Raw genomic sequence first — 72,089 nt, 5'->3', positions numbered from 1 at the left:
CTCACTCCATTCTGAAGAACACAGAGCCACGCTCCCACCTACCTTAAACCTCAAACCAGGACCCACAATCATCTTACCGCCAACCACTAAGGTGAACTACAGCAGAGCGCACCCTTCAGGTACTACTACACCCAAACAAAAGAACTAAGTACAGGGCACGAGCACCCACGCCAGTGCACAGAATGATGGAGAGGACCACCCCCTAAGATACGGTGTCCAGCTCCCCAGAAGCACGGCCAGGAAATCCCCTCCAAGTGCGGGTGTCCAACACCCCGGACAGCCCGTGGCCGGGTCACGATCTCTAGCAGACACTGCACCACCAACCCACACACACATGGCAAGGTCAGGCTCTTCAGCGGACACAACACTGCAATAACACATAAACGTTGGGCTGGGCCATCACAACCTCAAACCAGTATGTTGCTAATTCAGCAGGCTGGGTTACACACAACACACATCACACTCAAAGCGTCAACACACAAAACATTATTTGCAATCTAACATTGAAGGGATGGCAAGCAGAAAAAAAAACTAGTCCAGGTTCCGGTGTCCAGTCATATTTTCGAATACAATATTTTCGAAAGTCAAAATGTTGAAAATATTTATTCGAAAATAAAAATGTCGAATTACAAAAATGTCGAATTTTTTTCGATTTTTTTTCGAATTAATGTTTAAATAAATAATTAATTAATAATAGTTTATTAAACATAATTTTTTTAAAATAATTAAAGGTATATCCATGGTGGGTGGGGGGATGGGGAGGAGGGGGGGTTGGGGTAGGGGTGTGGGATGGTTTTTTTTAATAATTAATTATTTAATTAATGTTTTATTAAATATTTTTTTAAAAACATTAAAGGTATATCCATGGGGGGTGTTGGGGGGGATGGGGAGGAGGGGGGGGTTGGGGTAGGGGTTTGGGATGAGGGGTTGGGGGGGACACCCCCATAAAAAACGTTAGTATTTTTGACATTTTACATAGTTATTTTAACATTGGTTTTTCGATTTTTTTTTCGACATTTTATTTTCGAATTAATGACTTTCTATTATATGTATGTGTTTTCGACATTTTTGAATTCGACATTTTTGTAATTCGAAATTATGTTTTCGATATTATGACTATAAACCCCAGGTTCCATTGCCCTAAGCTAAACCATTCCTTAAGCATTGATGGTCCTGTGGATGCAACATTTTAGTTAGACAAACATAATTTATATTTAAATTAGCTGTCAATATTAAATACTTCCATTCCAAATCTTACCCAATGTTTACAAACAGGGGCCATGTCATTTATATTTACCAATCAGGCCCACAAAACCAGAACTCATAGTTAGCCACCTGTCACAGCCCCACATGGACACTGCACCACAACTCACCCGGACCACACACCCACAACAGGCCTCGCATGACATCTAATATTGCCATTACACAGCATCCAAATTCAGGAATGGGTACAATAAACTTTAAAACAATTACCGATGGAGCCGTGCATGTGCTCTTAAAGCAGATGTCAGCCAGTCTCCTCAAATGCAGAAAACGTCTCGTGTTGAAATTCTGGACAGAGCATATTAAAATACAGTTCTTAAAAATACAGCAGAGCGTCACAGTATCTCCTCACTTTCAGCGCCAACCGTAATAGCACCCACAGCGTCGCACTCCCTGCAGCCAAATGTAAGGAAAACCCAACAGCACTCCGCTGAAACTTTTTTAAGCCCCAACAGCACCTAACATAAACACATGTACACGGCAGGGGGGGTGTTTCCCCTCAGAACAAAATGCAGTACCTTTGGTGCCCAGACAATGCAACCTTGAGGGAAAAATATGTGAAACTTTTATTTTCCCTCTGTCCACTCTTATCCATGAGCATCCTCACAACGTACCAGGTGCAGTCGAGTAACTTTGCCGAAAATGTTGGGGGGGGCATGACATCTGAAGAAAAGGTGCCCCAGCCAAACGAATGGGGACAAAATGCTTTGCCTTGAAAGTTGGAGGGGGACAAACACCCCTGTCCCCCCTAAAATTGCGCCCATGACCAGGTGCCCATAAACGCCGGAGTGATCATGCCCGCGCTGCAAGCTTGTCCAGAAATAGGCGCACAGGCAACATCTCATCGAAGAAAGCTCCGGCAAAAAGAAAAGAACCTTGCGTCATCTGCGCTGAGGGTCAACTGACATGTCGGCACGCTTGTGGGTGTTCCAAAACATCATCATAAACCGCCAGCCTCCAACACGTACATAGCTCCTCATGGGCATTGTGCTCTGACACCCAATGGCTCCTAACCCGCCATACGCGCCAAGTACCAGCCACAATCTCAAGCTCTGGCCGCCAGGAAATAAAATGCTGGTAAGTGGCTCCTTCCGTTCTGATTTGCAGCAGTAATTCTGCCCACACAGACATTTTCAAGTGGGAAGATCACTTCTTTGCCCAAGATCTCCCACAATATGCTCCAAACGTCTCTCTCAGGTCTTTTGGACCGCCCCACACTCTCAAACTATAACAGCCACCACGTTGCTCACTCCCAGGCTGTTTTAGCCGCCACCAATCTTGGTCTCTCCCAGGCCAGTGCCGGCCTTTAGACTGTGTCTCTCCCAGGACAGTGGCTGCCATTAAACTGTGTCTCCCCTAGGCTGGGCTCTTGGCTGTCCCAGTCTCCTTAGGTGTCCTGATACTGCAGGATAGCCCAATTTCACCTGCAGTGGCCCTCTTGCTTCCTCCTTCAGCAGCACTCCCGCCCCCTGCTGCCCCTTGTCCTTGCTGCTATGCTCTGGGGGCCTGGGGACCTCGAGGGAGTCTGGTGGATATCTGCTCTCCCTCTGGGTTTCAGCACTGTATCTCTGCTATGTGCTTTCCTCTTCTTACTTTTACGCTACCTGCTGCTCTCTTCTTTCCTTCACCTTAGGTCTGGGTCATGGGTTCTTCAGGTTCTTCGTCGCCATTGATAAGATCTGCTCTGGGACAGATGATTCAGAAGCCACTCTAAAGGTAAGACCTTTACTTAGGTTCAGGATGCATGTTCAGGGTAACAGATGAAGATGAGTTACATAGAGGAGAACATCCACCAGCCCCCTTACTTTGGGCCAGGCTCTCTTCAACTGACATACACAGAATCTCCAGGAGCATTCACACCACAACATTCCACAGGCATTCATTCCACCAGGCATTCTATCAAGCAAGCATTCATGCAGTACCAAGGCAGGGAAACACAAGACATTACAAAGTCAGCGGGCATCTTCCCGGAACCGGTCTGTGGGCACTGAGCCGGGGTGGACAATACAGTGCAGGGGGCCTGCCGTGCACACTGTTTACTGACTGCCGCCACGCTGGTGAGCCACGAGTAGTGCTACGTTACTGTCCGGCCACTCCTTGGTGGGCTGCCCAGCGTCCCGGATCCAGCATGCCCCTATGCATATCCCCCGGTGCCACACAGCGCCTGCCAGGAGCCGCTAGTGGTGTCCCCAGTAGCAGCCACCTCCCCTCTGGGATCTCGTGCAGCCCTGTCAGACCGAAACGTCTTCACAGTGCAGCCATACAGAATGTATCGTTATATTGGGAAAATATGCCTGTGAAGAAAAAAAGAAAATCCTCTGGTTCTGAAGACGTTAATCTAAAGAATTGCAAAATCACAAGCTACAACAGATTGCCACCCCCGGACAGAGTAATAGGAGACGACTATTTTTTAAGTAAGAAGTGCATAGCCTGGTTTTATGAGTACGCTGGGTCTGATGATGTTTTGGGACCAGAAGCGATGGAAACATTTTGAGAAGACATTGGTGTTGAACCTGAAAATGTTATTATGTTAGTTTTAGCCTGGAATCTGGGAGCCGAAAGTATGGGATTTCTTACCAAGGAAGAATGGTTGAAGGGGAGGTCCTCTTTGCAGAGCGACTGTACAGAAACGTTACAAAACAGATTTGATTATTTACGTTCAGAACTGAATGATGTTCCATCTTTTAAGAACATATAAAGCTACGCATTCGGTTTTGCTCGGGAGAAGGACCAGCGAAGTCTTGATATGGATACTGCAATATCTATGTTAACTCTATTGCTTGGAAGAACATGGCGACTTTTCGCAGTATTAGATCAGTACTTGGAGCAATAAAAATACAGTCATGAACAAGGATCAGTGATACATGTGTTAGAATTTTGCAGAACTGTCCATGCGGATCTTAGCAACTATGATGAGTGTTATGGGTGACCCTCCCAATGTGTGCATTGCCCCTTTAAGGGGATGTGTCCCTCCCACGTGTATTGTCCCTTTAAGAGGGGCCATGACTGTGTCATGGTCCAAGCTAATAAAAGGAGCTCCTGCAGGCACGTGAGACAGAACGGCTGCAGACTCCCAAAGAGGAACGACTGAGTCCGTGTCTCATTATTGATGTAGGCCGCAGGCCTACCCGTGGAGGCACAGGCCTGCATGCCCTGATGCCGTGGGACCCGCATGCCAGGATAGCAGCCGATGTCCGCACGGTCAGGGGCCTGGCAGGCTGTGACCCCACCGCATGGTGCTGATGTCCCAAAGCACCAGGGGCCCTGCTGGATGTCCAGGGCAGGCCCCAACCCCCACAGATAGTGGGCCTGTGTCGTGCTCACAGAGATAGCACCTAGGGGCGCCTGCCGGACGACCATGGCAGGCGACGCCCAACAATGGCGACGAAGACTACAAGTCCACGTGCCCGCCCCTACTGCCAGTGGGTAGTGGGGGGGGAAAGAAGAGCGTCCGACCCCACTGCAGGTCCCGTGTGGCCTGCGCCTCACCGCCGTAGCGTGAGCGATGTGGGCCCGGGCCACCCCGCGGTGAGGCGCACACACCCCTGCAGCATTTCCACTGTAAGAACAAGGTTGGTGCGGCCCCGAGAGGGGAGGATCCAGCCCACATCCCACCCCGCGGCATGATGCCGCACCGGAAAAAACTGCCGACGGAGCCCCGGCGGCATCTCGCCGAGAGCCGACGGGTTGTGCTGCCTTGGCCCCGGGCAGAGAGAGGCGAAGGAAAGACCTCTGAAAAGAAATTCGCAGGTGGGTCCTCCCTAGCCGCGGCCCTCTGGGAGGAGGGTGCTTGTGCGGCCAGGGAGGGAGCCATCCTGCCCCGGTGGCATCTGGCTTGCTGATGGGGAGGGAGCCAGCCCAACCGCTGCGGCGCCCGCCACCACATAACCAAAAAAGAAAAAAAGAAAAATGGAAATGCCTGGCGGCTTCCGCCGCCGCGAGGAAGAGGGGACGTCCAAGCCCTGCCGTGCTGCGGAGAGGGAGGGCCTGCAAGACCCAGGCCACGACAGTGGCGATCTCCCGCAGGGAGAAGAAGGGCCCGACACGATGGGTGAGCGGCGCCGGCAGCCCTCATCCAGGTCCCGGGATGCCGGGCAGCAGGATCGCCTGCTCTCGCCTCGGGTTAATGCCGGATGGGTCTCCGGCCTGCGGGCGGCGGTGCTGCCTCATGTGGTGCAGCCGCCAGACCCCCACAAGAATCCCGGGCCCGCCGGTCGCAATAAAAATAAAAATAAAAATAAAAAAAACGAAGAAAAAAAGGTGCTCCTGCCGGGAGCATTGCTGCGGTGCTCTGAGTGGAAGCGGCGGCCATTTCACCTGCAGCCCCCTGGGTGAAACACCAAGTACTCCTCGTCGGTGCGAGGAAAATGAGGAGGAGTTTGCCCCCACCCTCCACACTGTGCTGGGTCACCCATGACCATTTCCACAACATAAAGGAAAAAACGGGTGACTGCTGGAAAAGTGTTTGCCTCGCCTGATATGCTATCCAAGACACCAGTAATGGTGAGAGGGGTAGGGGTGTCACATCCGGCAGGGCCAGCAGTGTGGATACTGTTCCTGCATGAGAGAGCTGATTAACAGACATGGGGCTGCCCACACCACTCCCAGCGCCACACTACCAGCACTGCCCTATTACAAGGGACCCACTACCATGCGTGCGCACTCTTGCCTGGAGAAGAGAAGGTGCAGTGACATCTTGCCCCATGTCAGAGCATCAATGACGGTGTGCAGTGCCCTATACAAATCTTGGGCCCGGCAGTGAACTGTACGAGGTGCTCCGTTTGGGAGCAGAATTTGGGAGGTGGGTTCTCCGGCTCGTGCTGACACTGTCAGGTGACGTGACACCACCAAAGCTCCCCGGCACTATCCTGGGGCCTATAGCAGTGCAGGAGGCGAGCTCCGAGAACCAGGCTACAACCGGCACCGCAGGAAGCTCAAGAGGACCCAGGCCTGGAGGCAGCGACTCGCAGAAGCGCCCAGCGCCGGAGCCCTTGAAAACAAAAGGCCCTTTTTAATGAGCCCAGCCTAGTGGAGCCAACAAGGAAGTGCTCCATGCCTGCATGCGAGAGGAGCTGAGCAATAAACGTGTGGCTGCCCACTCCACTCTCAGCGCCTCATTACCAGCATCGCCCGGCCACGAGTGTTCCCCAGCCTCATCCAGTCAGGAGTGTTGCACTGCCACAGGTGCGTGCTCCTGCCTGAAGAAGAAATGACCCCAGTGCACCATAGGTGGCAAATGGATAGCCAGGGTGTGCTCAACCGGGGACTTCCTCCCTCATGCTCATCAGAACCCGAGCAGGAACATTTCAGCATCCCACGCCCTGTGCAGTGTACTCCGGGTCGTTTCACTGTCCTACGCCCTGTGCATTATACACCAGAATAACAGTACCATCGAGAGAGAGGACAAACCAGCAAGGCAGACTCCGTGCCCGCCCTGCAAGGGGCCTCGACACCTTGCCACGTAAGTCCCCACTGGACCATCTGAGGACCAAGGAGTTGATGTTGACCGTGACACTCCCATGAAGAAGTGGTGCACTGGGCAGGTCGGGATGAGTCCATTCAGTCCAGAGGAATGTGAGCGATCACGTATGCCATGTCGACACTAGCCGCAGGGCAGTATTAATCCGCCAGCACCGCAGCGTTACTCCGAGCAGAGGACACCTGAGTGGGTTGCACTATGCGGAAGGGACGAATGACTCTGTGCACCAATGACTGCCCTGTACCTTTGAAGCATGGCATCGACCCAGCGCCAACCATGGCCTCACCATGGCCAATGTGGGACTCTCACCCTCACGCCACTCACGGTTCACAGTCATGAGTACCGGGACGTCCAGTGTTCTGGGTGCTGCAGAGCTGAACAAAGTATGGGGCCCCAATTCCGAGGAAGGGGCGCTAGGTGCTGTCAGGGGATCCAATAGGGTGGCTCCCACGATGCACCGGCGATGCTAATCCAGCTCAGCGTTGCCAGCTGGACAAGGAAGGGGCACTGTAACAACAAGAAGAAAGAAAGGCCGACCCACAGTGAGGTGGTCATCTCCCAGCACAGTGCCAGCAGAACAAGAACCACCCTGCCTGCCAGACTGGTGGCCCCAGACCGCGGGTCACCAAGGACACCCTGCATGCCACGACGTTGAAGGACCGTGTGACTGACCAGCAAACCAGGAGGCCCTGGACCCCAACCCCAGGGGTCAGTGCATCAGGATAGAAGTGAGACACAGCTCAGCATGGGGGCTGGTGCACCTTTGTGCGATCCTGGTGGAAGGAGACACTTAGGACTGGGGAACATCGCCGGAGAAGGGCCAGGTGATGACCTGTCACCCCGTGCCCGATTAACAGCACCGTGCCCCACCAACAGCACGAGGAGAAGCGCGGATGCCCGGTGACCGGTGTCCCGCTGCTCTACTCTGAAAATCAGGGAACGAGGCCGATGTGGCCTGGCACCCGCCAGGTGCGGCTTTGCCGGCCATGGATTTGTACTATCACTGGACCTGGACCCGGGAAGTGACTCCTGAACTGACGCCGGTAGTAGGCGAAATGATATCCTGCGATTGCTTATAGAGGACTCTGTAATCCGGTGCGTTGTTGCTGTGGACCTGTATATTAGTAACATGCTTAGAGTGGTCTCAGTAATGAACCATAAGGTGAAGCGGTGGCCCCGCAGCTACGAGAGGTACATAGCGCCAGCCGCAGACCATGGCGGTTGTTAATGATTGCAGGTTCGAACCCCAGGTTAATAAAGGGTCTTGTAAACTGTGGGGAACTGCCTACATTCCACCAGCAGCTCACCCCCGCGACTGTTTCCCCATGGAGCAGGTTTATACTTGGTTGGTGTTATGTTTGTAATTATTTTGAGTTAACTATGTATGTGGCCGTGTTATAGCTTAGCACTTGGTTGTTCAGCAGGGTCTGAAGTAAGAAGCAGTTTGTCGTTCTGTAACCAGTGGGACGCAAGTATGTTTAGCCACGCTTGTCTTTTTGTTATGAAAAAGGAGGAGTGTTATGGGTGACCCTTCCAATGTGTGCATTGCCCCTTTAAGGGGATGTGTCCCTCCCACATGTATTGCCCCTTTAAGAGGGGCCATGACTCTGTCATGGCCCAAGCTAATAAAAGGAGCTCCTGCAGGCACGTGAGACAGAACGGCTGCAGACTCCCAAAGAGGAACGACTGAGTCCGTGTCTCATTATTGATGTAGGCCGCAAGCCTACCCGTGGAAGCACAGGCCTGCATGCCCTGATGCCGTGGGACCCGCATGCCAGGATGGCAGCCGATGTCCGCACGGTCAGGGGCCTGGCAGGCTGTGACCCCACTGCATTTTGCTGATGTCCCATAGCACCAGGGGCCCTGCCGGATGTCCAGGGCAGGCCCCAACCCCCACAGATAGTGGGCCTGTGTCGTGCTGCGCCTGCCGGACGACCATGGCAGGCGACCCCCAAAAATGAGGATGGTGCATTATTTTGTGAGTCCTGTGATTTGACCACCTGAGGGGTGACCTGGGTCAAATGTCCAGATGTTCCACTGGAAAGGGACAATCCAAGTCTGGCCATGTTGTGTAATGGCTATTAAGGAGAGTGCTATAAATACAAAATGGAGTCGTTTCTATTTTTCTACATGAAGTAGCGCATTTAAAACTGCAGTAAAGTTTACTGACATTGTTACATACATTAATGTCAAAATAACTGTACTGCACATTACCATAATAATGCCTTTTAGCAAGATGTATCTCCAAATCTGCCCCACTGTATCTAGTTAAAAAAATTACCAAGTCTCACTCTGACAGACCCACCAGAACCCCCTACACTCACAGATTGGTTCAACCAATGTTCAAACGTGCCAGAATAGGTGGTACTAGTTTCCCAGCTATGGTGGCTGAGCAATGGAACTCCCTACCTCATGCCCGAAGAGCAGCAAAATCCTACTGGTCCTTCCACAAAGCCCTTAAAACTTGGCTGTTTGATTAGCATGCTTAAAGCCTGTTATTGTTGTACCTGATGTAACTTGATATATGTGTAATGTAACTACTTTGTGCATCATTATGTTTGCTACCCTGCTTCCGGGCTAAATGTAACTGGTTCTCTCCAGCACCCTGATGCCTCAGGGTTTGTATGTGCTATATAAATGAAAAAGAAAAAAAATGTCTTGAGCTGCTTCCGGAACTTCAGATGGTTCGGCTCAAGTTTGAGAGGGGAAGGGAGGAGCTCCCAAAGGGAGGCATGTGCAGAGGAGAGAGGCTACTCTCTGCCTGGATGTTGGGAAAGGAGAGGAGGCTGAGGGGAGCCTGAAGGAGAGCTGAGTGTCATCTGCATAATACTGAAAGTTAGAGAAGAAAGTAGAGATAAGGTGGGCCAAAGGGGCCAAGTAGATATTGAAGAGCCAGAGTGAGAGCCCTGGGGAACACCACATGTGGAGAGGGAGGTGGTGGAGAGAAAGGACCCAAGTTGGACCTGGGAGGGTCAGTCCAGGAGGAAGGAGGACAACCACTCCAGGGCCTGATCTGTGATGCCCAGGTTCTCACCGAGTTGATTGATCAGGCTGGCGTGATTGCTCAAGGTGGCGTGATTGACCGTGTCAAAAGGCAGATGAGGACGAGGACAGAAGGAAGGCTTGAATCAAGATTAGTGAGCAGATCTTCATGGGTGTTTAGGAGAGCAGTTTGGGTGCCTCAGGCTGCTCTGAAGCCAGACTGATGGTCATGGAGACAACCAACTGATTCATTGTGGAGAGTAAGCTGGTAGATGGCCAGCTTTTCCAGGAGTTTGCCCAGGAAAGGAGTGATAGAGATCAGGCAATAGTTTGCCCAGGCAGGTAGGATCGGCAGAAGGCTTTTTAAGGAGGGCGTTCACAAGTCAGTGCTTAAGGAGAGAGGGGAAAGTTCCAGTGGCAAAAGAGTGATTGCAGAAATCAGGCAAGGCTGCAGCAAGGGTGTCAATGTTGTCCTCAATGATTTTGGAGGAGCAGGGAGCACCTGTTTGGATGACACTTTCATAGATCAGACTTGTCTAGGAACCTCCTGAGGTGTAGTCGGAGAGAAAGAGGAGAAGAGAGGAGGAGATGGAGAAGTGGCCAGAGGGGTGCCGAGAGAGGTAGAGGGAGAGAGAGAGGAAGAAGAGAGAGAGGACCGGATGTCCTGAGTTTTAGTGGTGAAGTGAGAAGCCAGAGCCATACAGAGGGCCTCGGAGGGAACAGGAGAGGTGGAGACTACAAAAGGATTGGCCCGATCCTTGTAGATTTTAAAGAGTTCTGCCATGTTGTTAGAGGATGCAGAGACGCAGGCGTGGATGTGGGCCCTCTTCTTTGACAGGACAGAGTCTGTATTGCCCTTGGAGCAGGCGGCAGGCCATTTTGTCAGAGGTTGCGCCCGATGCCCTGCACTTCCTCTCAGTGTCACGACCCTCGCCCAAAACCCCCTCTGGCAAACCCATTGGCCAGGTGGAGTCAGGCCCGGGCCTCTAGAGCCTGGCATCCTCTTCAAAAGCCCTCATGGGGCCAGTCCTAGCGCCAGGCTCATACGCCATGAACATGTGCTTGGGAAATACTTTATTGTATTGTCAGCCAACATGGAGGCATCCAGATAGCTTGGTTCCTCATAACCAAGCTATGCGGTCTAGTGATTTGGGTGTGGCAGGCCTGGAACTACTTTCCCTGGTACTACTTTACCTGGGCTATATAAACCACACCCTGACTGCAGAACATGCTTCGTGTTACTTTGCAGCTTGCAACGTAACGCTCACCGTGTCCAGCTATTCCCTCGAACCTCAGAGAAGCAGAACCTGCAAGGAGACAAAAGGAACATCATTAGCAGCAGCATCTTACCTGCAGTCTTCATCTTTAAACACTCGCAGCTACTGAGAACAGCTTTCTCGAATCTGCACGCCTACCGGACAGAATGACCTGAAAGAGGAAGATAGAGGCAACATTAAAGAAAGCTGTAGAGACATTTACAAATTACAAACTGCTCAAAAGGCTTACCTGGCTGGTCGCCTCTCGGCTGGCACCACTCCGGACATTCCACTCGCGCTGAAGAACACTGCGACCTACAAGGAAGGAAAACACAGGTTAGCAAAGGCAAGACTTTGCAGCGCTGCGCGTAGCGCTTACTTACCGCATCATAGCGCTCTTAATGCGCCATCATTTACCAGCGGGGCTCAACCAAGTCAGTTCGCCGCGCTGAAGCTCTGCATATCTAAGGGAGAAAAAAGAGACATTTTAAATAAAGAAAGGCATGCAGGATAGCAACAAAACTAAAGAACAGCAATAAGACCTACCTGAACAATATCAAACGGGCCGGCGTCAGTGAAGAACTGGACCGCACTCGCCCATGAAAGACAACACGCCCCTGCAAAGAAGGCAGGACGGAGAGCACGCCTAATTCTACCACAAGGTGAGGAGAGGGCGCCAGAGGGACTGAAAGCATACAGGGGGTGGAGGGAGAACACTTACCCCAGTCGGTCAGTCTTGAACACAGTCCTCCTGTATTTTCAGGCAGAACCTTCCCCGCAGACCACATCAGGGCAAAGCTGAGAAGCATACCAGCGAGTAACCCAGCTAGGTGGCGTCCCTGTGGATACCAGGTGAGCGTAACACTCAGCCACCCTACATTTACGTTTTCAGGGTGGCAAGGTCAGAGTCATACGAAGAGTTGCACTTGTAGGTGGGCTTCAGACAGATTCACATGACAGGGACAAGGACATCCAGAGTGTTTATGATAAAAAGATGCAGGAAAAGTAGTGGCAAAGAAATCCACTGCCACATGCTTCATGGGCCAAAAGACCAAGTGTTGCGGAGAATTCTCTGTTTAGGCTGAATTTCCTAACCTAATGAGTCCCCCAGCAGCTTTGCTGGATTTCTGGAGTTTGTTTTTTTCTCCTGCCAAGAGTGAGTCTCTTTTCCTCACACTCTTGGACATGATTTGAGGGGTTCCTTTGACTGTTAATGTTTTTTATGGGCTATGGGGTCTTTTACTCCATAGGGTCTCATGTGTTTTTACTATGTGTGTTACACTGCACCCTCATTTGCGGTCGAATATAAAAAGTAGTATCCACTGCCACCAGCCCAAATTCGATCAGGGGGATGGAGACGTGCCCCCTCGACTAACAGACCCCGGGGCAATCGAATTGCCCCGAACAGTACGTCCACAATATGATGGTTTATACTGGTTTCTGTTCATAATTTGGGACTAGTAAAGCCAATGGTGACTTTACATGCCTTGGGAGACAGTAGTCAGTCCCAGGGTATGGAGTCTATGGTGGGGTGTACCTATGACACCCCTGTGTCACTGCAAAAGATTTAAGACTACAGGTTCCCAGAGGGAACTGCACAAGTTTCTGCCTAACATCAAGAAGGTAGGTGGTTGTGATGGGGTGAGCTTAGCCTAGGGGACTGAGAGCATCATGTGTGTGGGATGTATTGACACACTCTGCTATACTATGCGGCCTCGCTCTGCTATCTATGGTGCGAGAAACTGTAAAATAGCGGCAAAAACCTTGTGTGCGCCAAAACCTCCAAACCGTGTTTTTCAACACACAAAAAGATGGCTGCACAACCTGCCACCCATCGTGCATGCGTGGTGGAACAGAGCACACAATGCAGAAAACGTGCCGGTGGGCTCCATGACAAGCAAACATAGAGTGCAGAGGGAGCAGCAGTGTTTTGCAGGTGAAACTCCAGAATTTGCCTGTAAATGACATTTACTTTGCTGCTGAAACTTCAAAATTCCTGTACATAACACTTTCCAACACTCAAAATCTTGTTTGGTGCTAAAATTCAGTTAATCTAATGAAGCACTGTAAACTTACAAGGTCCTGAAATGTTAAGAGCAATACACCTTCTCAGCAAAACTGGATTGCCTGTGAATGACAATTCCTGTCAAAAAATTGTGTGCAGCCACACTGGGCTACCTGTGAGTGACAGCCCCTGTCAAATTGTCTCTCCTGATTAAACTTTAAAGTTGTCTAAAACTAAAGATCTGCCGGATTAGCAAATATAAAAGGACTGTTGCTGAAAAGAACAAGGATCTCAGTTGTTTGATCCCACAGGTTTAAATCTAAGAATGTAAATTATATATGTCATCTGATTTAACAAGCTTGTTTTATGCTAGATATCAGGTCAAGAAATTAAGAATTAACCTAGGCTGGCTGGGCTTGCTAGAGGTTGACAAACAGGTTTCCACACAAGGGGAGGGCATTGATTTCAGCAGATGCTCACTGAGACATGATAATTGTGGGGTACGCCAGACTTGTGTCTGCTGCCAGGGACTGAACAATGGCAGATTCTCCAGGCCAGGAAAGGCTTGCAGAAGGAAATCCCAAAGATGGGGGCTGCTCCTTGCCTCCAGAGACAGAAAAAGGCTGACCATTTGCTGCTAAGAATATGTAATGAACATTTTTTAGAGACTTATAACTCACTATCAGAAGTGGTGAAAAATATAAAAAGTGCAGATTTTTGGCCCTATATTTCAAAACGTGGTGGAACTGTGTAGCATATTCTGAAAAGGAATGGCAGTATATGTGGTTTTATGGGAACTGCATGTATGCTAGAATTGTTAAACATTGCACACACATTCCTATGATAAATACACATATTTGTGGAAATTTGGAGAAAGTTTGGAAAAAAATGTCATGGCGAAATTGACAAAATGCTGCTAAAAGGCAAAAACAGGTCTCCCAGCTGTGGGATTTTGATGAACAGATACTCCGTAAAATATGTAATCCTTGTATGTGATTTTCATAGATGTTACAAATGTATAAATATGTATTTAGGACAAAATTCGATTTTGATACAAGTGGCTAGGGGAGGTTTCTAGGTATTGCAAAAACTAAACCATAAACTTGACATCATCTGTCTTTGATCCAATCACTCAGAGGCAAGGCAGAGATGGGGCTCTGATCCAATCCCAGTTCACAGGGGCAAGTTTAGTTAAGCCGGCCCATACACCCATTTTTGTGATGTCATTTGACCGGATAAATAAGGACATCTGACGACACAGCCAAGCACTTTGATCCAGCATTCAACATCCAGCCTTCAACATCCTTCTAGATCCAGATGCCAATGACCAGGCCAAGCAGTAGCTGAACCATATTCAGCTAGGCCTCCATCCTCAACTAATCCTTACAACACAGTGAAGCGTTGTGGTGTGGGATGCATCCTGAAACTCTCTGGCTTGCTACCATAATGCTTGCCTGATGAACTCACCATCTCGCTGATCTGAAATATCCAGAAACAAGAAGGGCAGATCCCGTGCAGTTCGGCGACTGGCCTAGCTGATCCTAGCTGATGTGCTGTCCTTCCCTGATAGACCCGATCCATTGACCAGAATCTTGACGGGCAAGAAATCTTAAATCCCAGTGGATTGTGAGTATTAACAGGACGCTAGAGAATTATTGTATACCTTGCCTTATCTTTTTCCATCCTAATCTCTGAACTATCCTTACTTTCATAACCAGTACCAGTGTCAAATATTTAGTGCTATCCTACACTGTATGTTCGCTAAAGCGTTATTTTCATAGTCATTTTTATTTGTGTAACTCTTATCCCTAAATCTCACTTCGAGTGTTTGGACTGGTTCCGCCGGGGAAGGTGCTGGGGATCTGTTACTGAAGTCATGAATCAGTCTCAGAGCTTACTCCCAACCTGGTTGTCTAATCTGCAGGCTCTAGCCTTGAGTAAAAGCATAATCCATATTTCTGGTTTTAAACTGAAGTTCTTGTCCAAATTAGTGTCTTTATTTTCGAAAAACACCTCTCCCTAAAACCTTTATAACTCCCACTGATACCTAACATCCTTAGCTACATCCACAACCAAAAACCGCATTGCAAAACAGTGTATTTGACCTGTTTTTATCAGAAATCGCATAGTAAAAGTTTGCCGCAAATTTACATTTTTGCAAAAGTTTTACACATGTGAATTGTCTTTAAATTAATTCCCACTTTGCCTTTGAGACTTCAATTGTTTTCTTTTGATTAAATAATTGCTTTTGATTGCTGTCATCTGTTCAAAGTGGCTCCCGTAGAAATTTATAATAATTTAAACATTTTTGAACTCATTTAGTGTTTTTGCTCAGCCAGTTCCAAAGCCATACTGACAGTTGAAAAGTCAAATCTGTTTTTCTCTTTTGTTTAAGGGGGGAAGGTGGGAGTGATATTCTGTTTGGTCTGTATTATTCCCGAGTACCTGCTCTCTCCTCACATCTATTTAAATTGCCTATTGGTGGGTTGAGGGGTGTTGCAGGGGGAACCTCTAACCCCAGTGCTATCTGTTCCAAATCAACCCAAAATTATTCTTTTCTTTGCTGCATTCTGTCGGTGTTCATTACCTGATTCCCATTGCATTAAAGATATCATTCACTTTTCTTGTCACCCCAGTGGTGATTGTCATTACCTATTAAAAATATGTTGTGATTTTAAATTCTAAAGAATTAAATCAATATTTACCGTTACAAACTAGCCTGATTCCTGGATCAGTGTGACGGGGGGATATTTTGAGAAGGGTGTGATATGAGTGGTGTATCATACAGAATATTGAACTTACAGACAAAAATGTGCCTGATTGAAATCCCTTACATGTCAGAGGAGAGCAGAAAGTGGCCAGTCCAAGACAGAGGAGTGGTGAGAGGGTTTGAGAGGGGGATGTCTGAAGCAATGAGAACATCCAAGGTATGAAAGTGTGTCAGATCAGAGGGTAGAATGGAAAGAGAGAGAGTATCGCAGAGGTTGCAGAAGATCCCTGAGGAGGGATTAGAAACAGCCAGGTGAATGTTGAAGTCTCTGAGGAAGAGAAGTTGAGAGGTAGAGAAAAAGCGAGAAGAGGAGAGGTGAGCCCAATCTGAGAGGAAGAGGGCGACCTGGCCAGGTGGCTTGTAGAGAGTGGCCACAGTCAGAGAGAGGCCAGGAGAGATACAGAGCCTCAGATCAGGCATTCCAAGGTGGAGTAAGCCTGCGTAGGAATGGCAGAAGCGGGGACCAATTCCGGAAAGATCATAGCTACTTCACCTCCAGGACAGTTGGTTCTGAGTTAGGAGAGGATCTTGTAGTTGTCAGGGAGGAGAGTGTCAAAACGTGTGACAGAGCTGACAGTAAAGCAAGTCTTGGTGAAAGCAAGGACATGCAGATCAAGTTCTTTGAGGAAGTAGCAGATGCTAGAAGAGTGTTTGACAGCAGAGCGAGAGTTGAGAGTAGCAACGGGGAGAAAGTTTCCACATTTGAAAGACTTCCGCGGAGGGGTACCGGCTTGAGGTACACACTGCAGAAGTGGTAGAGGGACCCGAGAGTGGGCAGAGTTGGCAGAAGGAGGAGGAAAAGTAGCCAGAGAGGAGGAGAAGGGTGCCATAGTTGGTAGACGTAGGTAGTGAATGAGCTAGAGAGGTGCTGGTAGGAGTAGCATGCAAAGAAATAAGTTGATAAGATGCGGGAGACACCTATTGAAAAGGAGGCGATTGGGCTGAGGTCCCTGGACCAAGACGGTGCCCTTCAGATAGACGTTGATGATGGTCTTGGAGGAGTGGAAGTGGGCCAGACCACCTCCCATCAAGTGCCACCATTAATGGGAGAGGAGGGAGGAGCAAAAAGGAGAGAGAACAGAGACCATATGAGGGGTCCATAGGTCTGGAGAGGGAACGACAAAGAGGATGTCGGTAAGAGTCTGTCTGGAGGAAGCACTGATGTAGGTATCAGCGATAGGGAGGCCTGGGTTGGAGACCAGGATGTCCCTCTTGAACCTCTTCCTTCTTTGTCCACTACAACTTAGTGAGGGGGCTAGGATAGGAGATAGAGTAGCAGTCGGAGAAGAAAGGGGAGAAGGAAAGCACCATAGAGAGTGCAAGGAGGAAGCAGGAGGAGGAGGAAGCAAAAGAGAGAGGAGAGATGCAAAGCCCAGTGCCACACAACGCAGGATGCACAGGGGGGAATCACACAGTAGGGAACACACAGAGGTGGCAGACAAGTACACTGAACATTAGAACCGGTACCCCCAGCAGGTTAGGGTCCTAGAGAGTGGGAGATCGTTAAGTGGGAACAGTTCACTGTGAAACAGAACCACAGTGGATGAGACCCTAGAGAGTAGGGTAGAACCTAATGGGACACAGTTCACAGAACAACACTAACCAAGAAGAAGGGGTACCTAGAGAGAAGGAGGTATACTGGTGGGACACAGATCACAGTATAACAGTAACCACAGTTGAGGGAGGACCTAGAGAGTTGGAGAGAGCCACCTCAAAGGTCAAAATCCATCACCTCCTCCTTTTCTGCTAATGACTTTGCTCACTACCTTTCCTATAACATCTCTCAAATCTGCTCTCACAGCCCTCCACTCTCGCCCACCAACCCTCCTTCTCTTCTGCTCTCAACTACTTCTCCACTACCTCTCCTATTGAATTACTACCCATCCTTTGCAGTGCCAAACCATCTTGCTCCTATTGGCCCTTTTGCTTCCTAAATGGTCAAAGCCTTAGTCTCAATCACTTGCTCTTATCCCTCTGAGCTCTTTACCCCATCTATCTTTGTCAGACTCTTCCCTGCCTCCTTCACACCTGCAACTGGCTTACCTCTAGTGAAGAAACCCTCTGCTACCTCAAACATTCCAGCAAACTATCTTCCAGTTTCTCACCTTCCCCATTATTCAAAGGTCTTTGAGTGGGTGGTCTTCCTACTGTCCTTGGATGTCCACTTCAGTCTGGCTTCTGTATTAAACACTCCACTGGGACTGCATGTCTTCAAATTTCTCTCCAATGCTCACCGCTCCAAACTCTCTTCTATACCCATCCGTTTCGACCTTTCTACCGCTGTTGACACACTTAACTACTTCTCTCACTTTCTCACACTCCAGGACCTTGGGTTTTGCAAATCTGCCCTTGCCTGGATCGACTGCTACCTGGAAGATTGATCCTTTAAAAAACTCATGGAGCTCGCAAACCTCTGACCTTACCCCTTTCTCTTTCTGTGTCCCCAAAGATCAGTCTTTGGATCTCTGCTCTTCGCTTTATATACCTCTGCTGTATGAAGACTTATCTCATCTTTGGTTTTTATTATCAACCTTTTGCTGCTGACACTGAAATATTTGTCTTCTTTCCCTCCTTCAATCCAGTCGTCTTGGAACAGATTTCGAACTGTCTCACTGCAATTGGTCACTGGATGGCTCTCCACTTCCAATGCCATCCCACCCTTTCCCTCTTCTACCACCACACCCAAGGCTTGCAATCCTACATCTGCAACAATTCATCACTATCACTGCCTCTGTTGCTCGTGTTAACCTCCTCAACATTTGGAAAATGTGTCAGTTTCTTACTAACCACTATAATTTCCAATCTTGTGTTCAGTAAACTTGACTTCTGCTCAATCTTACTCCAAGTCCTCAACTTTGCTACCCGCAGTTGCCACAACCTGCACAGATTTGTTCTGTTTGTGTTGTTCTGCCCCTGGTATATGTCCAATTTATGCTCACCGCAACCTATTGTTTCTCACAAATACATGGTTCTTAGCACCCCTAGGGTTGACCTTGTATTGCCAATATTAGTAATTACCCATTTTGGGGGCTTCACCTGCTGGTGATGGTTGCAGGGCCCAGTGTTATGGCCCCCAGTTTGCTCAGGCCTATAACTTGGGACCTGGGCCATCACCAGCCAGCGAAGCCCCCCCATTGCGTGCTTATTGTTTAAATACAAACTATTTGGTGTCTTTTAATAGCCCCACTTGTAGATTTCTTTGTGAAGTGACATGAAGAGGATGACACAAAGATGTAATTGTAATTGTTATTGTTTATTTGTAAAGTGCGTATACGCAACTCAAGTGCTTCAAATCTCTTCAAGGTGGGAAGGGAACAAGGGAATACAGAGTCATTCTTAGGCCTTGAAGTTTCCGAATGATCTAGCAAAAAAGATAAGCAAACTAAGCCTGACAGCATTACTACTAGTGCAAGTGAATGACAAGAAAGGAGGCAAGAAAGGGGAGATGAGAGGTTTAGGGGCTGTCAGAAAACGCTCCAGGTCTTGTATCACCCCTGCGGTTCACGTGTCTCATCCTCACCAAAAGCTTCTGTCCCGTTATACCACCATACAGAAGGCGGGCTTGCGGTATCCACGCTCTACGCACGGAACACATTTGCGTCGGGAACTGCGTTCCCGACGCCTCACGTGGAAGTTGCCATGGAGACTACGTCAGTGGACGCAGCATCTTCCACGTGATAGAAAACGTGTTGGGTCACGTGACCATCTTGGTGCCGGTACTACGTGATAGAAAACGTGTTGGGTCACGTGACCATCTTGGTGCCGGTACTTCAAGTACTTAATGATCTGGCGCCCACTTCTCGCTGCTTCTGATCCAATAGTGACAGCGGTTTTTTCTTGCTCAGATTTTGTGGTTTTGTTTGATCTCGGATTACGTTTACTGGATTGCTCTTGGATTATCCTTACCTGTTCTTGTATCTTGACCTCGGATTGTTTATGGATTATTCTTGCCTAGTGATTTGGTTTTGTCGAAATCGGACCTCGAAGCTTGGGAGACCTCTTACCTTCGTTCTTTCCTTCCTTCCTTTTCCCTCTCCAATCCCTTCCCTGTCCTTCCCCAGGGTGCTGTAGGCGTCCTCGTGCCGGCGGGTACAGGCTTGGTGCTGGACTAGAGACTTCCTGAGCACCTTTTAGGCGTCCTCGTGCCGGCGGGAATAGGTGGTTGCTGGACTAGTGACTTCTTACACCTTGGATTGTTTGGTCCACCGAACAGAGGGCAGATACCATCACACTGTTCCTACAGGAAAGAAGAAGGACTTTGCCAGGGACGTTCACTTCCAGGGAAAAAAGGGTAAGAAACCTACCTTTCCTTACCATTTTTTCTTCCACTCATTCTCTGGTACTGATTGTCTTTTCTCTTCTTCTGGTCTCCAGAGTACCCCAGTATAGAGGACATTCTTGCATGAAACACTTCTGGTTAAACCGTTTTCTGCAGGTTAGTCTGTTGAGATTTTGTTACGTGTTCTCTTGAAAGGGGTGTATTTGATTGTAATCAGTATAATATTCTGCAGTCGTTGGCTGGAACCTGGAACCATCATCTACCGGGAAGTTGCGGGCCGCTCAGCTCTACGATCCCAACGACTCTACACCATCTTCCGATCAATTGGATTCTTAGACTGTCCTTTCGTACTCCTGAGAATCACATTGGTAGGAAGAAATATATTCTTCACGACGGGTCAACGCGGAACCAGGTTCCCGGAATTCTGACAGAATCAGAAGCCTTATTATGGATGCCGCGAATGACCCGTTGGCCGTTTTGGTTCAGTTAGTGGCCGACCTACGTGCCGATATGACGGCCACCCAGGCTGACACCCACCGGCGCATTGATGAAATGCAAGCTGGTATCAGGGAAGTGGTTACAGGAATACCATCTTTGGCCTCCGCTTCCGCTTCAGGTCAGGCAGGGCCTTCGGTCAGACCTGATTCTACGCATGTGTACATGGCCGCTCAGTTCCCGCTTGCTCCCCCAGAAAGGTTTACTGGGGATCCAAAATCCTTTCGGACATTCATTAACCAATGCAGACTGCATTTCTTGTGTCGGCCTACCTCGTTTCCTGATGCGACTACTAAAGCAGCCTTTGTCTTATCTAACCTTGGAGGTATGGCCGCGGTTTGGGCGAATCCTTTGTTGGAACAAGGCAGTCCGCTGTTGTTCGACTGCGATGCATTGATCAGTGCTATGACGAGGGTGTTTGATACTCGCTACAAGACTCAGGCCACGGATCTGGAATTGCTGAATCTCCGTCAGGGGGACACTCCTTTATTATCGTATTTGGCTAAGTTCAATCAGTTGGTGGCTGAAACTGGTTGGCCGGAAGATAAGAAAGCCGCTCTGTTCTATAAAGGACTGTCGGATACGTTAAAGGATACCATAGCTACGGTTCCGGTGGTTCCTACGTCCTTTTCTGATTTCTTGGATCTAGTACTCCAGATTGATGCCCGACGTACCGAAAGAAAGGGGGAGAAGAGAATGATTACGGTCAATACCACTATATCCCCAATCCCTGTTTCTGGCGGTGACGAGCCTATGCAAATTGGGGCAGTTAGGGGCCCGCTAACGACAGAAGAACGAGAACATCGTAGACGGAACAATCTGTGCTTTTATTGTGGTTCCTCTACTCATCTGCTTAGTGCATGTCCAAAGAGACCCCGCAAGTCGGGAAACGCCAAGGCCCGGTCGTAGAAGGAACCCCTACGCCGAGCTCTTCCCTGCAGGGTTCCTCGTTGTCCACGCCTTTTTACATTGACGTCATGTTGAGTTACGATCAGGTCACTCCTTGGAGTTCTGCAGCTGTTCTTGACTCAGGGGCAACCGGTAACTACATTGATGCCCAATACGTTCGGAAATGGGGTATTCCCTTGTTGTCAAAAAGTGTTCCGGAGGTAGTCAATGCGGTTGACGGTTCAACCCTACTTTCGGGGCTTGTTACTGAACATACCATTCCGTTGTTGTTAACTATTGGCGCCGAGCATTCGGAAATCATCACATTTGACGTCATTATGGCACCGCAATACAAACTCATCCTGGGTTTACCGTGGCTCAAGCTTCATAACCCGGTCGTTAACTGGGAGACCGGGGTTATCGCTTTCAGTGCTCAGCAACGCCCTCGATCCTGCAGTTCCCTAGAGTCCATGTATGAAGTACCTGAAGCTCCTAGTCGGGCGTTGTTGAACTCTGTGGTTACAATCGGAGCTGTTGTTAACACCGTATTACCTGTCGAATACACAAGTTATAAGGACGTCTTTGACAAGGGGAAAGCAGAGATCCTGCCGCCTCATCGGCCCTATGATTGCCCCATTGTTCTCAAACCGGATGCCAAGACACCTTCGGGACGTATCTATTCCCTTACACAAAAGGAAGAAGTCGTCCTTAAAGAATATTTGGATAAAGCCCTCGAGTTAGGTTTCATTCGGCCTTCTCACTCTCCATTTGCTTCACCGCTCTTTTTTGTACCCAAGAAGGAGGGGGACTTAAGACCTTGTATTGATTATCGGGAACTCAATGCAGGTACTATCCGTAATCAATACCCGATCCCGTTGATTTCTGTCTTGCTGGATCAGTTAGGGTCTTCAGAATTCTTCACCAAATTAGATCTAAGGGGTGCGTACAATTTGGTCCGGATACGTCGAGGGGATGAGTGGAAAACAGCCTTTAAGACACGATATGGCCTATTCGAGTATTTGGTGATGCCATTCGGGCTTTGCAATGCCCCGGCCACATTCCAGAATTTCATCAACGACGTTCTACGCGACATGATCGACAGATTCGTTATTGTCTATTTAGATGATATACTCATCTATTCTCCATCCATGGAAGATCATGTACGTCATGTTTCACAAGTCTTACAACGCTTGCGGGAGCATCGTCTTTTTGTCAAACTGGAAAAATGTGTATTCCATGCGAGTGAGGTCGAGTTCCTTGGATATGACATCACCAATAAAGGAGTGCAGATGAGTAGCAATAAGGTGAAAGCTGTCTTAAACTGGCCTGTACCAACTTCAAGGAAAGAGTTACAATCATTTCTGGGGTTTTCGAACTTTTACAGGCGGTTCATTAGACAATTCTCTTCGATTGCTGCACCCCTCACCGAATTGACCAGTAACAAGAAACCTTATTTATGGAACGATAACGCCCAAATAGCGTTTGAGTCTTTAAAAGCCGCGTTCACTACAGCCCCGGTGTTGCTACACCCAAATGTCAAACGTCCATTCGTTGTCGAAGCTGATGCTTCGGATGTTGCGGTAGGGGCTGTCTTGTCCCAAACCTGCGCTGATACCAAGGAGTTGCATCCAGTCGCCTACCATTCGCGCAAATTAACGCCCTATGAACGTAACTACACCGTTACTGAACGGGAATTGTTGGCCGTAAGAGACGCATTTATGATCTGGCGTCATCATCTCCTTGGGACGGAATTACCGGTCCAGGTTTTTACTGACCACAGAAACCTGTTGGCGTTGCAGTCCCTGACGTGCACCACTGCGAGACATGCCCGTTGGCATGAATTCTTTTCCATGTACAACTTTAGTTTGACTTACCGCCCAGGTGTCTTGAATTCCAAGGCGGACGCGCTATCCAGAAGCCTGGGTAATGATGGTTCACGTCCACAGGATGGGTCTTTGTTATTACCTACACAAGTGGTCTGTAGTTGTGTTCTACAACCCACTTTGAAGTCAACGCTCCAGAACTGGGTTGATAAAGAGCCCACAGAACTGGCAGACTATAACATGGATATTCTGCATGGTCTTCCTTATGTCCAGGGTCGAGTTTATATGCCTGATCAGGATACCCGGTGTACAGCTATTTCTTTGTGTCATGACGCTGCTATCGCAGCGCATCCTGGTTCCCAGAAAACTCTTGAACTCCTCAAACGCTGGTGTTGGTGGCCTTCCATGCGAAGAGACGTCTCGCAATATATCTTGACCTGCGCCATCTGTGCCCAGTGTAAGTCCCATTCAGCGAAACCTATGGGGTTATTACAACCATTACCAGTGCCAGCCAGACCTTGGGCGATGATTACCATGGACTTTGTGGTGGAGTTGCCTTTGATTGATGGGTTTGATACCATATGGGTGGTGGTTGACAGCTTTTCTAAAATGTCTCTCTTTGTGCCTTGCCAAGGCCTGCCATCAGCTGCTAAGCTGGCAGAGTTGTTCTTGCGACATGTTTTCAGGTTTTTTGGGTTGCCTGAGATTGTGGTTTCTGACAGGGGGTCCCAGTTCACGTCGCGTTTTTGGAGGCATCTAATGTTCTCTTTGGGGGTAGATGAACGGTGTTCCACAGCGTTCCATCCCCAGACGGATGGTCAAACAGAGCGGGTTAACGCTACCATGGAGCAGTACCTCAGGTGTCTCATCCTTCAACATCAGGAATCCTGGCTAGCAGTTCTTCCTTTGGCGGAATTCGCGTATAATAATTCCAGCCATTCATCAACGGGAACATCGCCATTCTATGCCTTGTATGGGCAACACCCACGCACCCTTCCTCTTGATTGGAATCTACCTGAGGATTGTCCGGCAGTTCAATCTTGTATCAAAGATTTGTCTCTGGTCCGTGATAGGGTGCTGGAACATCTGAAACAAGCACAAGAACAGGCGAAGAAGTACGCGGATCGGAATCGCCGTCCTGCACCCGTCTACATTCCAGGTACACGGGTATGGTTGTCCACTAAGAACCTACGCATTCCAGGTCGACGATGCTTGTTGCCACGTTTTGTAGGTCCTTATGTTATAAAGGACGTCTTGAGTCCATTGGTGGTCAAATTAGAACTTCCGCACTCTTGGAAGATACATCCGGTTTTCCATGTGTCCATGGTTAAGCCTTGTGTAGACAGCACCAGGATACCGGCTTCTCCGTCTCCGATATTGGTTCAAGGGGTGGAGGAGTATGAGGTCAATTCCATTCTTGATACCAGGGTTTCTCGTGGTACCAGGTATTTCTTAGTGGACTGGAAGGGTTACGGTCCGGAAGATCGGACATGGGAACCGGAGCAGAATGTGCATGCCCCGTTGTTGGTTTCCCAATTTTTGGCCTCTCGGGGGCATGGGGGTCCTTTGGGGGAGGATACTGTCAGAAAACGCTCCAGGTCTTGTATCACCCCTGCGGTTCACGTGTCTCATCCTCACCAAAAGCTTCTGTCCCGTTATACCACCATACAGAAGGCGGGCTTGCGGTATCCACGCTCTACGCACGGAACACATTTGCGTCGGGAACTGCGTTCCCGACGCCTCACGTGGAAGTTGCCATGGAGACTACGTCAGTGGACGCAGCATCTTCCACGTGATAGAAAACGTGTTGGGTCACGTGACCATCTTGGTGCCGGTACTACGTGATAGAAAACGTGTTGGGTCACGTGACCATCTTGGTGCCGGTACTTCAAGTACTTAATGATCTGGCGCCCACTTCTCGCTGCTTCTGATCCAATAGTGACAGCGGTTTTTTCTTGCTCAGATTTTGTGGTTTTGTTTGATCTCGGATTACGTTTACTGGATTGCTCTTGGATTATCCTTACCTGTTCTTGTATCTTGACCTCGGATTGTTTATGGATTATTCTTGCCTAGTGATTTGGTTTTGTCGAAATCGGACCTCGAAGCTTGGGAGACCTCTTACCTTCGTTCTTTCCTTCCTTCCTTTTCCCTCTCCAATCCCTTCCCTGTCCTTCCCCAGGGTGCTGTAGGCGTCCTCGTGCCGGCGGGTACAGGCTTGGTGCTGGACTAGAGACTTCCTGAGCACCTTTTAGGCGTCCTCGTGCCGGCGGGAATAGGTGGTTGCTGGACTAGTGACTTCTTACACCTTGGATTGTTTGGTCCACCGAACAGAGGGCAGATACCATCACACTGTTCCTACAGGAAAGAAGAAGGACTTTGCCAGGGACGTTCACTTCCAGGGAAAAAAGGGTAAGAAACCTACCTTTCCTTACCATTTTTTCTTCCACTCATTCTCTGGTACTGATTGTCTTTTCTCTTCTTCTGGTCTCCAGAGTACCCCAGTATAGAGGACATTCTTGCATGAAACACTTCTGGTTAAACCGTTTTCTGCAGGTTAGTCTGTTGAGATTTTGTTACGTGTTCTCTTGAAAGGGGTGTATTTGATTGTAATCAGTATAATATTCTGCAGTCGTTGGCTGGAACCTGGAACCATCATCTACCGGGAAGTTGCGGGCCGCTCAGCTCTACGATCCCAACGACTCTACACCATCTTCCGATCAATTGGATTCTTAGACTGTCCTTTCGTACTCCTGAGAATCACATTGGTAGGAAGAAATATATTCTTCACGACGGGTCAACGCGGAACCAGGTTCCCGGAATTCTGACAGGGGCATACAATCCTTAAACAACCATGCTAGGCCAACAACCTTTCAGATAGTGCAAGTGCATGACAGAGAGTGAGGTGATAAGGGGGTGAAGGAGAAGAACATACAGGTAATAAGGGGGGAAGGAGAAGAAATACAGAAACAAAAAACTACTGTACTAGGCCTGGCGAACTAGGCCTAATGCATTATAAGGTGATGCAAGTGCGCAGACAGGAAGTGGGAGGGAAGGAGAGGGAACAAGTGCGCCCAGTCCAGCAGGCCCCTGGGTTAAGTGCAGAGACTGGTTACCTATCCAATGGAATGTATTCAGAGGTGCAGTAGTGGTGAGCAGAGTGCAGAGGGCTGGGGGAAAGTGTGAGGACTGGCAGGGGAGCCTGTGACCTGTGTGACTCTGAAGGTGCATCAGGCAACCAGTCAGCAAACGGCGCAGTGTTAGGGAGAGAGGTAGGCAGGAAGTAGGCAAGAATAGAGAGGAGGTTAAAAGGGAAGAGGGAAAGGGAAAGAGTAAGAGAAGAGGAAGATCTTGAGGAGTTTCCGGAACTTAAGGAGATCAGGCTCAAGATGGAGAGCGGCAGGGGGGTTGTTCCAGAGGGAAGCCCCTACAGAGGATAAAGATCTACCCCCAAATCTATGTATTTGAAAATCGTCTCACCCGCAGAGAGCTGGAAGAGGATAAGCAGAAGGCTCTTGAAGAAGAGTACAGATACATTTCTTAGGAAGAATTAGGATATCCTCTTACTCACTTCCTGGGCCAACAGCTCTAACTGTCACTCAGGAAACACCAATTATCCAATTCCTTACTCAATTCCTCTCGAGCATTTACTGACATGTTTCTCACTTTTGCTACACTACTAGCTTTATGAATGATCTCCTGGGGGAAACATGTTAACAATCATAAGCAGTCACTAAAACCATGGGATCACCTGCAGTTACTTCTTTGTCTGCACAATTAAAATTGTAAGTGGCTCTTATTGGTCCCAACCTAATACGCATGTACCTTGCTCTACGACATTACTCCTCTCTCCTGGTCTGATCATGCTCTCCTGTCCTCTCACCTGGACCTACTGGGTCCCTCGGCTAAGTCCCCGCCCGTGCTGCCAGCCTCCTTCTCCATCATTCAACATATGAAGCGAGTGTCAGTTGCCTTTTGCTGCCACCCTCACTCCCCCTCCTGCCCCGTCTGCTGACTCTCACTCTGACGCAGCCCATACTCTCCATCTCCAACACTCTGGAAATCCTTTCCCCTGTCATTAGGATCCACATGAAACCTGCCTCCAAGTGCAACTCCTGGTATGACTCTGACCTGGCCTCTTTGAAACGCAAGTGCAGAGCAGCTGAGCGGAAGTGGCAGGCTTCGAGCACTTCCTCTGACAAATCGGCCTGCTGCCTGTTACAAAGGCAATACAGACTCTCCATCTGCTCTAAGACGAGTATCTATATCCAAGTCTGCATCTTGCGGCCACTAACAACACAGCAGAACTTTTCAAAATCCGCAAGGAACTCGCCAACCTTACTGCAGTCTCCACTTATCCACTACCTTATCTGGCCCTCTACACTTCTCTGGCTACGCAGGACATCCTGTCCTCACTCTCCCCTACGCCACACCCTTATCCCTCACCTGCTCTCAGTCCTCCCTTGGCCCCCCTCTTCCCTCCCCTCCCCTCTTTTTGTCCCATAACACCTGATGAGGTTTCTGAATATAACAAATTAGGCAAGCGTGTGGAAGCCCCTCACATGAGAACGAACATGGGTCAAATACACTGTTCTATGGAATTCCTTCCACTCAGATTGGTCAACAATCACGTTTTAGTTCATTCTTCAGAGGAGAACTGCAATTGCCTAGCATTGCGGTGCTGGACTGCCCAAATGGGTTGGACCAGATTAATGTGCAAATGGATATTTGTCCTCTGTGACACGTACAGTGAGCTAAAGCGTGGTTGCAGACCCCCCCGCCCTCCCCCAAGTGGGTACCCTACCAGAGAACAGGTTATTTGTCTGTGTTTGTTCTCTGTAGAGGAGCTCCCAGACCTTCATTTAGTTTGAATTTTTAGGAACTCGGGGTTTCACCCTAAGTTATGCGTGGTAATCCCGACATGAACCCCTTGCTCACTGTGCTCAGAGTCTGGGGTTACTGTTGGTACTCTTGTTCAGAGGAGAATTGCCTAGCATTTCGGTGCTGTACTGCCCAAGTGGGTGGGATGAAGACTGATATGCAAATGGATATTTCTCCTCTGTGAAAAGTACAGTGAGCAAAAACTTGATTGTAGACCCTCCTCAGTGGGCACCTTCCCAGAGAACAGGGTATTTGGCTCTGTTCATACTTGGTAGAGGGGCTCCCAGACTGTCCTTTTTTAAAAAAAATTAAGGAACCTGGAGTTTCACCCTAAGCTACCCAGGTTAATCCAGGCATGAACCCTTTGTGCACTGTGCTTAGAGGGGCATGGCTTCACCTCACGGATGAAGCCTGACTAGGCTGAAACACATGTGTGGAGTTGCTTTTGGAATGCTTGTTCAGAGGGGAATTACCTAGCATTTTGGGCCTGGAATGTCCAAGTGGGTGGGACTATACTGATATGAAAATGGATATTTCTCATCTGTGAAAGGTAGAGTGAGCTAAAACGTAGTTGGAGACCCTCCTGAATGGGCACCTTCCCAGATAACAGGTTATTTGTCCATATTCGTTCTTGGTAGAGAGGCTCCCAGACCTTCTTTTTTTTTTAAAAAGAAATATGTAATAAGCTTCCTTTCAGAAGGGATAAACTGAATCCCTTGGTCAGAATCCTAAAAATCAAAACAGTTCCCAAAAAGGAACTGCATTATTACATAACAATACTAGTAGACTAAACAATGAGTACATCTCTATATAGCAATTTGAAAAGCTAGAGCGGACAATTAGTTAAATAATAATTCAAAAGTTCTACAATGGTGAACAACTGTTTCATAATAAAACAGTCTCTCAATAACTGCTTTCAGTGTGTGTTTCTTCAGGGCCTAATAATAAGCTTGAATACTTAGTGAACAATTAATACAACAAAATCATTCTATTATATTGAAGTGTCACAAAATTATATAATATGACACAATAAACAAGAGAAGAACAAGGCAGCAAGTAAAGGACAACCATTAGAGGTTCATTAGCATACCATAAACTATGTACCTGCCGTCAGAAACACATATTAATGTAGCAGTTGCAAAGTGATTCTTTTAAAAAACAAACAATAAGGAAGAGATAAGTGTTTCTCATCGGCAGAGATACACATAAACACAACATGTACCTGCAAGTGAACAAGACTGTACTAATTTCTATCTCTTTAACCTGTTGTGATGTAGTTCCTAGTTATGGTGAAGAAAACATTCATAGCAAAGCATCTACAATTTATGAACACTATAATGATCACAGAACTGTATCCCAGTAAAGGTTATAGTCATATACATTATAGTTCATGACTCACGTAAAAAAAAATAAAAAATTCAGTGCAATAAGTTATTTGTACTTGGTTTCATTTAGCTTGAGTTTGGAGGGAGGAACAGAACCTCCAACAAAATACCAGAATTACTCTTTCAGAGTCTCCGGTTTTCCAGTGTCTCTGCATTACCTGACGAAAATATTAATTAGAATATTCTCAGTGGCAACTACCTGCTTGCATAATAGATAATATTCTCTGCTGCTGTTAAGATGCTTACTTATTTGAAGTCCAAGCTGGGTTCACTCCTGGACATCGAAGTTAGATGTGTTCATCTGATTTTCAAACATTGATACATTCTTAAATTATAAATAATTGTCTGAACAAACTGAGGATTATGTCTGCCTGTAAGTAGATAACAAAGACATGGCAAACACATTTTCTTGTGCGTGGTAACAATGACCACAAACCAAATTAAAAGTGATACAAACTTATATATGAATGAAACATGGTACGAAATGAAGAACAGGAAATGATGCCTATGGCACTCATGGCTGAGGCAAAACTTTTCATGTATACTGCATATTTTTTATTTGCAGGTTTATTGTTAACATCCCATTGAACCAATTACATCAAAATATTAAACTAGCAATACAGTGATAAAACATGTCTATCAAAGTCAAAATTCAATAACTAACTGTTACATTTACCCTCAATAACAATAAGAATCAGAGAATTAAACCTCATATAGAACACAAGTTAACATCACTAAATAAAGACAGTTTATAAAATGGCATTCAAAGAATATTAAAATGTAATATCACATTATTATAAAAATGAATCAATATTTACTCCATGACTTTAAAATGGATCTTAATGATTAAATGACACATATAATAATTCGCAAAATGTAGGTTGAGATTTTCCAGTAAACAATAAGGCCCAAAATTGATCAGTTCAAATGTTGTCCAAGTGTTTTCCCATCTTATTGGATCCTTTACCATACACCTTGTCAAGCTTTCGACATAATGTTAATAAGTGTCAAGGCATCTCAATTTTGCCAGCACAAATACAGCAAGTTCTATTTGGAAAACTGATGTCATTAGCCAATAACTTACAGCCGAGATAATCGTAGATAGGTATACCGAGGTAGATATACCTCTTGATGATTTCAATGACTGTTCCCAAAAGTTGCCAAACGAAATGCTGTTGTCTATTTGTTTTTCCTGATGCTCATGCTCTTGCTTTTATTCAAGTTGATATCCAAATAATTTTCTTTAGAATATTCTTATAATTCGGCCAAACTATGCTCTAAATCATTAGAGGTAGGATCAAGAATATCGCATCTGCTCCATAGATAACCATATTACAGGTAAGGGGGAAAATTGACACAATTACACAAGGTGTCTTCCAAGTCAGTAATGAATAGATGGAAGACAACAGGGGCCAACGTGCACCCCTGTTTCAGTCCAAAAGTAATTATAATTGTCTTACCCAGACAACCATCTTGATCGTTTCGAATCTCTAAGAGGTGTCGGTGTATAGTGCCATAATGAAATGCAGTACATTAGGGTCCAAGCCCCATCGCTGGAGTTTAATCCACAGCTTTTGGCAATTTACAGTGTCAAATGTTTGGAATAGTTGATGAAACATATATAAAGTGATTCACTCTTTTTTTGAAGCTTTGAGCTTATTAAGTAAGCAGGGCACCATAAGTTGGCAAGAGTAATTAAGCCTTTTCTAAATCAAGTCTGATAGTTCTTCAAAATGCCATTCCTATTGATCCAGTTGGTAATTTTCACCAGTATGTAATGGAAAAAGATCTTGGCCATTGAATCAACAACAGCCAATAATCAATAATGTGTGGGTGAATCACAAGGGCCTTTGTTATGGACAGGCAACAGCATGGATTTCTTCCAGCTGATGGGGTTTGTGCCTGTCTTTATGACTGGCCTAAAAATGTATTCGATAATAATTGCCCAGCCATTCGGGTCTCTTTTGAGAACGATGCTTGTTTTTTGATCGGGGGCAAGGGCCCTTGAAGTTCTAAGCTTAAAAATAACTTTCTAGAAGTTCTCCACAGTGATGTGGAGCCCTCACCATTATAAGATGGATACGATCTTACTATAATTTCACTACATGAAATATGCTTGCTAACAAGGAGCGAATGTAGGGCCTCCCATTCAAATCTGAGATAGGATTGATCTCCTGTCTTTTCTGTAAGATCAGATGCGTGGCATTTATAAATCATCCAAAAAGCTTCGTGAATCAGAATTACACAGAACCTTGTTGATTATCTGCCACTGGGCCGAGGCAGGCAATTGCTTATGCTGCCCAACCCTATTTCTATAATTAGTTCTTAATTTAGTTACAATGTCATGGATAACAAGCTGTGTACATCCAGATTTCTTAATGCCTCAACCAACCGAGTGAAATTAGTTCTTCCTTGAAGCTAAAGCAACATTGTATATTGTATTATCACCAGGCTTACAATAACAATTTCTCTTTGCACATTTACTCATGGGTTCCAGGATTTGATCCATTTCATAATACTATTTATCAATATGTAACACTTCAACATTTACGTCAGTAAACACCCAGGCTACCTCCTCATTGAGGTTTTCAACATTGTTTTCTGACCAAACAAGTAATTTGGCTTCCATATTAATGGTGGATGTCCCAGGGATTTGTACTGCATTGGTTCTGTAGGAAGTTTGAAGCCTTGTATTAACCGCAACATGAACTGTTACATGTAATGCAACAGAATTTGTACATCGCTGGCTATTGGTTGGAGGCACATAGGTCCTAAAAAGAACGAAAGATGGAATTAGTTTAGAGCTGAATGAAAAAAAAGTACACCTTCTCTTAAAAAGGCATGTTTTTAAGGCTATCCAGAAACTTAAGTGATCATGTAGTCACTAAGAGGATTCTTTTCAAGTTCAAACCTTTCAATATATTTAAATAGATTGCGTCTTATGAATACATAGGGCCTCATTCCGAGATTGGAGGTAGTCATGGCGCTATTTGCGCCATGACTGCCTCCAATAATGGGTCCGGTACCGGTATGGTTTAATGGGCACTTATCGGTGTAGTCCGACCTCTGCGGGACCGGTAAGTCCCCATTGAAAAAGCCATTCCCAATTCCCATTTGAGCCCCCATAGCGCTCAATGGGAATGGGGAAGGCGCTAATAACAGTACTGCAAATTGCGGTACCATTATTAGCTCTGAAGTCCCTTAACGGGTCCCGTCATAACGCCTGGTCAGACCAGGCGTTAAAGGAGGGACCCGCTAAGGGAACTCGTAGTAGGGCGGTAAGGGATTACCGGCACCGGTCTCCTTACCGGTGCCCGGTACCCCTTACCGCCCTACTCGTAATGAGGCCCATAGTCTATCCAAGAGGTATAGCTCTCATTAAACAAAGTGAATGGTATGACATCACATGAACACCCCTCAGCAAACAGTTGTAACAGCGCTGAATAGGAGATATAGATTTCCTAGTTACTCATAAAAAGGCATTTCATTTCATGATCCAGATCCATGTCAATAGCTATTACATGAAAACTATTTCCCGCTTGGACAAAACAATTATCTCTACTCAGATCATATGACCTAGATAGATACTGCTAGTAATTTAGATCTCCCACTAACTGAGAGGTCAAGATATGACCATTCGTTGGGGAACGTATTCCACATGAGATATGATGTTTCTAGTTTCCAAATTCACAGGGGGATCATTGATGTTAATTGTTAGTATGTTCTGAGGTGCACCACTCAACTTAGTCTCTAGAATCCCAGCCAATACAAAGGGGTTAGAAGCATTAGGCAGAATTTCTAGCATATCGGGTCCATTTATGGCTTGCAGGGAGAGGAGACTCTGAATTCTAGCTAGGGGTCCACATTTCAACAAGGATTAAAGAAGAAGTGGTCCTTATAGTCCCGGAACCGACTCTGTCGCTTCATTCGGAGCGCTGATTTCAAGGTGGCGGATCGCATTGCTCACAGTTCCAAATGCAGCATTCCAGCCTTTTCACGTACGCCAGAAGCGCAGCGTGCAGGTCACGTGATTCCTTATACATCACGAAGTTTGTCAACTCTTCGTGTCGCTACAGTTCTAGCTGATGCTCCATGAGTTCGCTACTAGACCCAACAGTTACAATTTCCCTTTGATTCTACCTATTCTGTCTTTAGCTTAAACTAACTTTGCCTATTACCTATCTCCCAGATTCTTTCCTCAGCTTTCGAAGTGTACCCGATCCATCAGACTGCTACCCGCATCTCGTATCCCGATTCAGTTTCTTGGTCATTTTGCTATCATTTCCCGGGTAATATTAAGTTCCTTAAGTATCCTTCTGGGCTTTGTAGCCTCCCACTCCTAGAGTTTCACTTACCTTTCTCTCTTTGACAGGATTCTTGCTTTCAAGTCCTCTGTGGCTCCCGCCTCTGCGGCTTCTCTCCAGGTATTCAAGACTCGACTGGTTCCGAGGTTAGGGGAAGTCCTATGGTTACTTACCTTCTAATTGCCATATTCACCTACTTCCTTCCTCTTACCTCTCTCTATTGTCATCCTCTCCAGAAGAAGCCTTCCCGAGTTTGAACCTCCATAACCTCAGGTGACGCTGTCTTCACGCCGCTTTCAAGTCACCGGGATACACTTTCTACCAGGGTTTTCTACCCCAGAGGGTTTCCCTGACGGGCACGTACTCCTTCTCGGGGTTTTGTTTCCGAGCAGGGAGTGGCACGTTGGTCGGTGTGATTTTTGCTTTCAGCATTGGCCTGCCATGGAATTATTCAGTCTGCTGAGGTGAGAGTATCATTTGAATCAAAACTGTTAATGTGATACATTGGTTTCCAATTTGTAGCCCTAACGGATAACAGAATAACAGCAAGAGTGTGACACTCATGCTAAATCTATTAGATGTCAGTATTGTGAATGCACAGAACACATATCAGAAAAATGAAGGTTTTGAATTTGGCGTTTCAAAAAATGATGTTATCACTTTGCACCACTACACCATAGTTGTGGGCTTAGTTGCACTGAAAAACATGAGAATAACATACACTAAGTTATACTAATATCCCCTAACCACTAATATCACCTAATAATATTCAGAGCAAGTCAGTTCATGAATTTTATATTAACTTGCTGCAGATTGATAAACTGAATGACCGGGCATTTCTGCTGTGCTAAGTTAGTTTGAAATGCAAGAACAAAAAGCATGAAAAGTTAGATCCGTTTTGGCTTGAAATTAGCCCATTGTTAAGTTTGCAAAATTGGAATGCAGTGCAGCAGAAATGTAACTCTCTCATCCATTTTGCTGCCATTCTAAGCAGCTCGGAATAATCACGTGCTTGAGGGTGGTTGATTAAAAAGGAAGGTGGTTCTGATGAGGAATGACATCACAGAGAAAGGCAGGCACTTTAACATTTAATGTAAGTAAAATGTAAACGTGGGCAGTCTCAGGGAGAGGGCTTAAATAGCGCTGCAATTGTAGGCTGGCTCTCTTGGTCTGGTGTAGGTGTTTTAGAAGACTCTGGCAGTCTCGGGCACTCTTAATCTCTGACTGACACTGAGGGCTTGCAACAACTGCTGACAGGCAACCTCCTGTGTGGATGTTATCCTGATAGACTGTGGTCTCTGGTGGTCCGGGGACATACATAATTAAGCTTCATTATTGGTGATTATCTGGTTTATTGAGATGCAAGCTAAATGAGTGATTACAGGGATATGTTACATGCAATTGTAGGCTGGTGAATTTTCGAATTCATTTTAGGTTCTGAACCAAGCTTTTAAAAGTGGGCAGCTGCATTCATTTTTTAACAAGCTCCAGATGTGACTGAAGCTCTCGCACATTGCAAAGCCTTATGATAAGCACAAGGTCAGCTTTAACAGAGTTCTGTGCATTTATCAAAAATAAATTAATTGTAGCTTGTTTGGAGAAAATGCATTTAACGCGAGTGAATCTTGCATTAGAAATAATTACATCATGTATCGCAGGGAAAACAACTGCAGATGAGTTGTGTTTATAAATACAGTTTTAAAATGTCATGTGGATATGGTGCAGTGCACATCTCATATTGTCTTTTGCATATTTTTAGCTTCTAATAAAAAAACAAAAAGAAAGGTGAATTAGTCTCAGTGTACTTATTCTGTGTTCAGGTTTCTTGGGTTGGTATACAGATGGATGCTGCGTAGGTGGTAAACTCATTTTACTGCAGGCGGTAATTCACTTTATCACATCTAGTAAAATATAAAAAGCAACTGGTCACAGTGAAGTGAATTTTTCTCTGGGGATCTGTGTGAATGATAGTATTTTATGAACATTATAAATGTATTCTGAGATATAGCCAAAAGGGCATAACATGGTATAATAAATAAAATACTGGAAGTGCATGAAATTATGTTCTTGGGTGTACTAATTCCAATCTTGTCTTACAGTTAGTGACCCTGGTACACAATCACCAGGAAGTTCCCTATATTCTAGACTCATCACTATAATACAGAAATACCACCAAAAAGATCACCAAAGTTTACCTCCAAGAAATATCTCTAACAGGCACCTATCAATAGGCGGTGTGCGGTCAAAGGATCGAATTCAAAGGATCGACGGGTCAAAGGATCGACACAAAAGGATCGATGGGTCAAAGGATTGCATTTTCTTTTTAAATTATATATTTTTGGGGGGGTTTTCGTTTGGGGAAAAAAAGTGGTTTTTACCACAAAAACAGGGGTTGGGGTGGCCCCCCAAAAATAAAATTGAAAAAAAAGAAAAAAGAAATTCGATCCTTTGACCCGTCCATCCTTTTGTGTCGATCCTTTGACCCGTCGATCCTTCTGTTGTCGATCCTATGACCTACAACCTCAATAGGCCACTGGACAGTCTTCACACTTGGTTATTACGTGACAATCTTTGAATGACCTTGTAACCATCCAGATAGTATTTACAAGTAAGCCACATTTCCTGTTGGATAAAAACATAAGATTACATTATTAAAGAAAGGCTCTGTCGATTTGTAATGAATGAATTAAACCTCCTTGTATTCCAAGAGACTAAGACCAGTTAGACTGTTTTAACTTTTCTTGGTCAAGCAATTTCTTCTAATGTGACTTCCTCACCACTGAACATTTTAGTACATGAAGGTCTATATTAGACTTGCAATGCCACAACCATTTCGCCTATATGGATTCCAGGCCATTTGAGGCAGAATCTATGTGATTAGGAACAACGTCCATATTCTTTTTTCTTTTCATTGTTTCTATATGAAGGGCTCGATGACAAAACGCAAACACAAAATGTCCTGCCAGTTTACCATAACAAGTTCTGAAATGACTGGCGAGATAAAGTGCACTAGTGCCCAGTTTGTGTCCTTGGCTGGAGTTGATGCGTCTACCAGTACTATATCCATAGATGAGATTAACTGTAGTTGAGGTAAACATTTAAACAATTGGAGAATTCTATTATGATTAAAAAAAGATCTAGAATATGTTGCTCGTAGTTCAGTGAATTGTATTTTGATACAATTATGACACCTGGCATTACCCAGTGGAGTGCCTGGCAAGCATCGAGTGGCATGTTCATTGGGATGGAGGACCCCAGATGAATCATTAGGGTGGAGGGTATCATTATGATCTTATGACCCTCTTCCGAGTCCACCCTTCTTGATCTCAGGTCACTCATCATTTGGATATGCTAAGGCATGCCAGGTCATGGAATTTCCCTGTTTTGAACTATCCTAGCAGCCAAAGTACCTGGTTTTCGCAGATCAACTGTTATCTTGGTGGCTGTGGTAATGGGATCTACTGGTAATAGGTCAAAGTGATTTTTAGACTCCACACATTCCAAGTTACCACCTCAGTCCCTAATGCTAACAACTGGGAGAACCTATAGTTGTTGATAAGTGGTGGACATGTTTGAGAGGTATCATTAATGGCACCCTTCCTGCACATGGCTCTCCCCTTTTTTTCCGTAATCTCCTTGCTTGCCCTCTCTTATTGTTCACAATATGTTTCGGGCTGTCAGCGATAGATAGGGGAGAAAAAGCATTATGATTGGCAATACTCACTGTAGGTATTTGAACACACTGCTCAATGATATCTGCAGCTTGCAAATTGTTAACTGAGCAAGGTGCTGAGATTTCGCTCACCTAGAAGTAGCTTGTCTCAGTCTCTTCACTATCTCCCACCTGGCCATTGCTTAGCTCATTTTCATCAAAATGAGTGTGAGGACCACATCCACCAATTTAGTAATGACTGCTTTCAAGGTTTGCTACTCTTTGAATATGTTGTTGCAAAGTGCAAAAAGTGCTTTCAATAAGGTTATTAACTACACATTAGTTTGATCAGAATCAATTGGCTTGTCAATGGAACTAAAAGATGCATCATAAGTCGGCAAAGAGGCATAAATACTTTCAGAGCTACACACCAAATTGGGAGATTTAGATAGATTAGAGAAATGTGTAGGTGCAATACCAATAATGTTCCCCAACCCATTTGTTCTAGAAGGATTATCCACTTGAGTGACAGTCCCAATTGATTTGTGCTGTAGAGTGAGACACATGTTCAAAAATTAATTATTATCGACTGGATTTTCCGTAAAGATGTCAAACTGGGTCTATATCTGTGTCCCATTCTCAGTGCATTCAGTAATTGCATGTGTCACCACTTCTACTTGTTCAACGATGTGCGGTACACCAGGAACTGTAGGAGGAAGAGGATGCGCAGGAGGCGGTTTTATAAATGCCGTGATTTTGCCTCATTCAGAACGTTGTTGAGCCAGAACATCACTTTCTTCTAACGCATTAGCTAGACTCATCACTGTGGTGTTAGCTATGCACACATCTTTTAAAGTAATGGTTAGTACCGTGACCGCATGTCTTACTTGTGTTAATTACACTGTGTAATTGATATGGCTATCGAATTGTCAGCACAATGAGAAGGAGACCACTTACCATTCAGACAACCAAACAAACTGCAGAAACTACACTTGTGATGCACTTTCAAAGCATGCACGCTATGCGTGTGATGTCCCAGGTAAGTAGCTTCATGTTCCTGTTCAGGTTGAAAAGGAGGGCGGTCCAGCAATAAGGGGTAGGTTCAAGTATCCACAATGATCAGCATGGAGCACTGTAAAAATTACCACCATCCACTGCAGGAACTGCACTTGTGATGCAATTGGAATAGACGTGTGCTATGTGTGTGATGTCCCAGTTAAGTAGCTTCCTGTTCCTGTTCAGGTGGAAAAGAAGGACAGAGTAGCAATGCGAGTTAGGTTCAAGTATCCACAATTATTAGCACAAATCAGTGACAAAACAACCAGCATCCAGTGGAGAACTTGCACTTGTAACAAATGCGTACCGCATTTGACTATGAACAATATGAATTCTTCGATTTCCTTCATCAAAGGGTCTATTTGGCTTTCTACTCCTACATGTATTTGATTGCATGTTTGATTAATATTTTGATCATTTTCTTTGAAGAGTTATTGAGGTTATCTTTCCACATAGCTGTGAATTCTTCAACATCTACTTAATCGATGATGTGAAGCATACAGATTTTTAATCTGTGTAAAAAGTGAATTAATATTCTGAAAAAGAAATGCGTGCAAGACTTTAAAATCGAAATGTATCTTTAATGAAGGAAATAGATTAAATGGATAAATCAAAAGCCATCAAAAATAAATATAACATCACACTTAACTCAATCTTGAAAGAATATCATGATGAAATAACGGATCATGGAAACTACTCGCTGAACACCTGTGACAACTTGCTCTCAAACCTTGACTCTAACTCCCCTTCCGTTCTAATACTCCTTGATCTGCCTTCTGCCTTTGACACAGTCAATCATTCCATCCTCATACATCAGCTCTGTGATACTCTGGGCATTACGGACTTGACACTGGATTGGTTGACCTCCTTCCTTTCGAACCGGCCCTCACAAGTGGATCTAGGCCCTTTTCTCTCCTACACTTCACTCTCTACTTTTGGTGTTCCTCAGGGCTCTATCCTCTCACCGTGGCTTTAGAGCATTTCCCTTGCCCCTCTGGCCCACTTGATATTCACTTTCTCCCCTCATTTCCAGTGTTAGGCTGACGACACACAGCTCTCCTTTAAGCACCCCTCCTCTACCTCCTCATTTTCCTCCCTCATTCCTGATTGTCTGACTGCTATTCAGGTATGGTGTGCTGTGAACGATCTCTGCCTTAATGCCAGTAAGCCTGAGATCCTTCTCATTGGTACTCCTGCCACATCCTTCCCACCTACTCTCTGGCCACCCTCCTTGGGCCCCTCCCCTCACCCTCATGGGAGACAAAAAACATTGGTGTCATCTTCAACTCCTCTCTCTCCTTCTCTCCGCACATCACTGAACTGGCCAAAAAGGCAAGCTTTCAGTTTAACCTTCTCAGAGGCATTCTCCCTTTCCTCACCTTGCTCCAAAAACTCAATGTCTCCAGAGCTCTGGTTCTCTCCTGGTTGGATGACTATAACACCCTCTTCCTTAATCTACCTCTTTCCTCCCTCCTCCCTCTTCAATTAATCCAGAACAGGATTGCAAGATTGATCCTTGGCCCCAGGCCCAGGGGCCACATCGCTACAGCCCTAAAAACTCTCCACTGGTTCCCAGTGGCTGCAAGGATCACATGCAAGACCCTCTGCATCACCCACAAGGTTTACTGGGACCTGGGAACACGCTATATCCAACTTTCTGTACTCAAATATTTCCCTGCTGGAGCCCTTCGGTCCTCTGTCTCAAACACTTTGCAGATCAGACATTTCTCTAAGCAGAGAGTGGGAGGTAGATCTCTTTGCTCGGCAGGAGCCTCCCTCTGGAATGACCTCCTTGCTCCTCTCCATCGTGTGCCGGATCTGCTTAAGTTCATAAGTTTCTCAAGACCTTCCTTTTCTCCTTCTCCTTCTCTCTCCCCCACCCTTGATGATCTCCACCTTCCATTGCGACCGGTTGCCTGTGTACCCTATGGGTCTGACTGTGTCCAGGCCCTCCCTTAACCTGTCCTCTCCCTCACCCTCTACCTGCACTTGCCCCTGGCTCCCTTCACTGACTATCCACGGTTTCTGGCCCAAACCCTTCCTCACACCCCTACCCCTGTTTCCCTGGCCCTTGCCCTCCTGGGCTCCCCCTAGCACTTGCTCAGTCCATAGGGCCCCCACCTCAGGCACTTCTTCCTCATCTCCCAACCCCATCCTTCCTCCCTATTCGTCCCCCTTACCCCCTTGCACTTCTTGTTACTGCACTTGCATGTTCCGAATGTCACAAGGCCTAGTAGGACCGGTATAGGCGTTTTTTATCCCATGTTCCCTCTTTTGTCTTGTGGTGCCTGGAAACACTTTCTGCTGTATCGGTAGGCTGGGTCGGCCCAAAGCCTAAACGAATGGTGGGGGACTTTGTAGTGGTGTCATTTTCAGACCCAACTGTGGTTAGTTATCTGACCAGTTAACAATCTCTCGAGAGGCCTCAAACCTACAGGCTGCAGACTTTACAGCAGCCTAGTTCCTCTGGACTCTTTTTATTCAGGTGTAGAGAGACAGAACACCCCGGGGAAGGGCCAGTGTGGGAATTTTGGGGGAGGGAGAGGCGCAGAGTGAAGGTTAGGGTCCCTGGTATCCACTTTTTGGCTGCAGATGCATCGGGGGCTGGAGGACAAAACCAAACCGAGAAGGTTTGAACCCTTTGAGGGAAAAGGAACCCACTACTGGGTCAGAGCTAGCTAGCCGGTATGAGGGCCTAAACTCATGTGAAGATCTGGACTGACACACAGGCGCCCAAGCCCGTGCGGATGATCAAGAGGAAAGGGCGGAGCAGGTGGGTATAGAGTTTGGTGCGGCAGGGTGGGCACTTAACATGGCATCCCGGGAGTCCTGCTGGTTTTCATGGAATATAGCTGGGTCAAGGGAGAAGTTTGATAGGGCAGACATCGTTGAGCTATTAAAAGCCCACAAGTCATTCTCCTACAGGAAGGTTGGCCACTGGAGACCTTGTTGCCAGATGATTTTTTATCATTTGGGATTCCTGCAAAGAAAAATGCGAGAGGAAGATGCTTTGGGGGCCTGGCAACTCTAATCAAGATATCTCTTGATTGTAGCGTGAGGATATTGGAAACTAACATGGACTTCCTACACGTGATCCGTATTCCCCTGTTAAGGGTGATCCGCTTCTAATTATAAACTTGTATAATATTCTGCATAAAACAGAGTTGGACATGCTATGAAGGGTCAAGGTGTTCATAGATGATTTATTAGAAAGCAAGAATAATTGTAATGAGCACTGTATATGGGAGATGATTTCAACCTCAAAATGGGGGTAGGTTTGGCCAAGCATTTATTAGACCCACTAGAGGATCAGCTGTTAAGAATCCCACAGCCCCCGATGAAGGTTGAAGGGTCTGCGCTAAGGGCCTTCAAATGAGTTCATGGCTTACATAATGGGGTTTTGCACGGTCAATGGTCGCTTAGCACCCGACATACCAGGCCACCTGGCCTTCAATAACCACCAAGGTTTGTCTACAATTGATTATTTTTGCATTTCATGTGATCTATGGGTTAGGGCTGTGGGTTTCGAAGTACTGCCAGATGTCAATAGCAATCATCATCCAATCTGCTTGACAGTGAAGAGGGTTCTGGGGGAGGTTGGCCCCTGCAATATCTCTGCGGGTCCGACAAATGTGATAGCTCCTTGTACTAGGAGAATCAAATAGGACAAAATTCAGGATGCTAATTTGCATATATCTACCTTATCTGAGAACTTACCTCTAATTCTTGGTATTTTGGATGCCCCCTCAACCTCTGGGTTGGTTGTGGAATAATTTGTTGAGTTATTGGGGGCCTTTACTAAAAGTTTCATGGTACTCAGCAAGAGGAATGGGAAGGCTCCAAATAAAGGGTGGTTTAATGAGGCCTGCAAATTTGCAAAGAAAGCACTGCTGAGGGCCTTAAAGGTTCCGGTTTGCAGTAGGGGCGAAATTGCGCATGCCAGACCAAATCATCGGGGGGAGCTAAAGAGAAGGAAAATGGAAATTGAAGGGGAAGCTTGGGAGGGATTTCTGGACACTTTGAAACGTAACAACCAGAAAGCCTTTTGGGAATATGTGAAGGGGGGTGCAACCCGGTCCATATTGGAAAGGTTGAGTGGGACCCATGTGGATTAGGCAGCATGGTTGGAGCATTTCAGGAATCTGTTTAGTGGAGGGACTCTAGAGGATAGATCTGGGCAGAGTCACTCTTGTTTGATGTTCAGGCTGGAGGATGTGTCCTGGCCGATTAGCGAGCAAGCTCGAAATCGCGCTCCGGGTTCAGATGTGATTCCTTCAGACCTATTTCAGGATCCCTTTGATTTGTGGGCCCCGCTACTAACAGTAGTGTTTAATGCCTGTATTGAATCGGCCGTTGTCCATCTTTATGGATAAAGCTCATTATTTTCCCCATCTTTAAGAAGGGGGATCCAGCGAGCCCGATATCATCTAAACCGATTTCGGTCTTGAATACGTCTTTTAAGATTTTCAGAAGGGCTTTGCTGGGGTTAATATAAGTCTGGCTTTTTGAGGAGTCTGTCCTGTCCGATTAGCAGATTGGCTTTCAAGCTGTACCTATTGGTGTCCAATTCAGTCTTTTGTAGGGGTCAGGGTGTGTATTCAGCGTTCATGGACCTGAGCACGGCCTTCGATAAAGTAGATAGGTCAAAGTTGTGGACTGTGCTCAGGTCCATGGGTTGCCCAGGGACTATCCTGAAGGTTTGGGAGTATATACACAGAGAAAATGAGGCCTTTGTGCGCAGTGGTCTGGGGGACACTGTAAAGGTTGTTTCAAGGTTGGGTGTGGTGCCCGGCAGGGATGTGTTTTGGCACCAATCTGCTTTTGCATGTATATTAATGGGCTCCTAAGGATTTGGTTGATACGAAGGCCGACTATTTGGTTTTGGGGGGCAGGGCCTTTCCTGTGCTGGCATACGTGGATGATACTCTGTTGCTACCCAAGACTCCCAGAGCACCACAGATTCTCATTTATGCATATTCGACCTTCATGGGTAACCTGGGACTCAAGATTAACACTAAGAAATCGATTGTAATGGGCTCTGTGGGCAGAGAAGGGACAGAGAAAATGCCTCCTATGTTGTGTAATGGGGAAATCATCCCAAGGGTGAAGGAGTTTGATTACCCGGGGATCAGATTGTCAGAATTACTAACAGGGATGGCACATTTGAATAAACAATCAGCGAAATTAACCCAAGAAGTAGGGGGAATTTCACGCTTTCTGTCTCGCTATAAGGGGCCAACCATTAGATGTTGTGCTAAAGATATATTCTGCACAGACAAAGGCCGTTACCTTGTATGGTGCTCCATTATGGGGTTTTCAAAAAGCCAAAAAGGTACAATTGAAGGAGAATTTTTTACAAGACTACTGGGTCTCCCAAGTTCCTCTCCCTGTTTCTCCCTTCATAGTGAAATGGGTATGGAATTTTGGGAAGTCCCGTGGGCGCTGGCCCCAATAATTTATGGATCTGGGAAAATGAACGTGCTTTCCTCTGCCATTTTATAATCAGGTCTTTAATGTCTAAGGATGGTTGGAGAAGAATCCTGTGGCTTGATTATATTGACAAAGCCTTGTCTGAGGGCAATATAAGGGTCATTTTACCCCCAGATGCCCTACTGATGAAAGCCCAGATGAGGAGTTATAAATGCATTTTGGGGGAAGTGTTTGCAGTGAAAAGGACCTTTTTGGAGCATGAGATTAATTCAGACAAAGAGCATGAAGTGATTAGCTGGGCAAAGGAGATACAGTTCTATTTACTTTTGGGCACTACCAGGAAAGATCGCTGGCTAATCACACGTGCAAGATTTGACTGTCTCCTCTTGAGGGAAACCACGGCTAAATTGAGAGGTTATTCTGATTTGGCAGGGTGCCCGGTGTGTGGTCATATAAAAGAGGACTTGGCCCACTTGTTATTGTTTTCCACTGGATATAGCAGAATCAGACTGTCAACCTTATTGCCGGTCCTAAGGGAAGCTAACATGTGCACCTATAGGCCTGCTATCTTGTTTCATTTGAGCGCTGATTCTGTTCTAAAAGCATGGGCATAACAATCTTTTTTTTAAAAGAGCCATGCATTACAGGAAGGGGCTGTTAAGCGAATTAACCTTCATGGCTAGTACGTTTCATCTGCCCTGCTATAGTTTTTTTACCAGAAGACCAGGGGATCTGATTATTTGCTATTTGTCTTCCATATGGCTGCTGTTGCAAATGTCATTTTGTACTTTTTTAAAATATTTCTAGTATTGGAGTTTCTGTATTGTTATTTTATGTACTGTATTTTGTGATGTAATCTGATACGATTTAATTTTATGTGGAATTTTTAGGGAGGGATTTTATTGATTTTATTGATTCTGATTGATTCTGTGTTATGTATATTATTTGTGTTTGATGGATGTTGTATCCGTATAAACATATTGACTAACTGACTGTATCGGGACCATACAAACGTTCAATAAATAAATACAAATAAAACTGCATAAAACCGAATAATTCTCTTGGAACTAGAAAGACTCCAGGGATATTACTTCAGGAAGTTTTAAAGTCAATTCAGACCCAGAAAGCAACAATAGCAAAGAGGAAAGCACTTCCGCTGACAGTATGATGACGACAAACTAGACAAACTGCCCATAACCAAGATATTTTGTTAGTTAAATCTGCAGATTTAGAAAAGGTAAAAAAACACAGATACATGCCACGTTTGTCACCCCTTTTCTTCTCTAAATTAAAATATTAAGGACATTTGTTTTGGAATACATGCCAGATTGTTTTGGTAATTTGTTTCACCACATTGGCAAATGCAACCCACAATATGTTGTATCTGGCACTCAATATCGAAATATCAACAGTGAGAACTGAATTCAGCAATAATGCTAGTTAGAGGTTAGTGAAGACTATATAACCGATTAAGGTTTCGATCGCTTGTTCAACATGGGCATAGTGCCACCCTTTATGGGAAATCTAGCAACATAACACCCTCAGCCCTCTTCTTGCCTTATCACATTGGCATTGGCTTGACATTGTGGTGAATAGAAATGTTTTATTGGCTGAAAGTGGCTGTATTTCCTCTTGGTGGATTCTGGGCCTTTATTGTAGAATGTGGTGTCTGACAGAACGGGTTTTGAAATGTATTCTTCTTTTGACAGGGAGCCAGTGGTGGATCTGGGGGCCTGGGGTGATGTGTTCCAATTTTTGGAGTCGAGCGAGAGCATTTTGTGCTCTTTATAGTTTGGTTAGTAAGTATTCCATGAAGCCAAGATAGCGGCTTTTGGCGTAGACTAATGTAAATAGTACTAGTGTGATGTCGGTCATGGTTTTGTACCAGAAGGTCAAGTAGGCATGATGAACTGGATACTCTGGAGATGAAAGAAACATCTTCTCACAATGGGGTTTCAAGGCCCATGAAGGGTCCAACGTGTTTGCTCATTGTATTAGGCTGTGAGCTGGTTTCAATTTCTTCAGTCCAGGGTTTGATGTTCGAATTGTTTCTGTGGTGTTGCTAATCATCCTTTCTGATTTGGTTGGGTTACGTCACAGCAGCTTTATTCAACAAACTGTCCTACAGACAGTAATCACAACATCAACAATTCATTAAAACAATAGAAACAAATTACAATAAAAAATATGATAATCACCAAGAATAGGACATTAATGTAGAATTAAAATGTTTTAAAATCATACAGTTCCCATTCTTGTGCATAGTGTCTGCTCAAGGCTTGTGTATATCCTGTTCAGACGCAACTACGCAATTCGAATTAACCATGCCCCATGCACAAATGTAGTCACTGCAAAGGTTATGCCACTCCATTTAGTGGATTTGCACATGGCCAAAGCATCATGTTGATGAATACAGTGTTCTCTCAAAAGGGGTCTGAGGTGTGTTGCTCTAAGCTTCGTATATCCCGAAACAGAAAATGAGAAATTGTTCAATAGTTTCTATGCTATATGACAAGCAGGGCAGATATCGGAATCCATTGATTTCTAAAAGTATAATAGGTTTGCTTGTGGAAGGGTGTCTAGGAGAAGTCTTCTGAAGAGTGATCATGCATATGATAGCCTAATCATATCAAGATAACCCTCATAGCCAAACTCTTCTTCACTGGCCCAATATGTGGAGGCAAGGAGTCTTGCGCTCTTCTTAGCATAATCTCCACACTTTCATCCATTTACTGGGTGTTAGGCCATAAATGAAGGATCCACAAGGAAGCCACGGTCGATTTAATGTGGTCACCCTATCGGAAAACCTGTCCACCGTCCTGTGACATTATGTCCTGAAGTGCGTCTATGTATTTTCCCAAATTTGGGGATGACCACAGTCTCACCCAGTATAGCAATGGCTTAATCGCTGCAATGTCTGCTATACATTTCATTTATAAAATTATGTTCAAACTACTTTTTGTCAGATTCAATATTCTTTACTGAAATGTGTTTGAAATAATTGCAAGTTTTGTAGTATTATCAAAACCCCATACTTCCGAATTGTATATTGGCGCTGCCCTCGTCTGCATATTATGTATGTTAATTCTTGGTAAGAGCGCTCCATTTTCATGGTCTTTAGCTAATTTTATAACCGCATTACTGGTTCTTTCTAGTGAGAGGCATGACATTTCTGTCTGTTCAGACCATTTTCCATTACCCATAAAACTAGTATCTAAATATTCATACCTGGACACCTGCTCTATGCTATTCCCCGTCCAGTCTTGGGGGCTTCTTAAACGGCGGGTAGAAGACCACTGCTTTCAATTTGCCAAGGTTTATAGTAAGGCCTTTGTTTTTACACCCTTCATTTACTATCTTTCACTGCTTCTTAAGACAAACAAGAGTTAACAAAATTGAAATATCATCGTCTGTGAATAATAACAAAGGAATCCTGTCCAGCCCTAATTTGGGTGCATCTCTCTGCAAATAGGTAATAGTATCGTTGAGACTATTGATGAAAATGCAAAATAGTGTTGGTGCCAGGAGGCATCCTTGTCTTACACCAGTGTGGGTTTTTAGGCGAGTAGTTGTGTCTCCCAAGAGTTTAGAACAAACAACCGCTTTGTTGTTAGTATATAGGCTTTGTAGCCTGCATCATTTAGTGCTTCTGGCAATTTACATTTGGTACTTCATCGATAGTGGTTTTCAGCTCTACAGAAATGACACAAAGGTTGACCTTCCTTAGTAATGTGTATTTTTGAAACAACAGTAAGAGTCTGAAGGACTGGTCTGTGGTACTAAGACCTGGCTGGAACTCTGGCTGAAGATGACTTATTACTTATTTTTCTACCATCCAACTGGTAATATGCATCAGCACAACCTTTGCATAGATGAATATTGAGATTGGCCAATAATTAGCTGGGTCAAGGCATGGTTTCCACATTCATCCAGGATGGCAGAACCCAGGCCTGATCTGCCACAGCATTAAGAAGCCCAAAAAGGACCGGAGGACAGATATTTAAAACTGTAACAGGGATTTTGTCTGGACCTGGTCCCTTTCCACCGTTTTGACTAACTAGTGCACTTCGGACCTCTCCCATTGTGAATTGTAATATGGCGTTAATACCCTGTTCCAAGGGCTGCAATGGGGGGTAACGGCCCAGCAGCCCAATTTATCAGCCCAATGGCTTCAGGTCATTACCCCCATTCCAGCCTTTGGAACAGGGGATTAAAGGTATTAGCAGCCTGGGTTGCCAAAGCGGTATCCGGGGTGCTAAAAAAAGTATTTTTCTTTATTCAACGGGATGGCGCACGCAGGAAAATACTTTTTCCAAGATGGCTGCCATGGAAAGGGAAGGCAGGGCTTCCCTTTCCATGGTGAGCAGCGGCGGCAGCAGCACTCGCAGACACAGAAATAAGGTAAGTGGGGGTTGGGGGGGTGAGACAAAAACTAAAAAAAGGGGGGCGGAGGGTGGGGGAAGACGGATGTCAGACGGCATGGAACGCAAGCTTTCACCAGCAATTCAAGCCCGCGTTCTGAGCCACCTGATTGGCTGGCTCCCCCCACCAGGGTGCTAATACTTGGTTATCATATTATGTTCTGCAATCTCATGTTTATCTCTTACCGAAACGGTACCCTCAAAATATTGTTTATGTTTCGGTATATAATTGCGTGAAATGTCTAAACCAGACATCGACAATATATCTGTGTATGAAGTTGCTATTTACCTCATCCTGTCACGTAACCAATTACCATAATGCAGAACTATCAGTTCCTTTATTATTCTTGGGCTCAGATAAGAGTGCATTTTTTACGTCCCAGCACTCTTTATCAAGGCCACTTCGAGTGCCTGATAGCCCTAGAATTGCTTGAGGACTGATTTTGCCTAGATCTTGCACACCCTTGTCACACACATACACATGCAAGAGAGTCAACCCTCTGGTACAGGACACCTGAAGTTGTGCACACTGGATCGCCCCCTATTTGAGTCCGGCGCTCACCACATCTGCTGCTCAACCACAGTTTCAAAACAGAAGGAGAGCAGATGGGGCGCCCCTTTCGTGAACTCCTTGCACTTTCTCCTCAGCTTCATATTTTGTGTGCTCTACAAATAATAAATGGAGGCTCATTTTCGGGTTCCCTGTTATTTTATTGGCAGGGACCCATTTCTTATTCATTTTCACATGCATGGATCCCTCCCACCAAATGTTTCTCATTTGCATGAATGAGTGCAAAAGGGAGTGGAAAAAGGTGGAGTACATGCTTGTACGACGCCCTTTTGCAGTCCACCATGTAAATAGAGTAAAAAGCTGCCTGCTATGTAGGCATGGCAGGCAGGGTTTGCAATAGATCTGTATGGTGCAAAAAGCCAGCAGACTCGATAGAAATCCCTAGCATTTGCGCCAGCATGAAAATCCATGCTGGCGCAAATGCTGGAGTATTTGTATGGAAGCGAGGAAGGAAGGAAGCGGCGGAAACGTAAGTTACGTTGCGCCCCTCCTCATTGCCACACAAATCAATGAAAATTAGCCATGACGGAAATGAAATGCGAAAAAACCTCACACAAGGTTTTTATGTGTTTCATTTACGTTACAGCTCATTTAAAATGCACTCTCATAGAAACAACTTGGTTTATATAACTCTCGGCTGCGCCATGCTGACTTTTCGTAGCACAGAATGTAAATGGCGTTGCTGTTATTACCCAATTATTAGTAACCAATTGATTAACTTTGGAACGACCAAAGGCTCAGCCAGCCAGGGACATCATTTCACCAAAATGCCAGGGGTAACAGAAGTGACATCACATGCCCCCGAGTGACATCACAGGAAATTATGCCATTTCAACCCGCTCTCCCGAGTGACATCGCAGGAAGTGATCGCATTTGACTCCCCCTCCCTTGATATCACCAGACGTTGCATCCTAAGGCATTATCCCTGAGTATATGTTAGACTTTCCTCTGCACACCAGAACACTGCTAACATCTCCACAACACCTACCTCGGGTTCCCACACTACTCCCTCCAGGGTTCGAGACTCTCGACGTGATGTGGTTGCCCCAAAGGACCGAAAGATCTGTACCAGGTACAACGTACGTGCTCGGTTGCAGCCCTTCCTGCATTGGCAGTTGCCATGGAGAACATACAGCAGAAGGGGCGGCGGAACACCTCCGCATAGATCATTCATTTGCTCGCGTGATTCAGAGCGGCGTCTCCCACGTGATCATGGTGGACGTCACATGACTCAGAAGCGCACAGTATATAAAGCTTAATGCACTGAGCACTCATCGCTTCTCAGCTGTCTTCAACTCTGTTTGGCGCTACGTTTTATATACTCTGTTGGTTTACCTTGATCTTGGATATTTCACCTGGAATTCTTCGGATTACCCTTTTGTACCTTTGCTTGGAACTGTTTAACCATTGCTGAACCTCACCCCGTCCCTCACCTGTCTTCGGATCATCCCTTGGTACTTTGTTGGACTTCTACGCCATTGCCCTTTGGGAACTCAAACTACGTCTTCAGCTCTACAGGTGGACTCTCCTGTATCCACACCTGACTCCGTTCCCTATTGTTCTGGGGACCGCCTCTCATCTGAGTCTCGAACCTCCTTCACTAGGTTTCCCGGGCTTTCTAATCACCGGATAGGTAAGATTACTCAGACCCTTTGATTACTGTGTTATATTGTATTTGCCTGGTACTTAACCTCGTTCTTTCTGCAGAAGCATCGGTGTTCCAGAGGTTCCGTGGATCCGGGAAGTAACATCTCCCACCTGTGGCTCCAAAGGTCGCACAGCGGGTTTCTTTTGGTTCCCCTGTGCGTCACTTGGGGACAGAGGTCTCAACGGTCTACACGACACTCAAGTCAGAACAGTACACTAAGACAAACATGGTTACAATATCAATGTAATATGACACACATGTAATACAAGAATGGATCATCATATGTAGCAGTGTGCCAAGGCCTTTATTATCACAGAAGAGTATGAACCCAAATGATAAATCCCCTCTTTATGTGAATCCGCCCTGTTATTTCAACATGACTACAGAGTGAAATCACATTCTGGGGGGACAGGGGCGGAAAGGCGGGTGTAGGAATGAGCGAAAGCCATGATAGAAGGGGTGAGAGGGAAATATTTCAAAAGGGAAAAGATGTTCTTATACAGTTGCGGTTCCTTCACTTTTCTGATCATAAAACTTAAAATGCAGTTTCTTCCCAGATTGACCCCGTTTTCTTCTGATTCAAAAAGTTACCTTGTTTCATGGACTCATTATTCCGGCACAAAAAAGTCAGACATCTCCGATATTCATCTCCTTCAGAACATACAGCTAACTTTAAAATGGTTTCATTAGTGCATTGGCAAATACTGCTACCAGAGAATCCTCCTGTATGTATTCAAAGTGCCTAGGAACTAAACATTTCAAGTTCTTAAACATTACTATTATCACACTCTCACACTTTCAAACAAGTATCATTTTTTTGTTTTATATACACATCCAACCATACAAGGTCTGCTACAAGGCCAGGGGCTCTGTGTGCAAGCAACCTAGTCTCACACTTTACTTTTTCTTCCTTTCACCAAAAAATCAGGGTTGTGGACCCGAGCTGCTCAGCGCGGGCCTTCTTAACTGCAGCAAAAGAAATTCTGCTACTAGACCAGGGGTTCTGTGTGCAACCAACCTACTCGCACTCTTTACTTTTTCTTTCTTTCACCAATAAATCAGGACTGTGGACCCGAGTTGCTCAGCGCTGGCGCTCTTTACTGCAGCAAAAGAAATTCTGCTACAAGAGCAAGGGATAAACTTGAATTTGTAAAATGTAAATATTTGTACAGTGTGTGTAATTTTTCAAATAAAATGGACACACACGTACAGATACATACACAAGTAGCATGCCCACAATCACCCTGACACTTACCCGCATGCTGGTTGTAGCCCGCCGAACGGCCCCAGACATTATTCTGCCCTTTGGTCGGAGCCAGCACCTGCCCTCTGAACTGGTGGAAGGGGCGAGCGGGTGACAGTCTCATCATCTGGTGGTGCCGAGCATCTGCGCAGAGACACACCGAGTCCAGGCGAGTTGGAATTGGATGTTGAGGGCACCCTGGGCATCAAATTAAGATTCTTTCTCCCCAGAGGTGCGCAGCGCTCAGTATTACTTTTTTTTCCTCTCAGCGCCGGGCCCTTAGCTCTGATAAAAAGGCGCAATTGCGCATGCGCAGCGCTCTCGGTTAAGCTAATGGTTGCTAAGCAACCCTTGCAAGGCTTGTAGAACTGAAGGCCAAACAAGGCGACACATTGGCGCCTGTGCTCGCCTGCCGCTCAAACAGCAAACTGACGATGAACCATGAGCTCGAGAACGTGCAGTGCAGACAGAGCCTGCAGACACAGTGGGGCCCACCACCAGGGCCAGCTTGCGCGTTATGCTTTTTTTAACTAGCAGTTTTCTGTTTTCAAAAGGGGTCTGTCCCCTGTTGAAATCAGCAAACTGTTTCTTAAAAACCCATGCTCCAGTCCAGAGCTCTCAGGAGTGCAGCAGAGGTCACAACTGTGACCACAGAGGTCGCACTTGTGACCTCTGGTGACTCACAAATGACGTCCCTGCAGTCAGCACGGACAGCTTCAGAATCTGAGGCCTGGAAGTCACACAGAGGTCACAGCAGGAATCACGTTACTCAATGGGGATCATTTTGACACTGGGGACCAACTACGTGTACACTTTCACGTAAACGGGTCCCTGCCGCCGATTTCTCCTCATTTGCATGGTGGAGTGCAAAATGGGAGTTGGAAAAGGTGGCGTAAGTGCAGTTACAGTGGATTATAATTTCTTAAAATCGGCATTGTGCATTATGTTTTTGATGTTGCAGTTGCAGTTTCAGTCGCTGTCATAACAGCTATGGTGTTGTAGCTGGTCTGCGGTTCACACAACAAATTGGATTTTTTTCATTTCTGGAAGAGTTATTGCTTCTTGCAAATTGAAGGTAGGAACAATGTAAATTGGTGAATCTAGGTGGAAATAGGTTTATGTTTTGCCAGACATCAGTGAGGAACACACACCTCTTTGTGCAGAGGCATCCGACCACCTCCCCACACATCTGCCATGCTAGTGCTCCAAATATCCCTATGACTTTCTTTCCCGCTCTGGGAAACAAAAGGTAATACACACTTGTTTGTTTGCGCAGGCTTTTCCCCCGCAACTCCATTTTTTCTGCAACATGGTTAACAGCCTGCTACAATGTGTCTGGGGACTCTCGAGGCGGCACCATCCCATAGAACAGGTCATGAAGCCGTGTTCGTTCTCGCCTATTTTCTATGGTTAACAGCCATGCTGTGTCATTGCAGCTCACACGTTTGGGGTTACAGAACCCGTGTTCCACTAAGATCTGCAATTTGCACAGGTACTATGGCTGACCTGTATATAAGGAAGTGCAAATGTAAGGTTTCCCCAAATGAAATGGAGGTTGATCTGGGTGGAGCCACAACTTGTTGGCTCTTGGTCCATGCCAGAGAATCTAAGAAAAGGCAGTATGACCTCTGACGCAAAGTCAGGGAAATGGTCCTTGAGACAAAGGAACATTGACATAGCCACACGGTGCTTCTCCAAATGAATACAACTCCCATCAAGGAGCAGGGTCTTGCCATTAACGGTGTGGCATAGAGTCAATATGTCCGATGTAAATGAACAACGGCCGTCTTCCAATACCTTTATCTTGCCAAGGTATATGTACTGTCATATGTACTGTTGTGCACACTCGTGGGAATGAACCCCTTCCATGCAGCTTTGTATATCTTTGTCCAGAGGCACCAGACAGACATGAAGAGCAACACATACAGGGGTGGTCTGGGAAGCAAAAGAGGACCTGGAAATGTTTTGCAACGAGGTCCCACGGTCACCATGGCGGCAAGCCCAAACCCTCTAAAAAGAGCAAAACACAAGAGGACTCTCACAAAAGAGGACCAGCGTGCATAGAGACCCATTAGTTCCTTCTTGGCCAGTCCTGACTAAACACATCCCAACCCAGACCGGGACAGCACAAGAAGAGTTCACCTGTTGAAGATGTTGCCACTAATGCAATCCGGCAGGAATCATCAGTACAGGAACCACTCGAGGTGACAGCTTTGTCTGTACCTCAGCGGCAATAAAAGAAGGTTGATTACTGTACCAGGCTATGAAGAGGTGACACTGGAGACTGAGCTTCTAGTCAAGAATCAAGGGGAACTTGGTGAAAACGAGGCCAGGTTTGTCGAAAACCACGGAGAGCCAGTGTGAGTTGATTGCAGGTCTTACAAAGCAAGTGCATGAAGCACTCATCAAGAAAGAACCCAGTAGGATAACCAGAGCAGTAAATCTCCTGTGCACAGCAATTTAAGAATCCAATAAAAAAGCAAGCTATTCATGGTGCACTAATTGAAGGATGCCAACCCATGCACCAGAGATAATGTCATTGTGGAGTTAGTGTTGTTTGACCATAACTGAAAAGTTTGCTGTTCACATGACCATAGCTAACTTGACCATTACGGTCAAACAACCCATAGTCTAGAAATACACGCCCCATCCGCTCCCCCTTACTTACCTTTTGGCGGCACACCTCATTGAGTGCCGCCGACTCCCCTGACTCCCTGCAACACTGGTTCCCTTCACGTATGTGCTTGGGAACCGACGCCGCAGGGACCATTCCTTTTTTTTCCTCCTTTTTAAAAAACTGTATTCCCATATGTGGAAGACATCCCTGCAACCTCGGTTCCCCTTGTTCGCTATAATGGGTTTCTACGGCATATTTGTTGGAAATTCGAGGCTACACAAGATTTTCATACAGGCTACATTCGGTCAAATATGCCATCTCTCGGGAGGATAGCTCATGGGCAACGTGCTTGCCTTGGAAGCAAGATGACACGGAGCAACAAACGTTTGATCCCCGGGTCCGCGCTTGGAAACCTCTGGGGATTAAGCGCTTTATAAATAACCTATCATATCATATCATACAGTTTTTTATATTCGGTCTTTTGCTGTATTTCCATCATTGTGTACAGCGTTGCCAGAAATGAAACCAGACGATGAGGAGTCGCCCTTGACCTCAATCTCTTAATTGCAGCAGTTGATATGAGGCTCCATCAGCTGGGATGATACCTCAGGGGCAAAGTATTTGGGCCTCATTATGAGTATGCCAGTCCAATAGCAACAGTACTGGTATGCTACCGGCACTGTTGTTACTGGACCGGCATACTCTGAGTTCTGCGAGCAGGTGTCTTTCAGCCCTCCAGGTCTGACCTGGCGGGCGGAACGGCACCCGCTCACAGACCTTGATGGTAGCACCGGCACCATTCATATTGGTGCCGCTGCTACCGTTCTCCCCATTCCCATTGAGTCCAATGGGACTCGGAGGGGAATGAAGAGTAATTTTTTCCGGCACCCAGCAATGGGGAATTACCGGGACTGCCTGGGCTGTAATGCCCGGTAAGTCCCCATTGCTGGCCGCCGGAAAAAAAATTACTCTAGCGGTTGCCGTTTTGCTTTTACCAGCACGGCTACCGGCATGGTCATAACAAGGGCCAAGGAAGCAAGACAACACTAAGCAGCACACATTTGAATCCCTGTTCTCCTCTCAAATGCTGGTTTCCGGTATTAAGTGGATTATAAAAGAGTAATTAATCAATTTGATGAATCTCCAAGACTCCCATGTAACATTCAAAGTGGGTGCAGGCGATAGGCTAAGGGGCAGGTGGGTGCTTTAGCAAAGCATCTTAATTAGTACAGAGGCAGGAGTAGTGAAACTAAACTTAGCAGAACTGTGCTTCTCAAAATGTGATCATGTGGTTAGCACTTTGACAATTCAAGAAGTTGTCTGGCAAAACTGCATAAACAGTGATGATATTTGAAATGCAGTAAGTGGCAAGTAGCAAAATTCAAATATGTTTCTATTTGTAAAAATAACGTATATTGCCACAGTGCCCTATGTCATAAAGCACAATTGTCCATATTTTTTACTGTGCACTTGAGATGCCAATCATGGCCAGTGTGTTAAAGCAAAGAAATGTTGCGCTAGCATCTAATGAATTGTCCTTCATTGCCACTTTATAATGTTCTTTCGCTTGATGTTTGTAGTCCTTTATCTTGTTCCCCCAACAAATTGCTTTCCTCCATTAGCGGATTGTTTCTATGTGGGCCAATATCCTGAAAAGTAGAAAGCGAAAGTATTATTCATCCTGCTTTGTCAGCTGTGCGTGTGGTTATGCGCGTGTGAATGTATGTGTGTGTAAGTCTCCACGACTTACATGTAACCAGCAAATTCTACCTTTAAGTAGCCTCAGTACGAGTTTGGCGGTAATTTGTCAGTAAATCACCTAATAACTGCTGCAGTCGATTCCCGGTACTATGAGAGGAAGCAGGGTGGTGTTAATCCTCATTTTCAGAGTCCATACGAATCCATGAAGATTATGGCGGAATTACTGAAAGCGGTAATTCCACTGCAGTAATTTCATCGATTGTTGGCCTTAAAATGGAGGATTTTCCTCAAGCATGATCCTCTAGGTACATTTTGAACTTTAACGCCAAACATCGGAATGTGTTGCTGCATTAAAAATGATGGTATTTTACCAGGAAAAAAAAGTGGCAGTCACGGAATTACCACCACTTTTTTACTGCACCACCAAACAGGTGATGAGGCCTCATGCTCTTTCAAATCTATCCCTTGTTTGTAAATGGACCACATCAAGGCAATAAGCCCCAAGACGGTGGGCCCATACTGCCCCAGGTAATACCCCTGGGCTCATAGTTACAGGCACGAGCATAACGAGGGCCTTAACGAAGACCCCGGGGGCATTACCGCGGGCAGCATTAGGCTGCCGTCAAGGGGCTTATTGCCATTAGTATTCCGGGTTCTGCAGGCTTGGGATACTAGTTTTCCAGAGTTTGCAGCCCCGGAATACTAATGGCTGATGAAACCTTTTCAAGCAGCATTTCTTTTGCCGTTTGAAAATGTTTAGTCGCAGTACGCATTAGTTCTAGGAACACTAGAACGCGCGTACTGCTTCATTAGTACGGAGTAACAGGGTGCCATTTTGGGCCAACTTTCTTCGTAGAAATCAATGGGAGAAAAATAAAAATAAAAAAGGCTACCTTGGAAAAGGGAGAAGGGGCTACGTGTGGTCCTTTCTCCCTTTCCAAGGTTGCCTTGGAAAAAAAAGTGTACCCGGCACGCAAACGACGTTCGTGCGTCCACAGGATTACACTGCGGTATGGCTCGGAAACGAGCCAATCCATGTTTAGTGTTTCCCGTGGACGCACAGTGCCGGTACCAATGTATGTATGTCCCGGGTACGAATAATGTATGTCCCGGGAAGGTAGCTCAGTGGCAACGTACGACACGAAGCAGCACAGGTGCGATCCCCGGGTCCGTGCTTAGAAACCTCTGGGTATTTAAGCGCGTTATAAAAAATCTGTAACAGCGCCTCGATGCCCCCGGGCTGTGTGAGCGCTTTAAAAATGCAAATAAATAAATATGCTCCCAGCTTTTCCTTTGCAGGTGCAAAGTGGGCAAAAAATGAAGGGACTTGGGGATAAGCCCTTTCATCTCCTTAGCATGAAGGCAAGGAAGAAGATCATTGTGAGTACGTGCCCACGAAATGAGGTGTTCACAGAAATGGAAATTCCAAACAGTAGATTCTGACATACAACTCAATTAACATACTTGGTTCCCTAGGCTGCCATGTAGGCCAATGATATTGCAGACTGGCAGCAAGGACAGCATAAAGGTTTTGTGAAAAATAGATTTGAAGGTTTTATATTTGCTGACAACATACATCTCGGGTCAGGAGCAATCACAGAACCAGTCATTTGCTGTTATGATATAAATGGAGCAGACATTGATGTGGAATATCTAAGTTGCATCTGTGTCCTGTATGTATGAGTGAATGAATGCATTTATTTATTTGTTAAAATAAAGGCAGAAAAATACGGATTGCAATTTGCAAACAATCTTTTTATATGGTAAATAATGAATTTGGATAAATACAGATAAAACAGCCACAAAATAAATATTGGTAAATGCAGACGGAAATGATGGAAAAATAAATACCATAAAACTGGGAGCCTTCACTATAACATATACATGTATACATTTCTAGATTTCTTAATTTCAATTGCCTATCAACAATGTAATCAACTTCGAACTGTGCACCGGAAATTAATCGACTCTCTGACATGAGAAAAACTGCACACCTGATACCATCAGCTAAACTTACCAAGAAGCCAGTTTGTGTTATGCTGCTGTGACGACATGACTTGTTTGGTATAGAGAATGGAGGAACTGCCTGCAAAGCCGGAGAAGTTCTCATAGTAGTAATTTGCTATTGCGCCACCTGTACAAATCAACTAAAAATGGATGAAGCAGTAGATTTTGCATTTGAAGAACATCTACTCCTTTGTTTTGTGGTTTGGGGTACAATATACACTTGGCTTCAATCACCACAGCCTACATTAGGAAATAATTATAGCTGCAGAAGCATGTTTTTACACCAGTGGCGCAGAAGCATATGTATTCAATAAAATCTGCCAACATGGAATCCAACACCTAATTCAAGACCTGCAAAATGTGGGTTGAGCAATACCAACAACAACAACAACTTTAAAACAATGCTCTACCACAAAAATGAAGCACAGTGGTCAATTTCACCAGTTGTGCTAGTGTTGAGAGAATATTTGTGTACAGTTCCGGCTTGCTGTTAATTCGGTTCAAATCTTTCAGAATTGCTCCCTCACTTAGACAATAGACCTTCAAAACCTATTTGAAACTCTAGTTGATGAAGGATATCCTTGTGCCTATAAAGCGCTTTGTTCTTCTTATTTTAGCTGGAGTAGGTCTTGCATGTACAGGATTGGCTGTAATGATTTTTGTTTGCATTTCTTATCTGCAGTAATCCTTACATGCACAGGCCTGGCAGAATGTTTGTGTATTTGCATTTCGTAGTTACAGTAAGCCTTACATGTACAGGTTAGGCAGCATTGTGTTGTATGTACATTTCTTAGCTATAGTAAGCTTTCTGTGTGCAGGCTATTCCACATGAATTACATTTGCATGTGCACTTCTTTTTTGTCCCTAACTACTGTGAAGGCAGCCTCGAATGCTGCCATGAGAGTTGCTGTGGCTCTTCAGCATGTGAAAGGACCCCTGTCCCTCACTTCGCAGCACCAGTACAGGAGTGCCCAGAACCTGAGATCCTGTGTATGTCAAGTCTTTGAAATGACACCTGCACTCAGCGGTGCAGCACATGGAATCCTCTGAATTCGCCAGGGGAATCAGGGAATGTGCTGGGGAGAGTGCCCTGGGGAGTGTGGCAGGGCCAGCATCATGTGTAATTGGATCAATCCACTGTATTGGTGGCACTTTTCGACACAGGCATTGGTCTTGTCTATGACCGCAACACAATAATAACATCAACAAAAAGGCATGTCCCCCTAAACATCTCAAATATCCCTGAGACCTCACTCATGAGGTGGAACAGTTATTTAGCACAAGCTCACCTTAGAGAATTCCCTTGGGCTAATAAATGTCAATCTTTCACCGACTCCTGCCGTGCGCCATAACAAACTGTGCCACAGCAAGGGAAAAACAATGGCTGGGTTTGGGGCAGTGGTGATGGCAGTGGTGATGGTGGTGATGTGATTGGGATTCATACGGTACACTGCTGCCAATTGCATGGTCTGAGAGCACTCAGCGGAATCTGAAAGAGAGGGGGGTTAGTGAGGTTAGTTAATGGCAGCAATTCAGCTTTCAATGAATATCCTTGTATGTCCACCGGTTGTAGGTCAAATGATCGAATCTAAAGGGTCGACAGGTTAAATGGTCGACACCAAAAGGTGGACAGGTAAAATGATCGATTTTTTTTTCACATTTTTATTTATTTTTTGGGGGGGGGGTCCCCCTAACCCTATTTTTTTTGCTAAAAAACACCTTTTTTCCCTTAATGAAAACCTAAAAAAATATATATAACTAAAAGAAAATTCGATCATTTGACCTGTCGACCAAATTATGTTGACCTTTTGACTGTCGACCCTTTGTCTGTCGACCATTTGACTAGACAGCATGTCCACCATTAAAAAGAATAGATTTTGTTTTTAAAGAGAGATAGGAATACCATGTTAGCCAACGAAAAACTGCAGGCTGCTTTTGTTTTCTTTTTTAATAGTGGATCTTGAAGTAATGATACCCCTATTAGCACCCGGGGCTGGGGTTGGGGGGGCGCCAATCAGGTTCCTTGGTTTGTGGACTGATACTCCCGATCTCAGCCCGCGTTCCATGGAAGACGATTGCTGTTTACCCCGCACCACTCAACCATATTCTCAACACCCACCCACCATTTCCCCTTTTTTTTTACTAATCCAAACCCCCTTACGCAGCCCAATTTACCTGATTGTGGTAGCAACACTACCCGCCTCCGCCACAGCCATTTCCCTGCATCTCGCTTTTTCGGCCACGGTGGAATTGGAAGAGGGGCTCTGTACGAAGCCCTGCCTTCTACAACCATGGCAGCCATCTTGGTAGAGTAGTTTCATTAATTGAACGGACTGCAGCACGCATAGCGTTCTTTGAATGAAAATATGTATATTTTTTAACTTCTCAGGTTACTGCTTTGGTAACCTGCAGCACTAATAGAGTTAGTAACCAGTTCCACGGGCTATACTGGGGGTATCGTCCCGGTGTGCTTGTTAAAGACCCTCGCTTCGCTCAGGCGTGCCATTACCCCCCTTAAATATAGTCTGTGGAACGGGTTACAAATGCTATATTATGTGAACTGCATATTTTCTTCTGTTTGCTTCGAGGGACACACGAGTCTCTTCCTCATGCAGTATTTTTTTTAAGTGACGGTAATACGTTTCCTGCTACCATTGCTAAAGGCAGTGTACCTTTTTTCATAAACCGAACATAGGCTGGAAAGTGTAACTAGAAGTATGGTAGAGAAATGAGCAAGTCGAATCGACTGTATGATAATATTTATCTGAAGCACTGCTGTAGCTGCATAACACCTAAACCTTTTCTCGGGAAGTCGCGGAGGGCTGGCTGAGTGTGCTGTATTTCACATTAGGAAGTCTGGCTGCACACACTGAGATTATGATGAAACACATTTCAGGCATGTACCTCACACAGTCGGACTTTATTGGCATGCGGCTGGCCATCTGTCCCTTGTTAACTGGCGGGTCCAATTCAACTCTTTTACTTAACAGACAAGTACAGCTTCATTAGCTGCGGGGCCATTATTTTCCCATGTGGAGGGATCTGATGAGGTTATAGCGGGTATTAAGCGCTTTGCCGTTTGAGTGCTTTCATGCCTGTGGAGGTCTGATGCAAACCGCGGGCGTGACTGCGGGGTTGCGTTTCATCTTCACAGTGTGAAGCGACAGGTGCAACTTGACATTGTTCAAATAGAGCGCGCCCGTGGAGATTGGGGAAAAAAGCTTGTGGAAATGCGCGCTCTTTCATATGCTCTTTCCCGGGATGTTTATGCGACAGAATCACAGGAAAGGCTGTCGTTGTCGAAAAAATTGCTAATGTTAAGGATGAAGCTGATAATGGGCGCGCTGTGCGTTCATTCACGTGGTACTAGTCGAAACGTTTGTTCGCGGAGCTTTTTGTTTTCTCCCCTGTCAGGGAGCACATCAAGGAAATCATGTTTAGATACTGAAGTACACAATTTGGAGTACTGCAAAAATTCAGGGTGTGTAGCAAACATGGGCTGCCCTCGGTTTTGTCAAGGCAGCCTTCCTTCACTGGGCGGTGTTACACAAAATGAATTCCCCCAAACAATTGTGGTCAGGGCGCTCTGGGGTTCCAACCCCTAATCACGCCCATAGCCATGCGAAAAGGCCTTAGCACAATCAGGTGCTCCTTTAGTAGTGAGGCCCCTGTAAGTCTGTCCATTATGGAGCTACCTTCTCTTCACAAGTTCAAATCACGGCAGGGCCGACCTTGTCCTCCATCCTTATGCAGTTGCTAAATTTCGTAATAGCCATTATCGCATGGCTTGGAAGTGGGAGTAATCTGGCATCAAGCGCTATGTAAAAACCAGATGGAAGTCCAAAATATTGCGGCAGAAGTACTTTTAAACCTGTCCATCAGGACCAAGCCTCTTCAACCCTACGATCAGTTTTGGCACATTGACTTCTGTGTAGGCCATAGTTTGATTTCCTTTTATCATCTGACACCTCCCTTACGGCAAGTACAGCTTTCCCTTTGATCTGGGACGATCATCTTGCCATCTCTTGGAAACTGGAATTATAGGAACCACAGAATACATTTACACATAACCAAATTAGCCTTGAGTGGACTATCTGGATATGTTAATACTTTGTGAAACATTTAATGACAAGTAGGATGCTGTAACCAGCTCCGCCCTGCCCAGTCTCTTCTTGACTGATGCATACAAACTCTAACAACTAGTATGGACTGCATAATACCCGTGAAAAAATGTAAGGTCTATAAATTCCACAGATTCAATCCTTTCATTAATTTAAGCGTGAAGTCTGACAAAGCAAGTATTGCTTAGAACATAGGTGGTGTCAATCATATAATCTACCAGACTGTGAGGATTTGACATAAAATTATAATGCTGTGGTTCCTACTGTGAAACAACTGTATTGTACTGGAAACATTGACCAAAATCTGTCCCGCACAAGAAGATATTCTGTGTCCTAGAGGAGCTCCGCTCCCGATCATCCCTAAGAGATGGTTCCCTATCATCCCAGGAATTGTCCTATCAAATCGCAAAAAGTACTTTCATCTAAAATAGAGAATATCTACAATGATATTACCTCTGGCACCAATGTGGCAGACTCCACCTATGCAGAACTTAGACTCCTAGAAATCCAGTTATTTTAATAATTTATACCCTCAATTTAAATGATCTGGCAGCCTCGAGCAGAGGACATGGGTATGGACATTACCAATGACTTGGAGTTGGGCCTTGTGTTGAAGAAGTGGAGAACAGCTAGACTGGCTCCTCTCTTGAAGAAATATTTTGTTGACTGTCAACATGGGAAACTACTGGCCTATATCTAATCTGGCCTCTGCAGTTTAGCTCCTGGAGAGAGTGATAGTTCAACAAGTCAAAACCTTTAATGAAAATAACTGTTTGATAGATAGCTTCCAAGCTGGATTTAGACTTGGCATGGGCTCCGCTGCTGTTTTCACCTCTGTATTGGACAATCTTATTTTACTGGTGGAAAAGGAGATCAGCAGCCTTGATCTTACTTGATATCTCATCTGTCATCATCAATCAAAGTCTCTTAAGGTACCGTCTATTAGATGTAGGTATCAGAGATCTTAAAGTGGCTAACATCCTTTGTGTCAAATAGGAAACATTGTGTGTCATGTCCACCTTTTTCTTCTGAATAACATACCATGGTCTGTGGCGTACCACTGGGTTCTGCATTAAGCGTTCTTTTGTTTATGTGTTTCTCCTCTCATTGACACTTCTGCTACAATCGGTTTCTGAATAAAAGTCTCAACCCTCGACACCCCAGAAGTATTGCTTTGCAGAATGTATGAGCTGGTTTACTACTGGATGTGCTGCAGCTTCCTAAAGCTCAACCCAACAAAACGGACCTCCTTGTAGCGGGTGATAACTCCATCCCAGTTAACTCTCCCATGCCAAATTATTTTGGCTTGTGTCCCGCTCTATCGCTGCGGTCTTGAATCTTGCCATCTGCCTGGACTAATTAAGCATTGACACCTGATCCTGCGGGCTGGATTAGGTGTTATGGGCCCAGGGCCTGAGTTAAAGGCCCGAGCGGAGCAAGGGCTTTTAACAAGGGTCCCCGGGCTGATAACACCCGATCCAGTCCACCTGCGGCAGTGTTAATGCTATTAGCAGACCAGTTTGCCAATCCAGTAAACCGGGCTGCTGAGAGCCTTGTGTTTTGAATGAATGATGCAGTACAGCATCCTGTTTATTTAATCAAAATACTGTACCAAGATGGCTGCCACAGAGATGGAAGATGGGGCTACATACGGAGCCATAGCGGCCACAACGGAGCAGGAGCTGATCCAGCAGCTGTGGCAGCGGATCCAATGTCACTGCCACAATCAGGTAAGTGGGGATTGGGGGGGGGGTTTGAAAAATAAGGGAAAGGACGGTGGAGGGACGATAGCGGGCGGTGAAGCAGCCATCAGGTAGCTCAGTATGCAGGCTTAGATCAGCTGTTTCAGCCAGCGTTCTGAGCAACCTGATTGGTTGTTGGCCCCGACCCGAGTGCTAATATATTATACAGGCTTCGAACCCCTGAGATCACTGAAACTCTGCTTTCCTAATCTTGACTCGACCCCACTGAAAACAAGCAATTATTGCACTGGTGTGGTCCAGAACGCAATATACCAATATCAGCAATGTAGACCTCCATCACAAGCTTGACACCCAATATCAATGCCTCCAAATGCGACTGCCAGATGTGACTTGAACATTTCTGAGAGGTCATATAGCTCTTACTCTGAGTAAGCTATATTAACTTGCAGTGAGAAGGCATATAATCTTTACATAACGCTGCATAGTATATCAATCCTTTCTTGGTAATTGTCGGCCATTCCTGATTAATACATGTGTCTGTACATTTCAACTAGGAACCAAAACATTACCACACTAAGACTTATCCAAATCTGAGATTTCTGCCCCAACCTGCTTTTCACCATAATCAATCATATGGGTCAGAGAGCCTGCCCAACCTTTGGATCTCCCCAGTGACCTGGGGTACATCCCTATGTACTGTACCTTTCAGCAGAGTTTAAAGGTGTATTTCGCCAGTCAGTATTTTTCCAGCCTTCTCGTTCTAAGCATTTTTCAAAGCTCTGTACCTAGTGCATAACGCTGTGAATATGAAACCCCCATTTATTGAGAGTAACACATTCTCACTCTACTTTCATATGAATGCCCTGTCATCAGAATCACACAAATAAACCTTAAGCATGTATAAGGGGCAGGTTATTTTTCCATGAAGTTGCCATCCTATGGAACTCTCTTGCATTTTCAATATGTAGGATCATGGAGAGTTCAGAAAGCCGATTATTTCCAGAAATGAAAGCCTCCTTTAGTATAATTAGATTTCTTTCCAGGCCATACGGACACACATTTGTGCTTCAAAGTTTGTACACACATAGACATGTACATATGTACATATGAGAACTTGAACAACGGGAACCGCTACACTCAACACAAACCTTAGTGATAAAATTGTGTAAATGGTTATTGATTTATGTTGAACGCATTCTGTATTTCGCATTTGCATTACAAAGAACCCCATACACCACAATAGGCAATGTTATGCATACATGTCACTGACTATGATGGCACCCCCAAAGGAGTTGCAGTTTACATGCATCCGTTTATTTCACACACCACCACGTCAAGCCATTTACAAACGTTAAGGCCAGAAAAAAAGCTCCGAGAACGAGTGCTGGGTATTAAGAGACCTCCACAGATTGTGTTCTGCTTGAAATATGAATTCGAGTTCTTTATATTCAAATATATTCATGAACTTGCTGATGAGCAGTTTGATTTTTCTTGAACCTCTCCCCAGGCTTCACACTCCACTCCTGGTGCCCGCATAGATCCAGTTGACTACTTTATCTTCCATTTTGTTTTTAAACACAGATGATGGAAACAGAAGGCATTTAATTGCCGCATTGTTTTTTTATAACCAATATTGTATCGAGAAAATGGGGGCGGTGGAGGGCACTACAGAAAGATTAAAGGGAAAGCAGGAAAAGTGGGGAACAGCCAAGTCAAGAAGGCAGAAGAGGGGGAAATTGAAGAAAGATAATAGAAACTGGAAAGAGAGCTGGAAAGGGAAGCTCAGAAAACCTCTACCTCAGGAAAATCAGGCATATCATGCAGGGAGCTTCTCCATATCTTGTTATATTTGTGATTGCAGTCACATCCCTTATAATGGATTTCCTTAAAGGAAACCTGCTGGCTCAAATCCAATAACCAATCCTCAAGCGTAGGTTTCACCCAGCTCTTCCACAGCCACAAAACTAACCAATCCTCAAGCGTAGGTTTCACCCAGCTCTTCCACAGCCACAAAACTAAATAATCCTCAAGCATAGGTATCGGGCAGCTCTTCCACAGCCACAAAACTAACCAATCCTCAAGCGTAGTTATCGGGCAGCTCTTCCACACCCACAAAACTAATTATTTTCCTAATAGAAATGCCCTCAGGAGCTATTTATTTTCACGTCATCGCAACTGCTTTTACTAACCATCTAAACTTGGACCCACCAGTGCAAGTGATTCCATTATCATCAAGTACATGACCTTCAAATAGTACACCTATGCCCTGCTAACCCAGTGCTGGGAATTACAATTGCACCCCCACTTGCCAAGATGCAACACAGACCACTAAAGTCCTACTGCAGTCCAGCAAATTCTTTCTCAGGGTCTGCACACCAACAGGCCTCCCACATTCAACAACTTGTTACTTTGTGGCGGAAACATTAGCAGAGCAGCCCGCACATCTGGCCATTAATCAAAATGGTTTGGGAATGCTAGGGAATGCCATTCTAAAAGGAAAGAGCTATTATGGGTAAAAAGGAAAAGGAAAACTGAAGGAAAGGAACCAATTTACTATATAGAGCGTACAGTCAGGAGACATCTGATGTCAGCCAAGAAAGCACAGTGTATAGCGAGAGTTTGGGGACCCTGGCACATGCAATTGAAATTGAGGATACTAAAATCCACTGTGCCCTGATAAAATAGGAAATGAAAGGTTCCTGCCAAAGAGTAAACAATAACATTCCAATGGAAGCCTGGAAAAATTACTCACAGTCATTGTACAGTTGGGAGGTTAATGGGAATAGACGGCTGTCCCAAAGTTGAACCAATATTAGCACATGAGAGGGGGAAGCTAGCCAATCAGATGGCTAGGAACACAGGCTTGAACCGCCGTTGCAAGCCTGCTTTCCAGCCAGCCTCATGGGCGTTTCCCCCCTGCCACCAACTTCCCCTCACCCTCTTATTTTTTAAACCCTTCCCACCCCCCTTACCTTATTTCATCTGTAGCGGCACTCACCGCCGCAGCTGCTCCTTCTTCCTGGCTCCAGCTGGCCGCCATGAACATGGAAGAGGTGCTCCGTATGGAGCCCGGCCTTCCCTTTTCCATGGCGGCCATCTTTGTAAAGGATTTTTTTTCATTCGCGCAACGTCCCATTAAACAAAGGAAAATCCTTTTTTTTCGTACCCTGGGTCACCGCTTTGGCAACCCAGGCTGCTAATGGGCTTAAGCCAAGAGCCCTCGTTATCAGCCCTCACTTCACTCAGGCCAATAACCCCTGTTAGGGCCCCTGGAACGGGGACTTAACGCCATCATTCTGTGAGGTATAACTGTAATCATGGCCCATTCTAGATCCCTGCCTCTACCTTGGAGGAAGTTATAAGGGCAATGCGTTTGCAGATGCTCAGCAACATTAAACTTGACAAATGTTTGAGGACATACATGCATATGTATACATATATTTATATCTAATAGAAAAATCACTCAAACAGATCATTACACAAATAATCAAAATATATGTGTATATATACACATATATATATATATATATTTATTATAGGGCAGAAATAGCCGCCCTATAGTTATCGCCGCTCTATATTTAAGGTAAATCAGACTCCCATCTTAACCCCTCATAATTCTATCATTAATAACCTTTAATTGGAGTAACGGATTTGAACGAAATTTTTAAAGTGATTAAAAACCTGCGGGCCCCCACCAGACGGCAAAGTTTCGTAAAGAGTCGCTAAAAAAGAAAAAAGTTATTTAGTGTCAAAACACAAAAGGTGCAAACTACTTCCCATTAATTTTCCAATAGACAAACAAGGTAAATGTTTGCCAAAGCGGACAGCCCAAACCACTGGACCGATTCGGACCAGGTCCAAAACAACTTGGGCATGAATCGTTGACTCGCGATCAATGTTCTGTTTGGAGTTATTCCGTGCAGTTATTTTTAAATATTTGATGGAGAAGAGGGTGCCCCCTTCCCAAAAATAGATAGAGCTATTTAGGGGATTTACCCGAAACTGGGTCTTTAAAGAAATGAAATGACTTCCATCTTGTTTTTCTCTCGATGCGAGCGATATCCACAGATATAGCCGAGGATATGGGAAAATTACATTTATTTATGTATTTGTTCATTTTTTAAGCGTACCTAACCCTAAGGTATCTGGGCTCAGGAAAAAAAGCTATTTGCAGGTCAAAGAACATGCAAATGTCATCAGGCTAGAGGTGGGGTTGTGGTTAGAGGGCACCAAGTGACATTTGGGATTTGGAGGGGGTCTAGGGACTGAGTTTGCAACACAAAGCTTCCTGTAGCCTCCAATAGCCAACATGTGAAAGCAAACTGTGTCACAGAAACAGTGTGTGTTGTGGGAGGAAAGGGAGAGGGCAGGGGAGGTGAAGAGGCCATCTAGGCAGTGGGGGGAGCTGGCACAAATGAGGGAGGCATTTGTTGAGGGACTGGAAAACATTATTATTTTTTAGCTGGTTTTCACTACAAAGGACTACAGATATCTGAGAGCATGGCCAATGCCTTGATTGTAATACAGGTCTCCCATCCATGCAGTAACCAGGACAGACCCTGCTTAGTTTCAAAGTGAGGAAGGGGCCATCCCATTCAGGCAATGTTGCCCAATAAATGTGCCAAAGTTACAAGACCCCTTAGTGGAATGTGCCAGCCCTTTCATTGCTTTGAAGCTAAACAGGGTCAGCCCCGCTTTGAAGCTAAGCAGGGTTAGTCCTGCTTACTGCATGGATGGATGACCGAATGGGAATCTGATTATTTTCAAGCCATCCTACTGTTAGTCCTTGAAAGTTTTGCACTCAGAGACCATGTTTTGCTTTTTGTTGAATTGTATTATGGTATTTCTAGTCTCCTAGTCAATGATAAAAAAAAAATAGATATTTTTGCAGAAACAGTCGGTTTCCATCCCTGCAGTCATTGGGACGATCCCTGCTTAGTTTTAAAGTGAGGAAGGGGTCAGCCCCCAAAGCCATATTGCCCAATATATGAACCTACCTTACAAGAACACTTAGAGAAACATGGCCTAAGGGGGATGGAATATAAAAAGGGCGCCTGGCGGAGTCCTGATATGCCCAGGAGGTTATCTGTGTACAAAATTCTAAAAATCAGGGTGAGAGATCCGTAGACAGCTATCTGGTTTTGAAGCTATTTTATTTTGCCTTCAAAATGATTTTGCACAGATAGGTATATTTAAACATTTACAAGGCTTTCGATAAGCACGAAAGTTTTTTGGACAGACGTTTGTTTTACAAGGGGAATACAGGTGAGTATCGTCCTCTTTTCTTGTTGAGGAACAATTTCCATAGTGATGCACGAGTATGCAATACAGGTAAGTAGTGACATAGAATTTTTTACAGGGTGCAGCCCAGGACTGTGGTAGGTCCGGGGGTACTAAACACAATAGTGTACAAAACACTATCTACAAACACATATACACAGGAGTTGTGCCACAAGACACCGACACAGAAGTGTTTCGGCCAAACAAGGCTGGGTGAGAGCCCGAGGTGGTGGTGGCCTTCATCAGGATAATCACTGGTAGTGGTGCTGTCCGTTGGGGTAATCTGTGGGGGAAGGGATAGCTGTAAGGATCCCAGGGTATACATGATTAATTAAAAATTTTAATGAATAAAGGCTGATTGGTTCCTAAAATACAATAGGAGTGTATTTAAAAGGACAGCTTATCGTCTGCTGTGGTACCCACAAAAGGACTCCTAGCACAGCGTCAGCGCTGCACCACAGCAGACGGTAAGCTGTCCTTTTAAATACACTCCTAGGTTTTGGGAGTTTACTGGGGGTTTTGGGAGTTTACCGGGGGGTTTAGGAGTTCACTGGGGGTTTTTGGGAGTTCACTGGGGGTTTTGGGGAGTTCCCTGTGTGCATGTCCACATGGACACAGTGTACAATATGTCACTGACACATATCTATCAATGTCCCTGTGGGTCAGAAGTATTCGTCAATCAGTGACTGGAACAGTGGATACCAGCCTGGCAGCCCAAGTTATCAGCCCAAGCGTGAATAACGAGAACTCTGGACCATTATCCCCCCATTCCAGCCCCTGCAATGGGGGATGAAGGCCATTAGCACCCCAGGGTCCCAGGTTCCCAAAGCGGGCAGCAGCGTCCCGGTGTAGGAAGGAAAATCCTTTTCCAAGATGGCCACCATGGAAACGGAAGGCGGGGTTCTATACAGGGCCCCTCTTTACTTTCCATGGCAGCCTCCGAACCCTTATGACCATATTACCACAAGCACATTTTCCTTCCCTTTCAAAGCTATCCCACTTTCGAATAACTTTACGACAAAGCTGGTCCCAGGTGGACATGGCCACTTTAACTCCATGGCCCTCATTACGACCCTGGCGGAAAGTGACTGACCGGACCGCCACAGCGTAAATAGCGTTTCCGCCATTGCACGATGGAGCAAAGTGCGGCCCATTCCGACCCATCGGGCACGAGCACCACGGCATGGCGGAAGTGCAAAGTCCGCGATGGCGGAAATGACCCCAAAACGGCCCACACCGCCGCCGTACGGCGCCCTAGGTGCAATACCGCCACCCATCACAGCGGACACCGCAGTGTGCGCCTACCGGAAAGTACGGTGACCGGAAATATACGGAAACGGAAGTTAAAACATGGGCCCGGAACGGGAAACATCCCGCCGTACACCTATAAAACCACTAAAACCACACAACCACTAAAAACACTACCCAGAGACACACCCCAACCCGTCATCCACCCTAGCGAAACCAAGAAAAATGGGAAAAGTAGCGAAGAAAGCGTGCGACCGCAAGCGGCAGGTCCACTTCTCCCGTGAGGAACTCACCGTGCTAACAGAGACCCTCCAGGAGAATGCTGCCGTCGTCTTCTCCACGCAAATGACCAGGACGGCACTTGCAAACAAGAAGGCCATATGGGCTCTGGTGGCACAGCGGGTAAGTGCTGTGGGGACCGCACCCCGCACCCCACAGCAATGCCGAAAGCGATGGGACGACCTGCGGATACGCGTCCGCAGCATACTCTCTGCCAACCGCAACATTGCCACAGCCACCGGGGGAGGCCCTGATTCACCCATCAAGTTGACCCCCTGGGAAGAAATCTGTGCCTCCACCATCGGAATGGAGAGCATAGAGGGAGTCGGAGGGATGGAGAAAGGAGTGCAGACATCCGAAGATTCAGGTAGGTGGGCCAAATAAAACAATGCCAAATCCACAATGTCCAATCATGTGAGGTACCATGTGTCCACATAGTGCAACAGAAACACATGTCCAGGAGAACGTCCACACACATCGGCCTGATAGCGCACGTTAAAACCCACAATAAATACATAAATAATTAAAAACCCCTAAAAAACGCACTACACGTGCAGCAGGCACACCCTAACTGCAGGCTGCCAAACAACTGCACCCTCACTCCACACACAAATGAAAGCACCTCCAAGGCCCCGACCCAAATCACCCTCAGGTACCACCCCAATGCATGTGATACAATGCCATTCCAATACCCACAGACCCATTAATAACCCTCGCCCTCCTTTACTCCACCACAGGGTCCGATCCAAACGACGAGCATCAGGACACCCCTACCAGCACACCTGCAAAGAGGGCCAAGACCAACAGCCAAAGACCCTCCACCTCAGCTGCACGCATCAAGACACGGCAGCAGCACAAATCAGGTGGCAGCACAGAGGAGGGAACATCAACAGGCACCCCAGCAGCCAGCATGCCCACACCACCACCACCACAGGTCCCCCCAACGGATGCCACAGAAGGCACTGCCTCTGGTGGCAGCAGCACCATAGGTGACACCCCATTGATGGCAGCATGCTCCGACACAGAAGACGGGGATGTCGAAGTCAGATCCATCCATGACCTGTCCCAATCCCCCTGTCTGTCCCATCCCGTACAACATGAGGATACCACGCAGGGGCACCCACAAGACGACGACTGGCCATCCCCCACAAGCCCTGTGGCAAGGCAACATGAGGACAACAGCCCCTCTGTGACACCCCCGCAAATGGCCATGGCCCAGCAGAGGCAACAGTCCCTCGACCAGTTAATCGTGCAACAGCAGCAACTGGCCACGCTCCTCAAGGACCATGCCGATGAATGTGGGGG

At 45.8% G+C, this 72,089-nt stretch overlaps 1 long non-coding RNA gene and 1 pseudogene across 1 annotated transcript; one reads left to right on the top strand and one right to left on the bottom strand.

The window, feature by feature from the left end:
• Positions 1-3,507: 3,507 nt before the first annotated feature.
• LOC138526016 (DCN1-like protein 5 pseudogene) lies at positions 3,508-4,192 on the top strand (annotated as a pseudogene).
• Positions 4,193-30,059: 25,867 nt separating this feature from the next.
• LOC138525588 (uncharacterized) lies at positions 30,060-52,096 on the bottom strand. The gene is made up of 3 exons (XR_011283374.1): positions 51,841-52,096; positions 38,417-38,693; positions 30,060-32,274 (listed from the first exon to the last, which is right to left on the bottom strand). It is a non-coding gene; the product is annotated as an uncharacterized lncRNA (long non-coding RNA).
• Between the last annotated feature and the right edge of the window lie 19,993 nt (positions 52,097-72,089).

This window comes from Ambystoma mexicanum, chromosome 7p (genome assembly GCF_040938575.1).
Source record: "Ambystoma mexicanum isolate Mex_15411 chromosome 7p, UKY_AmexF1_1, whole genome shotgun sequence".
In the NCBI taxonomy this organism is placed as follows: domain Eukaryota; kingdom Metazoa; phylum Chordata; class Amphibia; order Caudata; family Ambystomatidae; genus Ambystoma; species Ambystoma mexicanum.
Note: the sequence above shows the minus strand (reverse complement) of the source record. Positions and strands in the feature narration are given on the sequence as shown.